This window comes from Carlito syrichta, unplaced genomic scaffold, assembly GCF_000164805.1.
Source record: "Carlito syrichta isolate Samal-C Ts95f unplaced genomic scaffold, Tarsius_syrichta-2.0.1 Scaffold314086, whole genome shotgun sequence".
Lineage (NCBI taxonomy): Eukaryota > Metazoa > Chordata > Mammalia > Primates > Tarsiidae > Carlito > Carlito syrichta.
The window spans coordinates 7,422-79,510 of record NW_007258182.1 but is presented as its reverse complement, the minus strand read 5'-3'; positions in this window follow the sequence as shown (position 1 = coordinate 79,510).

The following is a 72,089-nucleotide window of genomic DNA, read 5'->3' as shown; positions in this document are numbered from 1 at the left end:
AGTAAGCTATTATTATGCCACTGCACTCCAGCTTGGGTGACAGAGTGAGACCCCATTTCTAAAAACAAAACAAAATAATGCCTTATATGACAACACACAAGGTGACAATAACAGAATGAACATTGTAGAATAAAAGATTTATGAATTTGAAGAGCTCATAGTAGAAGTTATTCAAAATGAATCACACAGAAAAAATGGAAAATTATTGCTCATTTTAGTGAGCTGTGGAACAATTTCAAGCAGTCTAATATACATGTAATTGCAGTCCATGAAGCCAGATAGAAGTGGGAGGGGAATGAAAAAATATTGAAATGATAGCCAGAAAATCCCCAAATTTGATAAAAACCATTAGCCTATAGATACAAGAAGCTCAATGAAATTCTAGCATAAGAAACATAAACAAAACTAGAGCAAGCCACATAGTAATTATGTAAAATTAGTTAAAACCAGTGGCAAAGAAATCATCTTCAAAGCAGGAAAGGAAAAAAAAAGACACACTACATACTGAGGAACAAAGGTAAGGTTGACAGCAGACTTCTTATTAGAAACAATGTAAGTGAGAACACAGTGGAGTAATATTTTCACAGTACTAAGGAAAAAGCTTTCCCTAGAAAAAGTATCCCTAGAATTCTATAACAAGTGAAGTAAAAAAATAAAGGTAGTATAAAGACTTTTTCAGACATACAACAGCTGGAGGAATTCATTATCAGTAGATCTGCACCACAAAGGAAATGTTAAAGGAAGTTGATTAAGCAGAAGAAAATGATACCAGGTGAACATCTGAATTTACAGAAAAAGATGAAGAATACTGTAATTTGTAATTGCAAGAATAAATATAAAAGTCTTTTAATTATTATTTAAATATCTTTAAAGATAATTCATTGCTTAATGAAAAAGTAACAATAATATATTATGTGGTTTCTCAAATATGTAAAGATAAAATATGCACACAGATTTGGAAGGGAGAAAGAAATTATGCTTTTGAATGTTTTTAATACTAAACATGAATAGGTATAATATTTGAAAATAGATGATAAAATATGTATTATTTTAACCCTAAAATAGTCACTAAAAATTCCACACTTATGGTTATTAAGCCAGCAGAGGGGATAAATGGAAATATAAAAATTACTCAATACAAAAAAGAGCAGAAAAATAAGAAAGAAAAAATAAAGACTAGGTAGAAGCAGAAACAAATAGCAAGACAACAGATTAAAGTCAACCATTTAAATAGTGTAAATAATCTTAATGGTCCGATTAAAATGCAGAGATTATCAGACTGGATATAAATGAGATCCATCAATATCATATGTATAAGAAACTAACATCAAATATAGAGAAGTAATCGGTAAATTATTCTGTCACCAGAATAAATAAATGAATACATAAATAAATAAATGCTTAAGTAGACATGAATAGCTTAAAAGTAAAAAGATAGGCAATACATCACGCAAAAATCAATGAAAAAAGCTGAAGTGATTATTCTAATGTCAAAGAAAGTACAGTTCAGGAAAATTTATTAACTGTGATAAAGAAGTCATTTTGTGTCATTTATGATGATAAAGGGGCCAGATCATTAAGGAGACATTTAAATATTTATGCACTTGATAAAAAAGCTTAAACATATATAAAGCAATTGCAAGGAGAAATAGACAAATCCACAATTCTGTTTGGAGGCTTCCACATCCCTTTATCAATAATGGGTAGGACAAGTAGATAGAAACTTAGTAAAAATATAGAAGACAAACAGCAAAACAAATTGACCGAATTGATATTCATACAACTTTTTAACCTGCAACAACACAGTGCACATTATTTTTAAGTGCATGTAAGTATTTTATCAAGGTAGGCCATATTCTGGTTAATAAAACAAGCCTCAATATATTTAAAAAGATTCAAGTAACATGACATATGTTCTCTAATCACAGTGGAATTAAATCAGAAATCAATGACAGAAAGATATTTGGACAATTCCCAAATATTTAGAAATTAAAATGATACACTTTCAAATAACTGATGAGAAAATGGAGTAGTTAAAAGAAATATTAGACAGTATTTTGAATCAAATAAAACCCAAAACATAGCATGTCAAAATGTATAGGATTACACCAAAACAGTACTTATGGGAAAAGCTGTAGCACTGTCTTTTTAGAAGAAAAGGGAGATCTCAAATCAATGACCCTAGATTTCACTTTAAGATACTCGGAAATTAAAAGGAAAGTAAATGCAAACTAATTGTGAAAAATATAGAAAAGGTCAAAGAGGAAGTCAATGAAATAGAAAACAAAAAAATTATGAAAAATCAATTAAAAAGGTTGGTTTCTTAAGAAAATCGATAAGCGTCTAGTCAGACAGATTAGGAAAGAGAGAAGCAAATATTACTAATATGAGGAATAAGAGAGGTGACATCATCACAGATTCTGCAGTTATTAAAGAGATAATAAGGGATTATTATCATAAACTTTATGCTGACATATTTAACAATTTAAATAGAGAGGATAAACTTCTAGAAAGAGAAACCACCAATGCTTACTCAGAAAGATGGCCTGAACAGCTTTACATCTATGACAAAAATAGAAATTGTTACTATAAATTCCTCCATACAAAAAAGCCAGGTGACTTGGCTTACAAATACTATCAGATGTTTAAAGAAGAAATAACACTGATTTTACACAAAATCTTTCAGAAAATTAAGAGAAAACTTTATTATTCTTTCTATGGTACTGACATTACCTGGATACAAAAACCAGACTAAAGCATTACAAAGCTACAGTTCAATATTCTCCATGAATATAGATGAAAAAATTTTAAATCAAATTTTAGAAATAAAAGATAATACATTATGACTAAGTGTGATCTATTCCAGGAACACAGGTTGGTTTCACTCTTGAAAATTAATTAATGCAAATTCATAATATTAACAACCTAAAAAGGCAAAACCAGACAATCATTTCAGAACAAGAAAAAAGTTTGATAAGATCCCACACCATTCCTGATAAAAAAAACCTGTCTGCAAACTAGAAAAAGAAGGGAACATATTTAACCTGATAAAGGGTGTTTACAAATTTCCTACAACTAACATCATATTTAATGGTGAAATACTAAATGCTTTCCCCCTAAGATCAAGAGCAAGGCAAAGAGTGGCAAAATACTAAATGCTTTTCTCCTAAAACCAGTAATGAGGTAAAGTTTACTCTTACCATTTCTATTCAAAATTGTATAGCTGCCTAACCAATACAATAATACAAGAAAAGGATATAAACGTATTTACACTGCAAAAGAAGATGTAAAACTACCTTTTTTTCAGATAATTGTCTATGTAGAAAATCTTATAAAATTTATGCAAAAGCAACAATGCAAAATAACTTTCTCCAGATTTTAAAACTTTCTCAAATTAAGTACCTATAATATCATTTTTAATGGCTGTGTACATAGTACTCAGTTGAATATCCTTTTTATTATTAGACATTGGGATTGTTTTAGCATTTTCTAATATTATTATTATTATTGCTATAGTGAACATATCTGTTAGTTAAATTAAATTAAATTAAATTAATTATTTTTTTTGAGTTGGAGTCTCACTGTCGCCCAGACTGGAGTGCAGTGGCCACTCCTGGCCACCGCAGCCTCAACCTGCTGGGCTTTGGCGATCCTTCTGCCTCAGCCTTCCAAGTAGCTGGAACTACAGGTGCGCGCTACCACACCCGGCTAATTTTTTGATTTGTTGTAGAGATGAGGTGTCACCAAGTTGCCCAGGCAGGTCTCGAACCTGGGGGCTCAGGAAATTCACTCACCTCAGCCTCCCAAGGCGCGGGATTACAGGCTGAGCCACCGAGCCCGGCTAGTTTAATTTTATTCATATCTGTTATTTTTCATTGTGTAAGTTGCCAATAATTAAGGTGAAATTGCTGGGTAAAAGATGACGGATATTTTAAAAGTTGTGGTATGTATTATCAAATTGGCCTAACTTCCATGTTTAAAAAAGAAACCTCCAATTTAATGGGTAATGAATAGTAATCATTTTAATTTTCACTGCTTTGTAAAAGCTATCTTTTCTCTACTGTATTACCATCGCTCCTTTATCAAAGAATAGATGACTATAGTTGTATGAGTCTATGTCTGTATTTTCTCTTCTGGTCCATTGATCTATTTGCCTTGTCTTGACTATCATAGCTTTATAGTCAGTTAGTTTCACTCCTCTGACTTTGTCCTATTCTAATATTGTTTTGACTATTTTGGGTCTTCTGACTCTCCATATAAACTTTAGAAACAGATTGTCAGTATCCAAAAAACAAATTGGTGACGTTCTTCTCGGGACTGCATTGAATCCAAAGATTACATTGTCATTTAGACAATATTGAGTCTTTTTATTCATGAACATAGAGCATCTTTAAATTCATTTAGTTCTTTGATTTCTTTCATCAGTTTTGTTTCATCGGGTCCTTTGTATGAAAACACATGCTATTTCTTTCAAATACCAGCGTCTCAGTTAGTGTAGTAAGATGCTCATACCAGGAGATGTGTAAGGGGGCTGAAAGCCCATCATCCCCTACGTGATTGCTGAGTGTAAGAATGGGTAGATTCACCCACACTTTTAACATTTTCTCTCATCTCTCTTTTTATAGAGCATGAAAAATTATATGCATTTCAGTGAATTAAGTATTTTTATCATGTAAATCTACTGTATGCAACCTGCAAGCCATCCCTTAACCATTTCATGCTCATAGAAGATTCTGTGCATTAACTCTGAAACTGTTTCCAACAGAACATGGATTTGGCCTCAGAATTCATCTCAACTCAAAGCTCAACACAGTGAGAGTTGGCGTAAATGTGTGTACTGAGCTGTCATTCCTGGACTATACCCATGCTATCTATTTTTGAAAATATATTTGAAACGTTTAAAAAAATATAAATCACTAGGCAAATATAAATAGACATTGTTAATATAATTATGGTAGGCAGAATTAGCTTAATTCCCAGACCTCTAAATTTGAACCCCTTTTCCTATATGAAAACTGCGGACAAGGTCCGGCATGTCCGCTGCAGAAACCAATTGAAGAGAGAGATGGGAGAGTGTGGACTTTGCTCAGGTTGACTGGAGAGAAGAGGCTTTGATTTTCTTTCCCAAAAGGCAGGACCCAATGCAAAGGTTAAGGGGGGAGGGAGATCGCAGGATTTCAAAATGTCAGCTCTGCCATTAAACAGTGTGATTGACACTGGGTCACATAACATCTGTGTGTCTCAGTTCATCTATGAAATGGGGACGATAAGAGTTTTCTCCCCCTTGTGTCGTTGCGAAGACTGCCACTGGCAGGTCAGAATGAATTGTCCCATGATGGCCCTAGGAGGCAGTGCAGCTTCAGACCTGAGGGCCCAGAGCTGGGTGTAATTCCCATCAGATGACTTCCTCTTCCCCAACCCTCAGCTCCTGTTGAGGTCCCTCCGGCCTAATGCTTCTTCACACCAATCTACCTTAAAAGAAAATCAGTAAGTGGGCAGATAAGCCAACTAGGGCATTAGAATATTTGCAAAGGGTGGCTCTCAAGACAACAGACGTATGAAATAATCCATTTCGGCACTGGGTGAATTTGTTCCAACCAAAGGGCCATCACCAGTGTCAAAGGCAGTTAGCATCACACTGCTTCTGTATCTATTTCTTGTTAGCGCTCCAACGTTGAACAGTAAACACATTTCACTGTTTTGCAAACCTCTCCAAAACAAATATCCTGACAGCAATGTTAACCATCTTCCTCCCCTCCCATCACCTTCCCCAGAGCTTTTTCTTGCTCACTCTCTCTCGTTCCGTAACTTTTCCAGTTCAAGACCCTGGGAGCCTGCTGAGTCCAGGAGCAGGAGCTGAGGAGAGTTCCGACAGAACATGTTTTTTCTTGATCTCCTTTCTCTTCACCACGGCTAAGAATATACATTTCTCCACCCCGCTCTGTCAATTCCCCTGTAATTAGAGGGGCCACCAGAGTCTCACCTGCCAAATCTCTACCCAAGTGAACATAGGGAACAGGTGGGGAAGGTGGCAGATAGAGGTGGGGGTGGAGCTGGGGGAACAGAGGGGCCCAGAGCTTTGAGCTCAAAGCTAATGGTCAGCGAAGGCAGGAGACTCATGTAGGAAGGAGTAGGGGATTTGATTACTGGGGGACATGGCTCCTGGGGAGTCCCTTCCCAGCCCTCAGTGAACGTCCAGCATTCTGCAGGAGTTTGATATAAGAATAAGACCAGGCCCCCAGGAGCTTGCTGCTTTGTGCCAGAGATAGACATATAAGCAATCACAAGGCTATGTGAGTAGCAGTAGTTCTGAAAGGGTGCTTAAATGTTAACACTGGTTAATTCTGGCAGCGAGGACGGTTTGAGTGTCTTGCTGCATTCTTTGTTTTTTCCTGTATTGCTTTTTTTTTTAAAGGACATGTGTACTTTATAAAAAGTGAGTAATTTACTACTTTAATAAAAATAATGATACAATAGGGCGAGTTTTCTAGAATTCCATTGCAGACCAGGAGGTCTGAGGTTTTAAAGCGAGTGGGGCTCTCTAGTTGAAGACAATTTCTGAACCAGAGGATAATTAGTTAAAATTTTTTCTACTCAGGCCCTGACTAGGGTCTGAGGACACAGAGAAGGTTTTGCTAGAACATAGTATGAGGTGAGGAAAGGCAAGAGGTGGTAATAGAGGGCCAAGCATGACTGGACTGTGAGGGCCTGTCTGGCAGGCTGAGGGGGCTGGTGTTCTTCTGCTCCTCAGTTAGGGAAATGGGTGTTTATAGCAGCATGGGGTGGTACGCTAGGGAGAATGCAAAGCCCGGAGACATAGACAGTGCAGTCTTCCTGGGGCATCGTTTTGCTTGGACATCCTTGCAAATAAGTTGAGTGATTCTGTGGAAAAATAATTTAGAGTATTATGATGGCACTAGAACTAGCCTGAGTGGATCATGGTGAAGTTGTTGGACTGGCCTCCAGTCTGGCTCCTTCACAGGGCGTGTGCTTACTCTCTCTGCCGTTAGGGGGACTCTTTTGGGAAAGTGTGAAGAGGCCTGCTGTGGTGAGAGGAAGTGAAGGGAAGAGTCTCCATCCTGTTTGTGTTTTAGAAAGGTCACCTAGTGGCTGGTGTGAAGATGGAGGACGAAATTTGAGGCAGGGAGGCCAGTTATGAGGCCCTCATAATTGTTTACCTTGGAGCAGCTGAGAGCCTGACTGTGGGTCAGATGCGAGAGGGATGTGGAGATTGACAGGGCTGCAGGGCTGTCCTAGTCCTTCCGGCAGGTGCTCCATCATCTTTCAACTGCCCTCTGAAGCCTTCTTCCCAAGTGGGAACGACAACTCCTTTTGTGCCTCTTCTGGACCACCTACTACTTTCATCACTACTTCCATCTGTAGTGCTTCACAGACTTCTGGTTCCTATGGTTGACTTGTTACTCCAGACTCATGATCAGCCTTGCATGAAGTAGGTGTTCAGTGAATATTTTCTGGAAGAGTGGACGGATTGTCCAATAGTAAGGAGAAAGATGCAGAAAAGAGTGTGGCAGACAGAGAAGAAGGAAAGAATTCTGAGTCACGAGCACCAAAGAATAAAGTTAGTTAAGAGCTGAGAAGCATCCATTTGGCTTGGCAGAAGGCAGATGTACTTGGCAAGAACAATATGCCTGGGAGGGTGTGGGCAGGAGCACATCACACCAAGTTTACATTAAAGTGTGACTAGGAGATAAGGAAGTGGGGACATTGAGTGCAGACTTTTTTTTCTCCGTGAAGTTCAAAACAGAAAAGAAGGCAAAAGATAAGGTAATAATTACAGGTGACATAGATTTTAAGACTTTAGAGGAAGGAGCAAGTGGGGAGATAGAAGCTTATACTGCAGAATTAATGGGTACAGTTGACTGAATTGGGAAGCGGTGGCCTAGGGTGAAGGTGGAGGGACTGGCTTTGAACTTGAGGGCAGGTACCCCTTTCATTATGAAGTAAGAGGGCGTGGGGAGGGAGGAGAGAACAAGCTAGGGTTTGAGCATATTAGGGAAGGTTGTGAATGGTAGGGGAAACTAACACAAACAAATAGACCCATGACTATGCTTCGAGCTAACTGAGACTGGAAAATCTCCCCAGGCCTCCAGTCCCCATGGTTCTCTGATTTTTCTGGAACTGCTCAGATGCCCAGGAATGCTGTAGTGCAGGGACTTTTTGAGGTAGATGGACAAAGAATGGGAGCCTGTGGAAGTTCAGGAGCCTGAAATAGGGGTAGTAGAAGCTCCTGATCTGAATTCTAGAATATGCAGGAAAGGAAGGAGAGGGCAGGATACTGGGAGAAGACACGTTTCCTGGAGCTAGGTGTCGATGATTCCGAGAAACAGGTGTTATGGAGGTAAGAGAACAAGAAAGCTGGAAGAATCAAAGATTATGGTCTGAGAGAGTAAAGTTAGAGGGAAGTAGAGTAGATTGTGTCACATCTAAGAACTGGAGGCTAGGGTGTGGTAGGGCCACCCATATGCCTTTGAAAATCCAAGGGATGATGTTCAAATCAAGGGGAGAGAAAGACTTCATCATAGGTGCTGAGCATTCAGGAAATGTGGTCAGTCTCATAGAAGGCATATCCAGGAGTGGCTGAGGATGGCTAGCCAGCTTGAGAATAAGGGTTTTGCATACATTTGGGAGCACAGTGGTGTAGGACCAGTGGAACTTTCTGGAGTCTAGCTGTGGCCATCCTGGCTCAGATCCTCATCTTCAGTAGCTAGATGGTCTCTCCTTCTGTCTCCTTCCACCTGTCATCTCACCTATGCCCTGCTATTACAACACCAGACTTCAAATGCTGATTTTGTCCTCTTAGTCCTCTCTTTAAAAATCTCCTGTGGCCTCTCCAGATTTGACCTTAACCTCCACATCCAGCTTTATTTTTCACTTTCTTTCCTGGCAGAAAGATTCATCTCTAAGTGCACAGATTCCTTATGATCCCCAAACATAATTGTAGTCCTTACCTGGAATGGTCACCCCTACCAGTTCTCTAGGTAAGTTAAACCTTTTCTAACGATTGCAAGTTGATATTGCTGTCTTTTACCTTTTCTCATGAAAACTTCCTGGCTCAGTAAAGTGACTTTGGACTTCGATAAACATTCACTTTGACATCCAGTGGTGCCCTGTTTGTACTGTTTTTTAACAGGCATTCATGGGCTGAGTCCCTTACTGCAATGTAAGCTTCTGGGATGAGGGAATCAGAGGCTGGTGGACACAGTCCTCTGCTGTGGTGTAGGATCAGTGGAGCTTTCAGGAGTCCAGCTGCAGCCATTCTCATCTTCAGTTTCATGGAATGCCAGGACCACAGGATGCTTGGCCACAGAGAGGTCTGCAGTCAGATGTATTTAGGGGGGTGGGAGATGCCTATTTTGACCTGCTCTTGGAGGTTTGGAGTGCATAGTCTCCTTATGGGAGATGATGCTTTAGCTCTCTTTTCTGTCATACTAACAGTATAAGTATACACATATTGTTTAACCCAATATTTATTATTACTGTGGCAATGGTATCTGAATCTTGTTCACCGCTAAGCTGAATAGTGCTCTATAATTGTATGGCCTTCTTTGTGTGCTCACATCAGTTTAATGTTTTTCTGATGCAATTCTTCCTCAGAGCCAACAGCCCTCCTGTTCCCATCTAGATCAACTGCTCTCTAGGCCTGCTGCAAAATTGCCATCTGGGATTTTTCCTTTTCCATGATCTGAGGACTTACCTTTCTCATTCTTCTGTGTGGAACCCTGTTTTCTGGAATCCATGTTTTTCTCTTTGCATTTCTTTCTCATATCTTCTGCTACATATCTAGTAGCATCCTGAGAAGCTGAATGTGCCTTGGAGGTCTAAAAATATCTTTATTCTATCCTCATACTGGAATCATAGTTTAGTTGAAAAATTAATTCTGGTTAAAAAATAAATCTCAGAATTTTGTCTTCTTTTCCCATTTCTATATGTGGCTATTGAAAAGTCAGTTGTCATTCTTATTTCACATCTTTTGATGTGATCTTTTTCTTTTCTGAAAGCATTTAAGAAATCATCTTTAGCCCTGTTCTAAAATTTCCTGATGAGGATCCTTGATGGGAGGTCTTTTTATTTATTTTTTGGGGCAATCAGAGAGCCATTTCAATCAGGGGACTCATATGTTTTAGTTCATGGAAAATATTTTTGTAGTGTATGTTGGATGATCTTCTTCTATTTTTATCTGTTCCATTTTTCTGCAGTGTCTACTAGATAATTGTTGAACTTCTTAGATTATCCTCTAAATTTATTTCTTACTTTTCATCTTTGCCTCCTATTATCTTCATTTTGGGAGATCTCTTTGACTTTGTATTTCCATGATTCTATTTAATTTTAGCTATCATATTTTCATCTTCTAAGAGTGCTTTCTGCTTTTTGTTCCTTTTTAAAATTGCATCCTTTTTTTGTTCCTTGGATGAATATATTCTCATCTTAATTAAAGGATATTAATTAAAGTTTTTTTGGAAAATTTATTCTGCTCTCAATATTGTTTTCTTTACTTTTTTCCTGTTAATTTTAGTTTCTTTTTTTCATATTTCACAGTTGTCAGCTATATTTAAGAGCAGGGCCCTAAAAATGATTATCAGTGTTCTCTCTCTCTCTCTCTCTTTCTCTCTCTCTCTCTCTCTGTGTGTATTGTGAGATGTGTGTATTGGGGGAAGAAGACTTATTGACTTTTCTGTAGTGTGATCAAACACTAAGTGGGATATGGATAATTTTTATTTTTTGTGTGTGAGTAGACAAAATTCCATTTCTTCAGAAGAGTTGATCTCTTTCTTGGATCTTTCTCTCTCTCTCTCTCTCATCTCTATCACTATTGCTATTTCTATACCTAACTGTTTTGATTCTTGGAGGTGGGTGGAAAAATGGAGCTAGAGAGGGTGTTTCTCACTATTCAAGATATAGAATTTCACTTCTGTTTTTAACTCCAAGACTCAACTCTGCCTTCTGCTTTGCCAGGTGTTCCTGCATTTGTACCTGTGGCTTTTCCAGTTCAGTATAATTAGAGGACCAACCTCTGTTCAACCATCTGGGCAGGATAAATAGACATGTGGCTTTTCAGGGTTGGAAGAGACTTGGAGGTCTAATTGTTCTGCACACTGACTTCAACCAACATCTCCTTCTCAGCTCTGCCCCATCCACTGTTTCTGAGGTACCTGCTGCCTCCCATCGTCAAGCCTTCCGAAGTTTTTTGCAGTGATCAACTTCTGCTCACAGGCACCCTCTGTAGGCTCTCAGAGTGCAGCTTTCTCAATTCTGCTAAGACAGTCACTGTTCCTTCATTCATACTCCATCTTGAGCAAGTGGGTTGAAATCTCTTGTCTGCTACTGACTTCTTTCTCATTCTCTATGCCCCTGCTGGCTTTTGTCATTCACTTTGTTACCTTAGAGAGCTTCACAAATGTTCAGTTTAGCATTTAATAAGACAACCTAGTATACATTTTGGTACCAAAAGAAATGCCATGCAGTCTGATGTATGCCTATCATTGCCTAGCACAGCAGACGTTCTGTGAAGACCTGTTGACTTAACGAGTAATCTGAATGACAAGGCCTGGAACGTGGACTTACCAAGTCTATATGCTGAGCCTGGGGCACAAGGAACAGAAGATCCTTTTGTGAGGGAAAGAGGCCAGATAATAGACTTCTGTTAGATCGGTAGGTAAAAACTTCTATTCTTTCTAGATCTTAGTTGGTGAGGAGTGATTGGACCACTTAGGTAGGTTTGCATCTCTTTCCTCAGTTTTGAACATTAGTAGGTTGTGTCATTCCGGCTGTGCAGTGAAAGCCATGGCTGGCAAATGCAGGAAGAAGTACTGCCTCTACACTTCTCAACCCACTGTCCTTGCCTTATGGCTTAGCATTTACATTCACATTGAATGAAGTCGTTAAATGCATTTGACAGATTGGAAGCTCTACTGAGAAAAGCCCTGGAACCATGGTGGAATGCAGGGCTAATAACCAGGCATCTAGGGATGGCCTTTGTTCCCCTCCTATTTGGCAACAAACCAATCAGACTTGGGTCTCTTCTTTCTCTTGGGATTTCATAGGATCTCTGAAGAAATGACAGTCATATGAAGTTTGGGGATGAGCCTCTGGCCATAAGTCCCTCATGGTCTCTGCTGAGACCTCTGCGCAGTGGCTGGCTCTGCTGTTTCTATGCAGAGGAATTTGGCAGCTCAGATTTGTCATAAGGATCTTGGCCAAGGTTCTTAAGCACTGACTACATGTCCATCTCCCTTAGGCACTGACATACTGGGGCTTCCATTGGAGCTGTGGCCACCTTAGGCAACTACAGACATTGGAGCTCAAGTCCTGCTTCTCAAAGATATCCATCCCTGTCTATCCCATCACCCAAGGGCTTGGGGAATCTTATCGTCCCCTTTTAGTCCATCTCCATCTCTTGAACTAAGTCTCAGTTGGGGTTTGCCTTCCAAGTGTTTGGTATCAGCTTCTGTGTGTGTGTGTGTGTGTGTGTGTGTGTGTGTGTGTGCATGTGTGTGTGTGTGTGTGTGTGTGTGTGTGTGTGTGTGTGTGTTGGCTCTGAAACATAAAATATTGCTAACCTCACTTTGAGGCACTGGAAACCAAGCTCAGACCAAGATGATCCAAATTATTGGTTTGGAGCTGGGGTTTCTAATACAACTCTAATCTAATGAATAAAAAGTACCTTCATATCTCAGTCCATTTAGTATTTGACTAAACTCTGCTGTTGGAAAGGCTGGCTAGGTTTAGCCGTGACCTTTCCAAACACTTTTGGCCATAGAACCCCTTTCCCACCTTAACATTTATTAGCACCTGTATCAATTAGGGCATCCATGGGAAACAGCCATACTCAACAATGGTATCATTTTCAGTGGCTTCATTTACAAAAGGACTAATTACAAAAGTGTGGGCAGCATGTAAGGGGTAGTGCATGACCTTGGGGCCAGCTGCCTGGGGCTGTTGCCATCCTTTCCTGGAAGATAAAACAGGTGCAGAGGAATTTGGCAGATCAAATTTGTCAGCCTTGTCAGTGTCAGTTTGGAAGCTTCCCATTCTATTTTCAGAGCCCTCTTCACCAGAGCCCTCCTCTTATCATTGGAGGTCTGGTGGGGTTGAGAATTAGCAGGCTCTGCAGCTCTGCAGCCCTTATTCTCAGACCCCAGGCTTGGTCCTCACCATAGCTGCCCTGTGACTGCAGGAAGAGTGAGGAACTTTGTGGCTGCCATGCGGCTTTCCCGTTTTCCATGCGTGTTCTGAATTACATGCTTGCACTTTCTAGGGCCTAAGAGGGAGAAACAAGCAAGACTGACTGTCTGATGGCCACTCCCAGACACGTGGGAACCCAGGACACAGGGTTCAGCCTGTGCTGCAGTGTCTAGAGGCCTTGCCATGGTACTGGGGTGTGAGGAGTCACTTCGCTAAAAATTCTGGTTTCTGGAACTAAGGATGGTACTATCCTTAGCTCCGAGGTACCATCCTTAGCTCCAGAAACCTGAGCTTTTAGCAAAGTGACTCCTCACACCCCAGTAGGCAAGTTATCAACCTGGAGAGATGAGGTTGTGTGGGAGGCTCTGGACATCAAGGCAATGGGGCAGCAACCAGGATACCCACAGTAGAAGTGGGTAGAAGGTCGGGTGGGACGGGAACAACCTCCAACTCCTTTCCTTAAGTTGGAGATCCTGGTTGGATTTTCAGGGAATTCTCTGACCAGTAAGCAGGCTGCTGGCCCTGCCTGCGACTAGGGTGGAGGGAAGTGATGCTCATTTTCATGGGGTTTTATGACTTTTTCTTTTTTCTAAATTATTATTTTTTTATTTTAAGGATGTCGGGTACAATCAGGATTAGATATACAAATGGTCACTTTTGTCCCTACTTTGCCTGGTTTGAGATTAGGTACCCTCACTGATGAAGTGTGCCCCCTCCCCTGGCAGTTTCCCTCTACTACCAATCCCCTTCTTATTGTATTATGGTAAATGTTTATGGTCTGCTTATGAGTGAGAACATGCAGCACTCAGTTCTCCATTTCTGTGATAGATCACTCAGCATTATAGACTCTAAATCCATTCAAGTTGTTGCAAAGTTCATAATTTTGTTCTTCTTTATAGCTGTGCAATATTCCATCATGTTTATATACCACATTTAAAAAATCCAGTTCTCTTTTGATGGGAGGCATGGTTGGTTCCTTGTTTTTGCTATTGTGAATAATGCTGAAATAAACATGTGTGTGCAGGTACCTTTGTCATAGAGTGGTTTGAGATTTTTTGGGTATAATTCCCAGAAGGGAGATTGCGGGTTGTATGGAAGGTCAATTTTTTAGATCTTTTAGGAATCGCCACACTGTTTTCCACAGAGGCTATACTAGTTAGTTTACACTCCCACCAACAGTGTAGAAGTGTTCCATTTTCCCCACATCCTCTCCACACATCCCCACATCCTCTTTGAGTTATTGATTTTGGCCATCCTGACTGGAGTTAGGCGATATCTTGGTGTGGTTTTAATTTGCATTTCTTTGATGATTAGCAAGGGTGAGCATTCTTAGCATCTCTTTCTCTCTCATCTCTTCTTCATTCCCTCTCTGCCCTTCTCCCTTCCATCCATCCCCCCTTTATCTCGTTGCTGCTCCTATTTGTTTCCCTGCCTCTGCTTCTGCTTTTGCCTGAATCTTTCACTGTCATTTCTTCTGTTTTCCAGTCTCTTCTCCCTTTTGTGAAACAATTTTTTTATTAAGCTGTGTTATCTGTATATATTAAATCCTAGAGGTGTACCTGCTAATTGTACTTTTAGGAAAATAATTATGCAAGTCAAGATGATTAGATAATGAAACTGTTCTCTGGGGCTGGCCTCTTTACAAAATGATGATGGGGATGGTTATGGGAACAGGGACCATTTCTATTGAAACTAGCAGTACAGTATATCTCTTACCATTATACTTATTTTTTTTTTTGAGTTGGAGTCTCACTCTGTCACCCAGGCTGGAGGAAAGTGGCACACTTGTGACTACCCCAGCGTTGACCTATTGGGCTCTGAAGATCCTTCTGCCTCAGCCTCCCAAGTAGCCAGAACTACAGGCGCACATTACCACGCTCAGCTAACCAGAACACTTTTGAGACAGCTGAGATGCATTCATATCCCTCCCAGGGCTTGGCCAGAGGGCTAACACTGGGAGCTCATCCTAGGGGCAGGATTAGGTATTTTGTGGCTTCTCAGGAAGGCAATGGTCAGAGTTCTCCATGATATAGCTTGGGGCTTAGGACCCCATGGAATTTCTAAACCCAAATGAAGACTCTGAAGACACTTGGAGTTTCTGAAAGAAGAGAACATGAGCACGCACGTACACACACACACACACACACACACACACACACACACACACACACACACGATATTTTGACTTCCCTCAGGCAAAGGGTTTTGTAGATACTAAATTGCTGAAACACATCAACTCTAGAATTACTTCATTGCACACTAATGGTGGCCGTAAGCCTCCTGCTCACTCACTCTTGTCATATAATAAATGTTCACAAGACACATGCTTTCCTTGTCTGGGTTCTGCTCTTGATTTAGCACTAGAAGCCTTGCAGGACCCTGCTGGCACACCCGGTCATGGCAGGTGCTGACTACACCCTCAAATCCAGCCACACATCACCTCCCTTTTTCATTTCTGTGATAGATCACTCAGTATTATAGACTCTAAATCCATTCAAGTTGTTGCAGAAACCCTGGAGGCAGCGGTGCTCTGATTCTGAGATCAATGGGCACAGAGAAAGGGTTCACATGGGATTGGGTGTGGGGAGCAGGGAAGTGAGTCAGGGAGAATGTGCTTCTGTTGGGGATTGAGGAGCTGGCAGGAGTAATGGCTAGAGAGAATAAAAGCGATGGAGAGACTGATTCTGACTTGCAGCCTGTCATTTTGCAGAGGAAGAATTTGATACTCAGAGGGGATATGGCACTCTGCAGTAGGACATTGCCACTTTTCCATTAAGGAGTGGAATGAATTCCTCCCCCTTTGAATCTTGGTTGCCTTTGGTGATTTGCCTGATCAACAGAATGTGGCAGAAGGATGTTCTGGGTTTCCCAAGGTCAGGTCCTAGGAGCTTTGTGGTTTCTGTTTCTCTTCTCTAAACATCCTTGGGGACACTTTTTCTTGGAATCTACCCCCATGATGGGGAAGCCGGAGTCACCAGACATGTGCAGGTGCTCTGTTTGGTGTTCCAGCTGAGAGTTCTGCAGGCAGCCAGCATCAGCTGACAGCCCTTGTGAGGGAGTCATCTTGGACGTCTGGCCCAGCTGAGCCTGGCTCACTGCAGCCCCAGCTGCCACCTGCCTGTAACTGCATGAGAGAGCTGATACCCTGAGCAAGATCCACGCACCGAACCCAGTCAATCCACAGAGTTGTAAAGATAATAAATTACTGTTTGGAGCCACTGAGTTATGGGATAGTTGGTTATGCAATAACAGGTGGCAGTAAAGCATATTTAAGAAAAATACTCAAGATCTTGAAGATTAAACATAAACCAAAGGGTCTTCTCCCTGTACTTTCACAATTATTTTCAGAGAAAAAGGACTTATTTTCAGATTAGAAAATATAGTTTATTTAGAAAGTAAATTAGAGAGAAAGAGTGAGAGAGAAAGAGGAGATTCACCTCTCCAAGGTAGGGGAGGGAGCCAAAGCTAGGAAGCGTGGTGACAGCCATAGCTCAAAGAACACATGGCCACATCAGAGTCTAGTAAGGCAATGGTTGAAAAGGGACTTTTTAAAAGCAAGCTGTCCTGATTGCAGAAATATACTCTTTTCGCTTTGGACAAGTCAATGGCCAGCCAGGCTTGAGCTACAGACCACTCATGCTTAAAGACCACTTAGATCTCATCTAATAGTCGAGAGTCTGTGTAATTCATCTAGGCCGATCTAGGAGGCAAGTGTCTCCATCCCAGTAGGAGGAAAGCATCAGAGAGAGGAGATCAATAACGAGAGAATGTCAACATGTTTTTTACGGATTGAATTGTGTCTCCCGAAATGCATTTGTTGACATACTAACCCCCATTGCCTCAGAATGTGGTCTTATTTGGAAATAGGGTTGTTGCAGATGTAATTAGCTGTGATGAGACAATACTGGAGTAGGGCGTACCTTTAACATAATGTGACTGGTGTCCTTATAAAAGGGGAGAAGGCCACATAAAAAGATGAAGGCAGAGGTTGGGATAATGCTTCTGTAAGACAATCAACACTAAGATTGCCAGCAAACCACACAAACTAGGAGAGAGGCCTGGAAGAGATTCTTTGGAAAGAATCAATTCTGCTCACATCTTGATCTTGATTTCAGCCTCCAGAACTTTGAGACAATAAATTTCTGTTGTTTGAGTCATGTGGTCTGTGGTACTTTGTCATAGAAGCCCTAGGCTGCTAATACAATGTTGTATAGATCAATGAATAGAGTCTTGAGATTTGAAAAAATAAGATGAAAAGGGCCTGGGAGTAATTGGTTGGAGGAGGGAAAGGTGGATGGGGTGACCTTGGCCTCTGGAAAGCCCCAGTGGGAGAACTCCAAAGCAGATTCTGGGGATTCTGGAGCCATGTCATGTTATCTGAGTAGAATCGCTCTTGGGTATGTTACTAGATCCCGGTAGAGACAGAACACTTGACCATGGACGCCATGTGACAATACACCCAGAACTGCTTATTATGAGCTGAGCTCTGCACAGATGCCAAGTTGTAAAGTCAGACAACTCCAGTAGCCACTCATTGAGGGGTGGAGTATTACACTTGGGGTCAAGCCTGAGTAGGACCAGAGGACATGACTAACCTGCCAGAACAGGTAGCCCAGATCTCCTGGATACCTACCACAGTTGGACCAGTGTCTTTTTCCAGCTTGTGCCCATGGCCATATAGGTGATCTTGTATGATCTGCTGGAAGAGGAGGCAATAGCTTGTTCTTGGTTTATAGATGAATCAACTCAGTACAAGGGTGCAAGCCAAAAATGGACAGTGGTTGAATTTCCCCCACATTTAGTGTGGCCCCGAAAGACAGTAGAGAAGAAGAATCTCTCCAGTGGATGGAGCTGCATGCAGTGCATCTGGTCATCCAGTTTGTAAGGAAGGAAAATGGCCAATGATCTGGTCAGGTGTCAGAAGAGAGATGGATTAGAGACAAGGAGGTTCAGGGCACAGGCATGTGATAGACATATGAGAATGGGCACCAGTTATAAAGATTTTTGTATCATGTGTTAATGCTCACCAGTAAGCATCTTCTATCAGTTGGGAAACCAAGTAGACAAAGTGACTTGACCTATTGACTTAAGTCAGTGTTTTACTTGGGAGGCTGCTGTAACCAAATACCACAAACTGGGCAGCTTATAAACAATAGAAATTTATTTCTCACAGTTCTGGATGCTGTGAAGTCCAAGTCAAGAAAAAGCAGATTCAGTGTCAAGTGAAGACCGATTTCATGGTTCATAGACGGTGCCTTCTTGCTGTGTTCTCATGTGGTGGAAGGGGAGCATGAGCTCTCTTGGGGGTCTCTTTTGCAAAGGCACTAATTTCTTCCATGAGGTCTCTACCCTTATGACCTAATTACCTTCAAAGACCCTGATATCACTAACTCAGGGGTTAAGATTTCAACACATGAATTTTGGCGAGACATAAACATTCAGCCGATTGCAGTCAGCTTTTATCATCAGTCACTTTAGACTGGCGTCATGGACCCGGGAGTTGAATGGCCACAGCATTAGAGATGAAGATATGAGTGGACTCAACAACAGGGACTCCCATCAAGGTTGATCTAACTATTGCTTCTGAAAGTCCAAACTGTTAGCAAGAGTCCAACTCAACCAGGCACTATTCCTCAACAAAAAAATAATTGGCTACTTAGTGGCAAATTGAATACAGTGGCTTCCTTCCATCCTGCAAGTGCCAGTGGTTCCTTCTCCAAGGATGGATGCTTTTTCTTGGGATGGTTTTGACTTTTCTTCCCCATAAGACCTCAGCAAGAATTCTTATCTTTTTCTCTCCTGGGGCTTACAGAATGCCTGATTCACAGGCCTGTAACCTCATACCACACACCATCTGATCAAAGGATCCACATACATTTGTTGGGGTGTGACAGTGAGACCATGACTAGGGAATCCATTGGTTTTATCACACACTGCCTTGTTCAGAGGCAGCCATCTTATCACAACACTGAAACTGTGTTCCAGAGGCACAACTGATGCTCCGGCTAGAGGAAACATTCTGAAGGGACGGGATACTATCATTCACAATGCAGTGCATTCATTGAACCAGGGATTCTTATATGATGCTATGTCTTGAATAAGAAGAATGCGAGGGTTTATGAACCAACTCACAGAGGCAGGTGTAGGCCCACTTATCATACCAATGACCCACTGTGGGTGTACCCTGTCTCTGCAACTTTGTGTTCTGCAGAATTGGAGGTTCTGATTGCTGAAGTGGGTGCCCCTTGCCAGAGGTCACAGCAAGTAACATTACAAGTTACCATTACAAGTCACAGCTGTTGCCAGGGCTCTATGGACCCATTGTACCCATGAACAGTAGGCAAGGAGAGAAGGAGTCACCATACTGGCAGGGGTAAGTGCCTTTGATCAGTAGGAAGAAACAGATCTGCTTTTTCTTTTTTGAGTTGGATTCTCACTCTGTCGCCCAGGTTGGAGTGCAGTGACACATTCATGGCCACCCCAACTTCTACCTGCCAGGTTTCAGTGATCCTTCTGCTTCAGCCTTCCATGTAGCCAGAATGACAGGCAAGGCTCACTGGAACCAGGGAAGAACTGTCTAAATCTGTGTGGAGTAGATTTGCTCAGTGCAAGCTGCGGATTGTAACAGCCATGAGAATGTGCCTTAGGGACCCTCGACTAAAGGACACACAAATACCCAAGGGTGCCAATTGCTGTGGCTTTGAAATCCTGCATGTCACAGGACAGTGTAACTGAGTTTACTTACCATGGGCTGCTTTCGGCTAATGAATGAATGTGGCTGGGATTCTAAGGAAGGCCCATTCTTGGGAGACACAGGACTCCTTGGGTGACCACTGTTGGCTTGAGGACTCCTGAACTTTCCTTAGGCTGCATCATTCTTTGGGATACTTCCATCTAACCAATTCCTCTGTCCTTCCTTCAGGGTCAGACAGATGCAATCATGGTCTGACTGTTCTTACAGCTTTCCCTGGGCTCTTTCCTATTTTTTCTCACGGGCATTGTGCCTAAAAAAAATCCTTGCATGTTTAATTATGTCTTGGCATCTTCTTCCCAAAGGACCTGGAATAACACTGTTCCTTTAACCCTTGCTCACACTGCTGTAAACAGACCTTCCATAAAGCAATTCTTCTAATGTCCTGCTGAGTTGCCATCTGTTCCTGCTGGGACCCTCACTGATATAGATTGCTATAGAACATAAATGTTTGAAAATTTGAAAGAAGAAAAAGCAAGGTTAGGAGATGTGGTATAAATAGCAAGGAAGAAATGTGTTTTAAAATATGAAGTTGGTATATCTGACAAAGGCCTGACATCTGGAATCTACAAGGAACTCAAGTGCACTGAAAGGGAAAAAAAACCAGCCATATTGAAAAGTGGGCAAAAGACATGAATAGACACTTCTCAAAAGAAGGTATACGAGCAGTTTACAGACACATGAAAAAGTGCTCAATCTTACTAATCATCAGAGAAGTGCAAATCAAAACTACATTGAGATGTCACCCCCAGTAAGAATGGCCATCATTAATAAAACAAACAACAACATGCTGGCAAGGATGCAGAGAAAAAGGAACGCTTCTACGCTACTGGTGGGAATGCAAACTAGTGCAACCTCTTTGGAAGACAGTGTGGAAATTTCTGAAACAACTAGAAATTGACCTTTCATATGACCCAGCAATCCCCTTATTGAGAATATACCCAGAGGAACTCAAATCATTCTATAAAAAACATACCTGCACACGCATGTTTGTTGCAGCTCTATTCACAAGAACAAAACCATGGAACCAACTATGCTGACCATCCAAGCTGGACTGGATAAAAAAAATGTGGTACATATATACAATGGAATATTATGCAGCCGTAAAGAAGGACAAACATATGGACTTCCCAGCAACTTGGATGGATTTAGAGTCTATTATACTCAGTGATCTATCACAGAAACAAAGAACAGAGTACATATGTTCTTACTCATAAGCAAACCTTGAGCAATTATCATAATACTATAAGAAAGGGATTGGCAGTAGTGGGAAACTGCCAGGGGAGGTGGGTGGGATTGGCAGTTGAGGGAAACTGCCAGGGGAGGGAGGGGCACACTTCATCAAGGGTACTTGCATAATGAACATTTGTATACCTAACCCTGAATTGTACCCCACATATTTGAAATAAAAAAAAAAAAAAATGAAGTTGGCCTTTTAGAGAATGATGTATGTGTTTGTGTGGGTTTGAAGCAAAGATACTGGGATAGACACGAACCCTTATGGGAGGGTCTGTTCTAGAGTCCACACCTCTCTTCTGAGGAAATCCATTTTTGCTATGGGAGGAAAGCACCTAGAAATGCCAATTTCTCCACTTTCATTGTTTGGAATCCGTGAGAAAGTGCCTACCTTTTCTCTGTTCATGACCTCATTGCGTGTGTGCCTCCATGTGTGAGCCAGGAGTTCATATTCAACAAGAGCTGATGCTAGGGCCAAGACCAGATGGGAAGGCAAAACAAGGAGAAAGGGAGACGGAGAATAATGAGCACCTGCAAATTCTGGGGCTCAGGAGATCGGGGGCAATGGGACAGAAGAGCGTCATTTGCTAGGAACCAAAGAGAGCCAGAAGTTTCCTTCAGAAGTCAGAGGGTAAAGAGAGGTTGGTTTGACCAGAGGCACTGGAAATGGAATTGCCAGAGAGCTAGGGAGATACAGATTTTCAACAGAGGCCTCTATCATTCAGGTACCTACTAAGCTGTGAAAATCCGATTTCTGTTTATTTATCCATTCAACACACACGTACGGGGTACCCACCATGTGCCAGGAGCTGTTCTAGACACTGGGGATGCACCATTAAACAAGACAGATAAAAATCGCTGTCCTTATGGAACTTACATCCTAGTGGTGGGCAGGCAGACAACAAATACTCCAGTAAAACAAGCAGCCTGTCAGAGAGCAGTAAGTGCTAAGAAGCAGAGCCAAAGGAGAAGAGGAATAGGTTGTGCATGGATTGGGTCAGGGAGGGTCGAGGAAGACCTTGAGAGAAAAGAAACAAAGAAACAGAGAACAGAAATTTAAAGGATATGAAGCAGCAAGTCCTGTGGATACCTTGGAGAATGGTCCATGCAGAAGACAGAGCAAGTTCAAAGGTTTGAAGATGAGGATGTGCTTGGCGCTCTCATGAACATGTCTATTCAGCATTCTCTGCTCATTCACCTGCAAACCAATAAGCTGTCTTCAAGTTCCAGTGGTTTGCATGTCTAGACTATGTTAATGCTATATAATGGCAACATCTAAAAGGAACCAGTGACCTAACAAAAAAGTAATAGCTCATTATGACATCAGGCTCGTGGTCCCTTCTCCCACCATCTGCATTCACCATCTGGTTCAGAAGCAGTTAAGTCTCCTCAAATGTGCCTCCTCAGGTGCAGCTCCTCTTGCTCCAGTGACTTAGAACTTAAGGGTCAAGTAATATTCTGGCTTCTGTAATTTGAAAATGTGGGCCGGACACAGTGGCTCATGTCTGTAATCTCAGCACTTTGGGAGGCCGAGGTGGGTGGATTGCTTGAGCCTAGGAGTTTGAGACCAGCCTGGGCAAAATAGAGGGATCCCATCTCTGTAAAAAATAAAAAAAATTAGTCAGATGTGGTGGCGTGCACCTGAAGTCCCAGTTACTTGGGTGGAAGGTAGTGTGCACCTGTGGTAGTGTGCACTTGTAGTCCCAGTTACTTAGGTGGAAGGATTGAGTGAACCCGGGAGGTGGATTCTGTAGCGAGCCATGATCATGCCACTGCACTCCAGCCTGGCCGACTGAGTGAGACCCCATTCATTTACATGCTGCGTGACCTTGAATAGAGCCTCTGTTTCTTTATCTATAGATGGATGCAGTAGCATTATCTACTACACAAACCAGGAAGGAAATCAAATGAGACTGTGCATTTTAATGATTGGCTGTTGTATCACACAAATATGCTAACTGGACCAATAGTCTGATATTTAAGTTATTGTTCACACATAATAAACCATGTCAAAAAATTAATGGCTTAAAACAACAATAATTTATTTCCTCACAGTTCTGAAATGTGGGCTGGGCTTAGCTGGCTGGTTTTTCTACTGGTTTTGCTAGGAGTCCACTTTTGTGGTTGCAATGATTAGGCAGCTCCATGGACTGATGGTATAAAAAGAAGTGTCACTCACATGTCTGGCTTCGCTCATAGGTCCTCAGACAAGGCTTTGACTGGGGTGTCTGGTTCTCTTCCATATAGTTTCTCTATCCTTAGCAGGATAAATCGGTTTTTCTTTTACATAGTTATGGCCACTTGCCAAAATGGAAAGTGGTAGCTGTTAGGTTTTTTGAGGCCTGGGTTCAGAAGTCACACTTCACTTTTGTTACATTTGATTGGCCAAAGCAAGTCACATCATCATTGGAGATTCAAGGGGTGAAGTGGGCTTCAATTCTCAGTGAGAGGAGTTTCAAAGTCACACTGTGATATGAATGGAAGAAATGGGCCGTTTTTAGAAACAACATACCATAGTCTATACTCTAGTTTCCAAATTATTCCCTGTCATGTGCAAAATATACTCACTCTTCTCAAGACCCCCTCAAAGCTTTATCTTATTACCTTAGCAACCTTGAAGTCTATTACCTCATAATCTGCATCAGGTTGAGATGTAAGCAGAGTGCCTCAGTGTGGCTCTCCAGGTGCAGCTTCTCTTGATCCAGAGACTTTGAACTTAAAAGGCAAACATTCTGTCTCCACATCCCTAAAACACAGTAGTGGGAAAGGAACTGGATATACTCCAAGGACGCTTCTACTTAAAATGGAGAGGATGGGAACTGCAAAGCAATTGCTGGTCCACAGCAATTATGAAGTCTTACTGGTCACATGTAGACTTCCCTTGTAAGGTCAGAGGATGTTTCTTGATTATGGTCTAGTTCTGCTTCCTGAGAGAGCTATCTAGTCCCTTGTTTTCTGTAGTGTTTAGATCTTCCTTCTGGGCTCTTGTTTCTTTTTTTCCCCTCTCGGATGTGTTTTCTTTCTCATAAGCAATTATCCATGTCTGTAGCTAAGTAGATTTACCAGCCTTATATTTGCTCATAGAAAGTGAGGGTCCAGAGGTCTCTTTTCAATTTAAATTGCTTCTTTCACTTTTAGTCAAACTTTGTAGTGCTTTCACTGATAAAATTCTCTTAAATTTTGTGTGTGTTTCCTATGAATCTTACTGAGGTTCATTCCATGCCTCCAAAGCTTTATCAATAATTAATTTTGAGGCAGACCTCTCTCTTTGTGCGTGTTATTCTATGGTGGGACAATGTCCTTAAGTTTCTGAGAAATCCCTTGTCTAGGGAGTCTCCTAATCTGTGTAAATCTTTTAGCAGTTTATCAAAGGATTTCACAAGCACACTCTTGATTTGATCTTGATGCTGAGTCTATTTCTTATCTGAGACTCTTTGCCTGACTTAAGATACCAGAGGTTAGCGACAGTTTGATTTTTCTAATCTAGTCAATTCTGGGCCCTCTATATTTCTTCTAACACCTTCTTGAAACTGGACAGCTTATTCTTAAGCTCATCTCTCTCTGGCATTATCTTCTCATACACAGGCGAAGGCATTCAACTGATGCTTTTAACATCTTGCTTAGAGATCTTAACTAAATCAATTATTTTATTAAGTATTGTTTATCTTTCAGATTACTGCCTGCAACATTTTTCCCCAATTATTCTTCCACCATATAGCATGGGTTGCTCTCTTTCTAGCCTCTAAGAACAATTTCCTCGCTACCTTTCTAGACCACCAAAAGATGATTCACCATTTTTCCAGGCTTCACTAACAGCCTACTCACTGATTTCTTGGTTCCTGTCTGCTGCCTTGTCCCAAAGCCAATGCCACATGTTTTACGTTTTTGTTATGAGTTTGTTAGAGCACTCCTCTTATAAATACAAATTGTTTTAGAAGTTATCTAGTACTGTGCGACAAATCACTCCAAATTTTTGTGGTTTCAAACAATCATTTATTTGTTTACTCTTCTGTGGATTAGTAATTTGGGCCAGCTTATCCTGGAGGGTTTATCATTGTTTCATATGATGCTGGCTGGGTACAATCACATGCTTGTGGTCAGTTGTCAGTTCATCTGGGGGCTGGTTGATCAGGATGGTTTCACTCATATTCATTCCAGTTGGCTGGGGCTATCAACTGAGGCGACTCTGTTCTTTTCCATGTAGCAGAAAGCCTGGGCCTTATACACAGTGGAGGCAGCATTCCAAGAAGGCAAGCCTCACTGTGCAAGTGCTTATAAGTCTCTGGCCTTTATTACATTTGCTGATGTCCCAAGGGCCAAATTTAAAGTCAATGAAAGTCACATGGTTAAACTCAAAGCCAGTGTGAGAGTGGACTAAGCCATGGAATGAATTCTGGGAGGCATAATCCTTTGGGGCACCATTAATGTGACGATCACACTTGATGTCCTCATGATCTTCTCTTGCCAATGTCCAGATTTAATTTGTGGTAGAGAATTTTCACACTACAGCTAAGGTCTTTTTTTTCTCTTCTCCTAGGCACAAGGGTGGATTACAATTACTTCCCTGTCCCTCTAATAGTGGGGTCCTCAGACCAGACTAGCTATGGACTGTGGGTTGTGGGTGAAGAACTTATGTCGTTTGAAGTGGAGAACTCAGTTATTGCTGTGTATAGCTCTGTTCAGTTCTTTCCTCCCATACTGTGTAAACCCTGAGGTCTCTGTTGACATTCTTGTAATTTCTCTGGTCTGGATAGGGACCTGAGTGATGACTACATGGAACAGAGTCCCTCACGCTTCTCTCCACACTTCACACCTGTACAAAGAGCTAGCAATTAACCTTGACAGTGCTAAGCCATTGAGATTTGGGTTTGTTGATTACCATAGCATAACCTAACCCATCTTGATGATACAGAACCTCAGTGTGTCCATGCCCTGTGGTCAGCTCTAGCACCCACCCTGAGTATTTTTTGTTGTGACTTAAGCAGCAAGAAAGGAAGAGTATAGATGACTGTCTAATGGGAAGATGGAGGAAAAAGTGAAAAGTGAAGGAAGAAAGCATAGGACCACGAGGAGCCCATTATTTATTTACCAAGCATTTATGAAGCACCTCCTGTATGCCCAGGCTCTGTGCATTTCTTCTGACATACAAAGATGCATATAACACATGCTCTAGAGGAGAACACAGGCTATGTGACACACAAACCACGAATCCCACTTGAGAGCAGTGAGTGGGACTGATTCAGGGGTGGGACTGATTTTCCATTTTCTTCTGTAACTGGCTAATCATCCCTGCAGGCAATTTCCATGGAAAAATTCCAGGCATGGTTTCTGGTGTGGCAGCCTCATTGCTGTAAGTATGTGGCCAGCCTCCCAAGGTGACATCTTTGAAGGCCAGCACTCATCTGGATTCATAAGGTCTGTGATTTGTTTAAAAGTCAGTCTCATTACTTTATAATCACATATCAGATTCAATCCTTACAGATGACAAATATGAGGACAAAACAGAGCTCTTCTGAGGGCTGCAGTTTGCAATTCTGAGGCAGAAATGGGATGGAGCGTTTGAACAATCAGGATCAACTCAGAGCTGAAGGTCTGAGGAGGTTGGACAGCATTCCTGATAAAGCTTTGAGACTCTAACTTTGTAAAACCACAGCACAGTAAGAGGTTAACCCATGAGAAGTTAACTTCTAATTAATGCTGACTTGTGCATTTTGAAGACAGATTTGCCTTGGAATACCTGGAGAGGCTGTTCAGGACTGTTGGGGAGGTCAACTCTAAAGCAGGCACTTCCTGGGGTCAGACCCACTGAGAATTCGGCTACTGGGAGAGTAGAGACATAACCCAAAAGTGTAAGTCCCCCGTAGGTGATGGGTGGGAAAGAGTCTAACTAGATTTAATGCGTATAAATTTTGCTCTACAACCTGAAATATAAGGTAAAATGTTGTCCCCCTTCAATTCCAATTTAGTTTATTTTGAGCCCACATTCTACCAAGCTAGAGGACAATTTAATCTGAGCTAAAATAGGAGCCCTATCTCCCCACTCTATGCCTTCCTTGAGTTGTGAGTTATGGCATCTTATTATTATTATTATTATTATTTTTTTGAGTTGGAGTCTGCAGGATATTTGTTGGGTACATATGGGTTTTCAGTCCACATAAGCATGTCCAGTTTTGAAGTCCACATAGTCCCTTGAAGCTCAGCTGCCTCTATGCAAGCAGATGGCCTTTGCTATGACCAGGATCCTTTTACACAGCATAGGATCAAATCACTGAGATACACACCAGAAAGATATTTCTCTCTGAGGTCCCAGCCCCTTCTGGCGGTCAGCCAAGGGAGTAAAGAATAAATCCTTGCTACTCCCAGAATCCATACATCTCTGTCCCCTCTTAGCTTTGATGCTGTTCCCTGTCCTTCTGCTATCCAATCCGAAGCCCCAGTAACATCCTCTTTTTATTTTTCATTTTGTTGAATTGGAGTCTCGCTCTGTTGCCCAGACTGGAGTGCAGTGGCTGCTCCCGGTCACCGCAGCCTCTACCTGCTGGGCTCCGGCGATCCTTCCAAGCCTTTCCAAGATAACACATTTTAAGAACCAAAGGTCTCTTAACGCTGTCCTGTAGAAAGATGAGCACAGTTTCTAGAAGGGGTCCTAGAAAGAGGAAGGGGAGGAAAAAGAGGAAGTGGGTAGTAACTCTAATTCTCTCTGATTTTTCTATAGCAATGAGACCAAAATTATATTTTCTTTTTCACACATGCATTGAGCCTCGAGTGGAGGTAAAGAGAGGAACCAGAGAACAAGCAAAGGCTACTGAAAAGATGGTCAGAGATTAAACAGGCAGATGAAGAACTGCTTGCGAGACCATGGGGCAGCCAACTGAGTACTCATTTGTGAGTGCCCTGGTGGTCTTTGCCCAACTGGGATAGGCTTACAAAGCATCCACTTGGAGTCAGGCATGTAGAGTGTTAGGGTCCAGGAGGAAGCTTCTGCTACTGACAAGATTTGTAAAGGCATGGTTTTCTATTACATGGCTTTGACAAGTATTTATCCAGGACCTACTATGTGACAGGCAGTGGACAAGGGGCTCAAGGGCTTTAGGGGGCAGGCAGTAGGAACTTGCAAAGATGTGAAGGCACAGACACGGGGATGCCAACACCACAGCATCTAACACTCAGGCAGCTCTTGAGCCAGCTCATGTCTGTGCTGGCAGCAGGGGAATCTGCCAGGAGACACAAGGCAGCCTCAAATTTCTCAAAAAGTCTCCAAATTTGTCTTTACAAGCCTCCTCAAACGTGGTTGCCATTGCCTTAAAGATAACTCCTGAATCCATGTTTCTTCACTTCCTCATTTGCTGTGATAAAATTGTCCCTGCTCCCCCATGCTGACAAACAAAACTTATTATGGCCCGAGGTTGGGCCTCTCTTTCCTGCTTCTGCTAAGATTGGAGAGTTGGAGGCGAAGAGCTCTAGTATCACCCCCCAACAACACCTTTATCACAAACAGACTCAGCCGGAGGCGGCTTGTGGGAGCACTCTGCACCCACAGCAAAGCCGAGCAAGGCCCACATCACACAGTGATCTTACAGGCCCTCCCTTGGCCCCTGAGGCCAGGCCACTTCTGGCTCCTCAGTTCTTGTTTAGCAGCTTCTGAGGTCTGAGAGTGGGTTTGGCCTTTTCACAGGGCTCTTATCTTTAAGATTGGTCTCACTGTCTCCGCTTCCTTTTTCAGCTATTTTTTTTCTTAGCAGCTCTTTTCCCTTTCTGGGGTGCCAGACTCCTGACTGCCTAGCAAGAGGCCTCTCTTCCAGGGACAGGTCTTCTTATTGATCTTGTTTTCTTTTTCTTCCTCCTTCTTCATCTCCTTCTCCTCTTCATCCTCCTCTTCTCCAGGGTGGATCTAAAACTTCGTAACATTGCTGACCACTGAAGAACATGATTCAGAGCTAGCCTGGAGTGAGGTAAGGGGTTATCAGTATTATAGATTGCTATATAAGGTTATATTTAGTTCCATCGTACATGATACATTATTATGATTAATTGGGCTGGTTTACATAACTTTAGAAAGAGTATAGAAATGTACAGATAATGAGATCACTGACCGGGAATGTAATCCTCTGCATACTATGGGCTCCCTGTGAAGATCAGATTCAGGCTTTATCAGTTTGGACTGGTTCATTATCATATATATATTACATATATCATATATATATTATATATCATACATATATTATCATATATGTGTATATCATATACATATATGATAGTATATATTATATAAGATCATAAATATTATATATATATTATATATATATATATTATATATATATATTAGAGAAAGGGTCTTGTTATGTGGTCTTGAACACCCCGCCTCAAGCAATCTTTGACCTCCCCAAAGTGCTGGATTACAGGTCTGAGCCACCATGTCCAGTCTATGATCACTTTGGGTAAACTTAGTTTCTCTTGATGCTTGGTGGTTCTGATGCATCTACACTTTTGAGTGTAGTTCCCCAAGAAGGAACCCCAAGATCTTGGTCAATGACAGTGGGACTGGCAGGGAGAGTAAGAAGCTTGCAGCTTTGTTAGAGAATTGATATTTCCTGTTCAGAGCCTGGATACCTGAGGGGATACCCTGTGACAATAGTGCATTAGAAGTTCTTAAGTCAACAAGATTAGTGTCCCAAAGAGGGGGACAGACCTGGGGTAGTGGAGCTTTACCATCCTTCCTTTGGCCTTTTTCTTAGGGATGGAGGACTCAAGTTGATTTCCAGGATAATCCAGACGTTAAATTTTTCATTTCCCTAGAAATTTAGTTAGTCAGAACATGAGCCTGTGCCCCTGGGATCAGATTCTAGGCACAAAGTTAGGACATGTGCCTGCTTTATTTTCCTCTTCCAGGGAAATTCTCTGTTATCATTCGATAGAGGTTTGCGAGTGGCATGTGTCAGGGGAAACCTCGTAATTACCTCCCGTATTTGATTTGTTATTTATACGTCTTTTCTTTTCCAGTTGATTTATCTCAGAGAAATAAAACCAGAGCTTCCAGGTGCCAGCCTCAGAGATGGTTCCTAGTATCACATGGTTGGCAGATGAAGTCGGAAGAGCCGCCTTGGCTCCAGCTAAGTTTGTAGAGATGGAGGGACGATCAGAAACATTCATGCCAGGGCAGATCTAAAAATAAATCGAAGCCTCTTCTGGAACCTTAGAAACTTGCAGAGACCAGTTAGTGAGGAGCAGCTGAAAGGTGAGACTACTGGGGAGTTGTGGGGCCTGGCAAGTACACAGACGTGTTGGGCTATGTCCAGTCTTCCCCTTGGCCTTTTTGCTTCTGTTCCTCCCACAGTCATTAATGGTGCATTCACATCAGTGCCACGAGCTATGATTGGTCCAGATATGTCTTTGTCCAACTGCATCTCAGGCGCTGAACTTGGCTGGTTAAAATGGGAAGCTGTCATAGTGATGTGGGATGGCATCAAATTCTAATGCTTTGGAGCGAGCGCAGAGGCAGACACTCCATGAGCTTCTCTGTTGGAGAAGAAGAGAGCAGATGTGTGCTTTTGTACTACGATGACCCACGGTTTATGTTTATGTATCCATGGTGCAAAACTTTCCTTTTATTGGATTCCCTTAATCCCTCTGTAAGCTCTGACACTCAAGGCTAGAAAGAGTGTTTGGTTGGACTTCTATGTTTGCGGTAGTTAATAGGTTTCATGATTTGTCATTTGGTAGGCCCTTAGTACACATTTGATGTTCTGGAAAGACCAATTCTCCTACAAAGCAGCAAGTTTCTTGCTTTGTCATTCCCACTGTCACTGGTCCACACCTTGGGGTTTGTTTTTGGTGATTCAGCTTCAAAAATGGAGATTGATTTAATAACTCCCCAGTAAAACCAAAAGTGAGTGTTTGGTAGACATTTTGGATTGTTTTCTCTTTTCAGATGTCTGATGGACAAGGAAGTTTCTTCTTCCTTCCAACTAGAATGATTCTAAAAAAACAGTGAGCGGTAGTCCGGGTTCTGCCCACACCCATAAAATCTACTTAAACATTTATTTCTGGTTAAATAGCTGTGTCTTAAAATTCTCTTTCTTGGATCACTACATTCTGCCCTTGAGTTACTTTGTGCTCCTTTGTTATGGATTGCTGTTTGGAGGCAACATTAATGCAGACGTCTGATCCAGACGGCTCTCGGCAGCTTAAATCTTGGGAGCTGAACCTCTCAGGAAGTGATGTTCTCCCTGTGGGAAACTCCAGCAGGAGAAGTGGTGGAAGAAGCAGGCAGGGACTCTTGACTCAAAGGAGGGATTAATTATGAATCTCATCCAACTGCTCCATCCCTGTCTTAGGCTGTCACCAATAATTAAGAGCTGACAATGCAGCTGTTTTCAGTGAGAATTTTCACCTGGGAAATTCAAAGTTCTTTAGAAACATCATCTGAAGATCCATCTTAATACCCTGGTAGCAAAGTGTAATGAACTCACCCCGCATGCTTGGATGTGAAATCAGTTGAGAATGCATTAGAGAGGGACAAATGTGTGACAGTGGAAACAGCACAGGGTTTAGAGGCAGACGAGGACTCATTTTGAGTCCTGGTGCTTTCACGCATCAGTCATATCATGTTGAGCAAGTGACTTAAACTCTTGGATTCTTCTTTTCTTCCACTGTAAGCTTGGAGGTAATAAAATACCCACTATTCAACGAGCACCTATGACTAACTGCCTGTAAAATGGAGATAACTGAGTAGCCACAACTTAGTGAACACCTCCTGTGATATGTTACTTTTGGTTATATTTTATATAATTTTCAGAAGAGTTGCCCAATCTCTCTCTCAAACACACACACAGGCACACGCCCATACACAAGCACATGCACACATATACATATATGAAATTCAAGAAACAAATATAAATAGGTGTGAGGGTAAGAGCAGGAAAATAATAAAGGCAGATATAAAGCTGGCACTCAGAGATGTGCACCAGGGATGCATTTGGAGGCATTCCTTTGCATGTATCTTACTCATGGTAATCTCTCTGCCTTCTGCCTTCCCACCTCTCCTGGTCATCCCCACCTTCTCTCAGCCTCAGCCTGGACATCATCCTTACAAGCAGAAATACAGACACAAGCAGTATCTAGATCAGATTTGGCTATTTTGCAAAATAGATCTCTGAAATGTATAACCAAGACTCACATTTGAGAGTAAAAGATTGCTTGGGATCAAAAGTCAAAACCTTGAAGGATGCAGGGCACAGCATTTCTGGAAAGAACAGAAGGGGAGTCTGATGGTTTACCCGACCGGACAGAGCTCCCTTAGGCTGGGAGCAGGAGGAACGGAAGTAGCCATGAAGGTTAGACACTGCTCACATCCTCCACAGGGTCACAGGCCACAGTAGAAGTTGTGAGGAGGGTGTGAGTGGTGACGAGGAAGCTACAGGAATGAGGATGCAGTGGGGGATGCAACACGGACTACTGATGAGCTGGCCAGATGCCACCCTCACCCTTTCAGTTGGCTCTACTGCTATTAAAAAATATCTTCGACTGAATAACTTTTAAATATCAGAAATTTACTCCTCACAGTTTTGGAGGCAGGAAACTCCAACATCAAGGTGTCAACAGATTGTTTTCTGGTGAGGTTTGTCCTTTACTTCAAAGATGGCGCCTTCTGGTTGTGTCCTCCCGTGGTGGAAGTCAGAGGGCAAACAGGGCTAAATAGGCTCCCTCAAGTCCTTTTGTAAGGACTCTAATCCCATTCATGAGAGTGGAGGCCCTCATGACCAATCACTGCCCAAGGGCTCCACCTCTCAGTATTACTGCATTGGGAATCAGACTTCAACATAAACTTTGGAGGGACACACACACTCAAACCACAGCTCCATCCCTGCCCCAGCACTGTGTTAGCTCCCTGGAACATCACAACCACCACAGTGAGAAGGAGGAGAGGAGAGAATGGGTTGGAAAACTCTGGATTGACTAGAAGCAAATTTGCACTGCTAGGAAGAACAGAAGCTTGGAACAGAAAATGAGTTGAGTTATGGAAATTTAAGAAAGGCCCATTTTTGCATACCTGCCTTTGTGGCTTACAGAAGTAATCCCTGTTGGTTGTGGATTGTTTCCACCTGGTTTCTGGCATCTATCTGTATGATATCAGTATTAGCTAAGGTATGTCTTGTCTGAACTGCCATGACTCTTTGGGTCTGTCTATCAGCTCTCTGTCAACTGTGTTTGAGAATGGGGGAAGGAGCAGTTGAGACCTTCTCCTTCATTGGTCTGGGAATGTAGGGAATTCAGGGTGTTGTCTCAGGCCCTCTTTGTCTATAGTGACACCAGTTTTGACTACAGCTGTTCCAGCACGCTGGCATGAGGAGTAGTGGACCCTGTGTGGAGAGCTGCCTCCTAGGATGCACCCAGGTCTCTGCTTCTCTAGCACCCGCAATCCTTTCCGCTTGGAACTGGGGAAGGGAGAGAAAGAAGAGGCAGCAGGACTCAGTTCTGGGTACTTACCCATTTGCTTCTTCCTTATATTCCATCCTCCAGCCTTTTCTCAGAACGGGGTAGTCTGAAGCTTCATCAGTTATTCCAAATTTACTATTTCTGGTTTAAAATTTATGTCCTAGTTCTTTTAGGATTGTGACATTTGATACTGACATGCCAGGATTTGAGTTCTAAAGTGTATTTTTTCATCTGATCGTTCCGCTGTCTTAGCAGTCTATTTGAAGCTCATAAAGTGGACCTCAGCATTTTTTTTGTTTCTTTTTTATTATGACAATGCCTTCCAGAGATAGAAAATGGGGGCTTCTTGTACGGTTTGAATAGAGAATGACCAAAGTCATCCAAAATACTTTTTGGCCACAAATTCATATCATATGTTCTCTATGATTTCTAGAGGTAAGACAAAATTGAGTTTAAGCTTCTCATGATCAATTTCAGAATTAATAATGTTCAAATATATATTTTTTTGAGTTGGAGTCTCACTCTGTCACCCAGGCTGGAGCTCAGTAGCATGCTCATGGCAACTCCAGCATCTACCTACTGGGCTCCTGCAATCCTTCCCCCTCAAGTAGCCGGAACTACAGGTGTGCACTACCATTTTTGATTTATTGTAGAGATGAGGTTTGGCCAAGTTGCTCAGGCTGTTCTTGTACCTGTGGGCTCAGACAATCTGCTTATCTCGGCCTTCCAAAGTGCTGGGATTACTGGCTTGAGTCACTGCACCCGGCCCAAAGATTTTTTTTTATAAGCAATTATTTTAAAATATTTTAATCAATTTTTTAAAAATGATATTGTGGGGTACAGTTAAGGGTTAGGTATACAAATATGCTCCGTTCAGGCACCCTTGTTGATAAGAGGTGTCTCCCCGTCCCCAGACAGATATTTACTACCGTTAATCCCATCTCCCTTCTCCTCCCACTCCCATAGTTTCCCACCACTGTCAGTCATTTTCTTATAGTATTACATTGGATGTTCAAGGTCCACTATATGAGTGAGAACATGTGATACTCAGAACTTTGTTTCTGTGAGAGATCACTCATATTATAGACTCTAGTTCCATCCAGGTTGCTGCAAAATTCATGATTTTGTTCTTTTTTATGGCTGCGTACTATTCCATCATGTATATGTACCACATTTTTTTAATCCAGTCCTCTTTTGATGGACAGATGGTTGCTTCCATGTTCTTGCTATTGTGAAAAATGCTGCAATAAACATACATGTGCAGGTATCTTTTTTATAGAGTGATTTGAGTTCTTCAGGGTATATTCCCAGGAGGAGGATTGCAGGGTCATATGGGAGGTCAATATTTAGAGCTTTTAGGAATCACCATCCTGTTTTCCACAGAAGTTGCACTAGTTTGCACTCCCACCAACAGGGTAGAAGTATTTCCTTTTTGCCACACCCTCTCCTGTAACTATTATTTTTTGAGTTATTGATAATTGCCGTTCTGACTGGAGTTAGGTGGTATCTCAGTGTGGTTTTGATTTGCATCTCCCTGATGATTAGTGAGGTTGAACATTTTTTCATGTGTCTGTTGGCTGCTCGGATGTCTTCCTTTGAGAAGTGTCTGTTCATATCTTTTGTCCATTTTATAATGGGGTTGTTTGTTTTTTTCTTTTCAGCACATTTGAGTTCCTTGTAGATCCAAGATGTTAAGCCTTTGTCAGACCTGATGTTGGCAAATACTTTTTCCCAGTCTGTAGGCTGTCTCCCTGCTCTCTTGATGGTTTCTTTGGTTTTGCAGAAGCTTGTCAGTTTAATGAGGTCCCACTTGTCTATCTTCTCTCTTATGGTCTGTGGGTTTTGGGTTTTGTTCAGGAATTGGATGCCAGTTCCAATTTCCATGAGGGTATGTCCTTCATTTTCTAAGGTTCTTATGGCTTGAGGTTTTACATTTAGGTCTCTGATCCATTTAGAGTTAATATTTGTGTATGGGGATAGATAGGGGTCCTGTTTCAATCTTCTGCATGTGGTCAGCCAGTTTTCCCAGCACCATTTACTGAATAGGTTCTCCTCTCCCCAGTGGTAGGTGGTGGAGGATTTGTCGAAGATGAGTTGTTTGAGAAATTGAGGTTTTGCTTCTGGAATTTCAATTTTATTCTATTGGTCTATATGCCTGTTCCTGTACCAATACCAAGCTGTTTTGATCATTGTAGCTTTATAGTAAAGTTTGAAGTCTGGTAATGTGATACTACCTGCTTTGTTTTTTTTTGCCGAGGATTGTTCTGGCTATTCTTGATCATTTGTGTTTCCATATGAATTCCTGTGTTGTTTTTTCTAGGTCTGAGAAGAATGTTGCTGGTAATTTGATGGGTATTGCATTAAATCTGTAGATTGCCTTAGGTAGGATGGACATCTTCACAATGTTGATTCTTCCAATCCATGAGTATGGGATATTTTTCCACTTGCTTGTGTCATCTTTGATATCTTTGAGCAGTGTTTTGTAATTTCCATTGTAAAGGTCTTTCACGTTTCTGGTTAGGAAGATGCCATGGTATTTCATTTTTTGTGTGGCTATTGTGAATGATATTGTGGTTTTTATTTGAGTTTCTGTTTGTTTATTATTGGTATAAAGAAATGCAATTGTCTTTTGCACATTTATTTTATATCCTGAGATTTGCCAAAGAACATTATCAGTGTAAGGAGGTTTTTGACAGATTCTCTTAGGTTTTCAAGGTACACGATCATGTCATCTGATCGTGTACTTTGAGTCACTGCATCCGGCTTGAGTCACTGCATCCGGCCCAAAGATTTTTTTTTTAATGGTTGCTTAAGAGTAGTAGCATGACTGTTTCTGATTTGTGATTCATAAAAGTTCTACAAGGGATCTCATAAAAATATGCTGTTATGAAGTTGGTAACATCTAGGAAGTCTTGACAATGGGAACAGCATCAAATTTTATACAGTGACTACTTATGACATCTTCTCTGTGCTAATGACATAAAATATCAATCCTGTTTTCATTGCCATAAAGAAATACCTGTGATTGGGTAATTTATGAAGAAAAGAGGTTCATTTCTGCCATCATTCTGCAGATTGTACAAAAAGCATAGTGCTGGTGAGGCCTCAGGATGCTTCCACTCAAGGTGGAAGGCAGAGGGAAGTAGGCATCACATGGTGAGAGAGGAAGAAAGAGAGGGAGCAAGGAGAGGGAAAGAGGTCCCAGGTTTTTTTAGCAGTCAGATCTTGCACTAACTAATAGAAGGATAACTTACTCATTATAGGAAGAAGGCACAAAGCCACTTATGAGGAATCTGCACCCATGATCCAAACACCTCCCACAAAGTCCCACCTCCAACACTGGGAATTAATTACATTTCATTGTGAGATTTGCGAGATGAATATCCAAACGATATCCCATAATAATGAAGTATACGCCACCAAAATAATTAATAGTAAATCAAGACAACATTACTCAAGGACTTGACTCTGAAGATCTTATTTGACCCAAGAATAAATTTAAGAGTAAATTGAAGAAAAATTAGAGAACCTTTTCTCAAAATGTAGTCCGCAAAACACTTGTACCAGTATCATATGGGATGTTTTAAAATGCAGATTCCTGCGTCCCACCTCTGACCAACTAAGTAGCTTCTCCAAGGATAAGCCTCAGGACTCTGTATTTTTGAAAAGTCCCCTAGGTGATCCTGCATACTGTAGATGATCTAGAATAGGGATTTTTCATGTTTAATTTTGTGCCATTCACCTCTTGGCAGTCAAGTGATACCTATAAACCCGAATAATGCTTTTAAATGCAGAGAATCAAATATACATGATTGCAAAGGAAACCAATTATGTTGAAAAACAATGATCAAAATATTAAACAAAAGTGAATTTGTGATAAATAATACATGTGCTTCCTCATTAATGCATTAAGTAACAAAATCAAGCAGCAGGTCTAATAACCACAATAGTTTTGAAGAAATGAGGAGTATACATGATATTTTGAGATGCCTGCAACCCCTACAATGTGATATGATATGAAAGTCTATGGTTTCTATTGGTGATGGAGTAAGATGCACCAGTAATCCTCCTGTGGTCTGTTGCCTACATTCATAATTCAAGGATGGTAGTGAAAAACTATAGATATGGTTTTTCTTCCTTCCCCTAAGTTCATGGACCTCTCTCAATCTACAAACCATAGGTTACGAAAAACTTGTGTGGTGGGTTGGATGGAGTACATGAGCTTTGAGACATCTTGCATAAACAAATGTGGGTGCGTGTATACACCCAGACATATATGATATTTCTGCAGCTATGCCTGAAATAGATTGAACATAGGCTATTCAAAGTTCTAGCCACTGTTGGTATTTAAAGACAGAGCCATATGCTTTGGTAATCAACGAGATCGAGGCTGGGTTCAAGGCGTACTGTGGAAAATAAAGGAGTCTGTTTAAGACACTGACTGGCTGTTTGGACCCAGTACTTTCACACTTCCTCTGTGAGAAGATCTGATCTATTCCAGAGCACTCACACATAGGTGATAGAGGGCCAAGTTCTGTAACATAGAACATCATGGCAATAATTTTGGCCTGGAAAGATTTCAAGGCAGGTGTTACCAGTTACCCACGGAGACCATAAAAAGCCCAATAAAAGATAGCAGCGTTTTCTAAAGCATGCTCCTCAAAACATGTGCCTTTGAGGATATGTTTGATAAAAAAGTGGTTTTTTTCTTGGTCAAATAAGTTTGAGAAATTCTGCATCCTAAATATCTCCTCTTGGTAATTCACAGCATATTAGTAATGCTGAGAAATTTATAGGTAAGAAAAACTGTTTCATTTTGTTCAGCTCAGTTGTTTTCTAACCTCATTGTGCATCAGAAAGAGCCTTAAGGAAATACTTAAAATATTACTCACCCCTGAGAGATTCTGATTTAACTGGTCTATGGTGGGGCATCTGATTTTTTTCCCAGGCGACTCGGGTCAAGGGGCACTGGTGAGCTCATCATTTTTAAAAGTTTACTTTGTCATAGACCTTGTATTAGGTTCCTAGGACTCCCGTAACCAGACTGAGTAGCTTAAAACAGCAGATCAAGGTGTTGGCAGGGTGAGGCTCTCTGAAATGCTCTGGGGAGAATCTGTCCCATACCTCTCTCCTGGCTTCTGGCAGTTTGCTGGTCAACCTTTTTGTTCCTTAGTTTGCAGCCACATCGTTCCATTCTCTGCCTCTGTTGTCACATGTTATGCTCTCTGTGTCTCTTTCTCCTTTTCTCATAAGGACACTAATCACATCGGGTTAAGGGCTCACCCTATTCAATCCAGTATGGCCTCCTGTTAACTTAATTTTATCTGCAGAGATCCTATTTCCAAATCAGGTCGCACTCACAGGTATGGGGGTTAGGACTCTAATATATTGTTTAGGGGGGCATGGGTCAACCCTGAACAGACCTCCTTTGTGAAGAATCCTTTGAACACGCTTCAAGAAATGTTGCTCACTAGAATTTTAAATCTTGAGCAAGGTAGCTTCCTGGTAAAACCACCCAGATGAATTATTTACACATTCTATTCCCCGGTAACTGAACAATTTGAACTGCGGTAAAGAATCGTTGGGCCAACAGAATGCCGAAGGATGTTTTTGTGTGGAGATGATTTTGGCTTTAGAGTGGTTGATCTAAAGCCATTCTTTCTGACCTGAATGAGCTTGCCAGACATATTGCCTGTTGCAACCACGCCTACTCTGGTAATGAACAGCTATCATCAGCAGAGAGGAGGGTCCTTACCTATCTGTTCTCCACGGTAGACAGGCCTGCCTGCCAACGCAGCCAGGGCAGTAACGAGGCACTCAGGTACATGCTCAAAAGAACAAGGCTCCCAATACATCTGTCTTTCAGCCCTCGACACCATTACCTAAGCTGCGAGAGCTGAATCCTATCTCCTGAATCTTCAAGTAGCATTTAAATGGAGGCTTTTATAATCAGGGAAGCAGAGTGGCCCCATGGAAAGACAGAACTAGGGTTGAAACCCAGGCTCTAACTCGAAGGCCTGTGCTTGCTTTTTTCATCTTTGTTCTGTATTTCTCTGAAAATAATAATATTTGCCTTACAAGATTGGCGGGGAAGATTAAATGAGATGCCATGAGTCAAAGCACATGCAAATTATAAATTGAAAAAAAAAAAACCTCCAAAATTGCAGAATCATTACAGAGAATGACGAACCAGCTTTAATGTAAGTTTTTTTTATTGTTTTTGAGAAGCATTAACCTGATCATCAGTATTGCGTTTGGACATTTTGAAGTCAAGCTCGTGGCTGACTGCCTGCCCACTTCCCATTCTACAGCATTTCTCTCCTTAAATCTTACCTGCCCTTGCTAAATGTGGCTCTGTGGTTGACCTGCTGATGTTAGTTTGTGTGGCTCTGGCTGTATAAAATGGAACTGCTGATTTGAACAGCCCTGTTATTAGGGTCAGCAGAGGGCTCTGGTTAGAAAACAGGAGGAAGCAACTCCTTCCTGCAATCAGAAGACTGAGCTTTTGGCAGGGGCTGCAGAGAGGGGGAGGCACATGGTGGATGCCCTGCTTGCCCTTGGAGAGAGCTTTCTTAGAAGCCCAGCCCCTGAGAATCTTTCTGGATTCTGAGAGGATGGGGCTTAGGGAAACTGGAGCCCCTGGGGTGTAGTCAAGAATAAAGAATGCAAAGGCCAGCTCCCAAAGGAAGTGGTGCCTTCTCTCCATGTGTGGCCTGGAGTTCTGTGATGGCAGATAGCTACTGGAGGGTAAGGCAAAAAGAGAGAGAAACACATTATTGTAAAAAACCCAAAAACATCTAAAAGGAAACCTTTGCTCCAAATGTCTCCTCCACCAGCCTACTCCAGAGTCTAAATTTTCATCACTGGGAGTCCTTTCTTTGGGGCTGAGACTTGTTGGTGCCAGGATTTTGATGCCAGAATGAAAATAACCTGAGGGGTGGGTGGGTGAGTGGATGGATAATATCTTAACTGTCTCTCAGCTAATAATATTTGTGGATAGGTTTATCTATTGGTTTAAGAGCCTTGAGAACCTTATAACTAAGTTGTAAGCTGCACGGTGCCTAGCTTAGTACAGTCTCCACAACAGGTCCCTGGTAAGAGTTTGTGGGATCACACATGGATTAAAGAGGATATAGGCCTATTATGCCATGAGGGAGAGAAAGCAGGAGGGACAGTGTCAGTGTCTGGAGGGCTACTTGATAACCTGGGGAAAAGAAAGATTTGAGAAGCTACCAAGAGAAAGCAGTGTGTATTCAAGGATTTGAAGACAGAAAGATTTGGACTTGTGTTCTAATTTCATCACTGTCTGATCACCTGAAGATTATGCTAAGCTCTCTAAGTCTTGGTTTTGTCAACTGTAAAATGGGGATACTGATCTCAATACCTCACAGGACAGCTGTGAGAATATGTAGGTATAGTGGTGATGCAAGCTCTTTGTAAATGGTGAGAAGGTAGGCATTATATAAGGCAGAACACACTCAAAACTATTAATAACTTGATGTTGGACTTGAAGTGCCACACCGTGATGCTGACACACTACAATGCTGACTGGTTCTTGCACCTGGAAAGCGTGTAAACATGTTACACGGGAAATGTTAGAACATCGCACAACGGGGAATTCATTTTAGCTTAGAGTCCAAGAAGTAAGTTTCTTCCAAAGCAAATTAAAACTCTCCTCACAATGTGGATGCTGAAGAGAGAAGGGAGCTGTCAGAAACCCAGGAAGGGATCTCTCTGTCCCAGTGGGACAGAAAGCTACAGAGGCATGCTCATGGCTGCCCCAGCAGTTGACCCACTGGGCTCAGGTGATCCTTCTGCCAGAACTACAGGCAGGGATCTCTCTGTCCCAATGGGACAGAGAGCTGCAGTGTCCAGTGTCTTTCCTACCACAGTAAAGCAGGCAGCCAGCAATTTGCAGAGAACACTGAAAAAAGCTAAGCCTGGAGAGGAAACCAGATGATGGAGACTGAGTACTAAGAAGTACTGAGGCTGGCACCAATCTGTTGGGTTACCTCATCGAGGGCCCTGAAGAGAAAAGGGCCCCAGTGGCTCTGGGGACAGCCCTGCATGAGCTGAAGAGAATCTGCGTGGGCAGGACTCTTCCTTCAACCATCATTGATCAGCGCCTTCCCTAGCTGCTTAGGGTAGGAAATGGAGGCGGATAACAGAGTTTCTGGATGGTCTTGTAGTTTGTTCTAGACTGGTATATACTATAAATGGGCATCGTGTCCCTTAGAATTTGCATGAATTCATTTTGGACCAATCTATTTGTCATTTTCATAAAATCCTAAGGGAAAGACCTGCATATCTATTGTTCTATGTGAATCTGGCCTGGATGGAGGCTACTGACAATCAAACTCAAGATTCTGATTCCTCCAGGGAGGGCCAGGTTGCGTAAGGAGCTTCCCCTAATATGTCATCATAGACGAACTCATTTCTGCTTGGGAGAGCCACTTATCGCATGCTAATGGAGACATACCGGCTAGAAACACAAGAAAGAAGGCTGCATTGTTTCCAATTGGGAAACAGAGGCGGGCTCCACAGAGCATGTAGCGCTTGTAATGAGTTTTTTCTTTTTTTTTTTGAGTTGGAGTCTTACTCCCTCACCCAGGCTGGAGTGCAGTGGCATGCTCATGGCCACCCCAGCAGTAGGCCCGCTGGGCTCAGCCAATCCTTCTGCCCCAGTCTTCCAAGTAGCAGAACTACAGGCATGTGTTACCATGCCTGGCTATTTATTTTTATTTTTTATTGTAGAGATGAGAAGGGTGGCGTATTGACATGGGGTCTGAGCTCAGTTCAAGAGATTGGAGTGAGGCCCAGGAAAGATGGAGTGGAAGTGGTTTCGGACTGGAGGCAGGGACTCATATGTCATGGAGGTAGATGTGAGGAGGTGACAAAAGAATGGAAAGAAGAAATAGGACAGCTTGGGGACACCTGCGTTATTCATGGTTTTCTAGGGGAAGAGCAGAGGCTGAGGTCTTGCCCTGGAGAGTGACAGGGCTCATTGCAGGTGCAGGGTGAACTGATGGAGTCTGGCCTCTGGGGACAGAAAGGCAAAGTCTTCCTGACTCAGAGTTCTCAACAGGACACAGACATGTCCCTTGCCCCTTTGGTCCCCTAAAACATATACTCTGAGCTCATTGTCACAAGAAATTTCTGCTCTGCTAATTAAACAGGATGTGGCGTTTTCCTGGATTTTTCAGAGGGAGCTCTTCAACTTTATAACTATGGGGTATTATTATTTCTGTTAAGCAGGTGAAGGCGAGCTTAGGCATAGAAAATAGTAGTTGAGGAAGAGCTCTGGGCTGGTGGTTCCAGAAACCCAGGGTTGAGTGACTGTTCGACCTCTCTGTGTCCTCACCTGTAAGGAGAGAAGATTGGACAGGGTGGTCATAAGAGAACTTCCAGTTCTGGAAGTCTGAGTGAGTGTGTCCTATCTACCTGGCTAGTGAGGGTGACCTTGCCTGCCTTAAACTGCATGACAAAGGCTGACTGCTGGCTTTCTGCATACCCAGACAGGATTTTGCTTCTAGAGTTAGACTATTACAAAAATAAACAAACAAACAGTTTGCTTTTAACAATGTAGATGCTTGATTTAACTTGCTCCCATGTCTGCAGTTCAAGTTTCAGGAAGGAACACCTCCCCAAGTCCCAGGAAAAGAAAGAAGCTGGCACCAAGATGATAAATTGCTAAGCAGAGAGAGAAGGAGGAGAAAGACTTTGTTGATACTGCCAGGCTTTGAGAATTAGAGGTCATCCTGCCATGTCAACCTGACCTGGGGATTTGTGTATTCTGGGCAAGTGGAGTCTTAGAACAGTGTGAGTCATTCTTCTCCTTTGCATTTTCCTAATGAAAATTCCCCTCAAAGAAATTCTAGTAGCGGAAATGATTGTATAATTGCAACTCTGTTCCGTTGTTGCAATGTTTTCTAGCTGCTCTTACTATTTATTTCCCCCTCAGTACCTGTTCACTTTCCAGGAGGAAAGGGTGTTCTATAAACAGGTTGCTGAAGAAAGGTTACTTCCAGGGAGCGAGAGCAGTACCGTCTGCATTGATGTGGACTCTCAGATGTCCTCACCCCCGAAGGAAGGCAGGATGGAGTGCTCAGTATTTGCTCACCCTGGGGTGAAAACTCCACTAATTAGCTTATCTCTCAGCCCTTGGTGAGGACTAGCCATGGCCTTTGCTCTCTGCCCTTTTCCCACCCTGTCCCTGAGGCCAGGATTGCTCACTGCGATGACCAAGTCAAATGTCTATGAAAAAAACCTACTTCCTGGCATTCCCCAGCAGCTGTGTGACAAGTCAAGGTTACCTTGAAAGGGAGGCAGAGAGGGAAAATCTATCCATCCATCAAGATTTGAGTCACCAGTGTGATGTCATCTGAATCTCAACCCGATTCCATTAATTTTGACTCTGTGTCAGCACATAAAATACCAGAATAAAATGAAATACATCTAACTGCGGAGACACACACACTCCGACACAAACACACACGGACACCCACATACCAACATGCAGAAACATACACATGCACTGGCCTAATGTGTCTGGGCAGCCGGCAAAAGGTCCTACTATTAGTGGAACAAGTGGCTGTGGAGCGGGATGGCTTTTTGTGGCAGCATTAATGAGGGTGACCTTCGGGTGGGGATGTGCTGGCTGCACGGAACAAAAGGGAACACGAGACCTTGGCATCCCTCTCACTCGAAGGCATGGCAGGGCTTACACAATTAGGCTTAATTATGCCCTGCTCTGCCTTCAGCAAGTGTGTTCCATGCAGGTGAAGTCTGACTTTCCTTTCCTGCACGTTCCCCAGGCTCTTTTCCTGATGCTTGAAACCTGACCGGCCTCCAGCTATGGCTTTTGGAAGCCAGGCACGGAGACCACCACAGTGACTCAGGGCCTGCCTCTCTGGTGTTATTTGGATCCCTTCTGTATCCAGGGAAGGCGAGTCTCTGCCCATTGCCTTGTGGGTCTTTACAGGGCATCTTTCCGACTGTTAGGATGGCTCAGTCAACAGAGGCCACTGGGGCAGCTGGTGTTATGGTTGTTAAGAGAACAGAACTGAAGCCAAGAGATGTAGACATGAGTCCCAGTGCCTCTCTGGCACTCAGTTTCTTCCTCTAGAAATGGGAATAAGAAAACCTGCTCAGCCTAGGGGACTGCCACATAGGTACTGCACAACTCAAGCGGGCTCTGCTGGCAATGGGCTGGACTGTGCAGAACAGTGGCCCTGCCTGCCTGCTTCTAAGCTGATGGGATCACACAAGATCAATGATTACTTCCTGCCTACTTCTCCTTGCTTTTGTGACTTCTTACCTGTCTGACCCAGAGGGTAAGCCCATTATTTCCCTCTGTAGTAGAGTTCTCCATCTTGCCTCATCTGGTCAACCTTGTCTTCCTGATACCGGAGACCTGGAGTTTCCATGAGCAAAAGAGAGGTAGCGAAATGCCCAGGATCCATGGCTTTGCTGGAGCAACAGGGCTTATATGGCAAAAACATACCTTATGGAAGGACTGAAAGAAGGCAGCCTACTGAATGAGGAAAGGAACTTAATTCCAGAGTGAAAGCATCAAGCCGGCAATGGGATGAATGGACACATTCCATGAAGCTGTCCACTCCACGGAGCAGCCAAAGGTTGCACTCCTCACATGGACCATTCTCTGTGGTTGAGCAAGGCCTCGGGCACTGAGAGCAAACTTGACACCCCTTCATCCCTCAATCACCCTTAGGGCATGTGCCCTCTGTTCAACTGTTAACACAAGTAGTGAACAGCTGAGTTTGCCTTGGCTTGTGTGGAAGGGTGCTGACCAGAGCAGGAAAGCAGCTGGACTCAGGCCAGGCAGAGGTTAGAGGCCATGATCCACCAGAGTGAGCCCAGAGGGGACACCGGGTGTTTAAGGATTGGAAGCCACAGCGTTGTAGGAGTGGCAGAGATTCTGGAGATGCTCGGTGTTGTAAAATCTCCTCATAGAGGAGAAACCGTGTTTCCCCCACTAAGCTGTGCAACAGAATTATCCCAGGGCTTTCAAAAAATACGGATTCTGGAGACCCATCCCCAGAAATTCTGATTTGACCCATTTGGAATAGAGCACCCCACCCCAGAGAAATAGTTGGGGGGCTTCTGGAGTGCCCTAGAGCACATTCCTAATGTCATTGTTTTGTTTTGTTTTTTTCTTTTTAAAGTTCCTTAGAAAGGTACAGACAGAAACTTTGAGAAGAAACTTGAATCTGTATTTTAAAAAAAATAAAGCTTTAATTTTAGGATAATTTTAGATTTATAAAAACATTGCAAAGACTGTATATTATATAATTGTGTGTGTGTGTGTGTGTGTGCGTGTGTGTGTGTGTGTGCACGTGTGTGTGCACATGTCTATGTCTATATAATTATTTTGTGAGTCTCCCTCTGTCACCCAGGCTGGAGTACAGTGGCACAATCGGGGCATCAGGGCTCACCACAGCCTTGATCTCCTGGGCTCAGGTGATCTTTCTGCCTCAGCCTCCCAAGTAGCTGTAACTACAGGTGTATGGCCACCATATTGAACAGTGCAGAACAGAAAATTTCCATCACCACAGAAAATCCATTTGGGCAGCTCTACTCTAAAATATTTACTTTATGAACAGATTTACTGTTGATGGGTACTTTGGCTGTTTGCAGTTTGGGGCCATTATGAATAATGCTACTAAGAATCCTTTTGTACTGGCCCCTGGGTGCACATGTGAAAGTATTTATGTTGGGTGTACACCTAGGGCTAAAGGTGTGCATGTGTTCAGCTTTACTATATAATGCCACACTGTTTTCTTAAGTGGTATACTAATTTGAACCTCCATCAGAATCTCTTTTCAGGGATATCCCAGGTAATTTTGAAGATCAATTAAGTTTGAGATAGCTGCTTGATTTCTCTAAGGGAGTTAGTTTTGTCTTTATGTAAGAAAGAGTTTCTAATGACTGAAATTATTCAGCAGGAGTATGGAACCTCATGAGAAATACCTCATAGGGTAGTGAGTATTCTGTCATTAGAGATTTTCAAGCTGACCCTGTGCAACTCTCTTGATACAGCAGCTCTACAAAAACTCCTGGACTTAGTAGGAAGTCTTCCTAAGTGATGGGCCAAGTCTTTTCCAACTGTAAGTCTTTGATTTCCTCCCTTTTCATGGCTATGTTTGAATGGATACATGCTAAATAGTAAAATTTCTCACAGTCAAGCAGAAGAAGAGAGAAAGGGCTGATACCAGCGGCCCAGATTACAGGCAAATTGGATTGTTAGTGCCTGAATAATTGAGTTAGTTGTCCCAATGATCAATGAATCACCTCATGCTCACTCTAAACTACTGTTCCTACTTGAGCTCGTGGGATAATGGGAATCATGACTTCTTCAATGTCACCCTCTGCAGACGTTTATATGTCCTCCTTATTTCTATTTTAATGACTTTATTGGATATGTGCCTGTTACTGTAATGGTTTCAAATCATTTTTGGAAGCAGGTGTGGTATAAGTCATAACACTGCAAAAATGCTCTCCTCCACCATTGCCCAGTGGTATGTTTTCATCTGTCTTTACAGTCTCTTTCCACCTGTTCCTGCCTGCTTCCCCCTGGAATTCCCTTCTACCCTTGAGAGGTTTGGAAATGAAGGGATTATTCTAGGTCACAAGAGAAATAATGCTCCTGCCCGGGCACTCAAGAGGTTGCCCTTGGGGATAAAATGGCTTCCTTTTAACTCACTTGAAGACTGATTGTTTCTTGTAAGAATGCTGTTAGGGGATTTGGGAAAAGGTCTTAAATCTCAGTGGGTATATGTGAGTGATGAGATTTCAAAGACAAAATGAGAAGTGGGCAGATCTAATAACCCAAGCTTATGCTGGGCCTGGCTCTGCTCCACTGCAGAGCTTCCAAACAGTGTCCTGCTCTGCAGCTCCACACAGCTCACTGATGAGCTGGTTGGTAATTTTCCCATAAAAACAACCCAAGACTGGGCACAGTGGCTCAAGCCTGTAATCTCAGCACTTTGGAAGGCTGAGGCAAGAGGAATGCCTGAATCCAGGGGTTCGAGACCAGCCTGGGTAACTTGGTGAGACCTTGTTTCTAGAATAAATTAAAAAAAACAAGCCAGTCGTGGTAGCGTGAGCCTGTTGTTCTAGCTATTTGGAAGGCTGAGGCGGAAGGCTTGCCTGAGCCCAGTAGGTTGAGGCTGTGGTGGCTGTGATCGTGCCACTGCGCTCCAGCCTGCTTGACAAAGTGAGACACCAACTCGAAGCAAAACAAAACAAATAAACAAAAAACAAAACAAAACCAAAAGCCCAGTCAGATGCCCAAACAACCTTTGTGTGTAGTTACAACTGGGTCAATGTAAAGACAGGATTATGGTGCTGCTGGTGGTGGCAAATGTCACTCCAGCTCCACAAGATTGAAACTAAGGGATGAATTAGACTTTGTCTGCATAATTTTTTTTTGATGAAAGGGACCAATTGAAGCATCATAGAGAACCCCAGAGAAATAGCCTTGAGGCTTCAGGATTGTCCTGGAGCTCATTCTTAATGCCATTTGTTAAGGTTCCTTAGAAGGATACAGAGATAAAACTTGAGAATTTGACAAGGTCAGACCTAGTGTGTGAATGGAGTTTTCTTCTCTCTGTGGTTTTAGCCTGTCACCCCACTTTCATGGTCCTCGGTTTCTCTGAAACTTCAGAAGCAAAGACAATCAAAGGGGTATGTCTGAAGAACGCCCTCCGTCCCAAGAGACATGCTAGGCTTAATTAGCTGGTACCCACAGGATGTTCTGAAAATGAGAAATGCCCAAGATTATTATCTATCAAATGTCAAATACAAATATGCTCATGTTCCCGTTATGGATGTGTGTGTTGCAAACTTGCTCAACCGAGTGTGACCCGTTGGGTGGTTTTAATTACAAATATCAATAAAATTGGTTGATATTTATGGGCGCAGACCCTTCAGATCAGGGGGAAGGAAGCTAATTGCGTAAGACAGCGCTGTGATTGAACTCCAAGGGAGGCGCGGGCTCCTGCTAGCTGGGTGCGAAGCTGAGACAGTTCCAGTCTCCCTGTGTTAATTAAATGTGATGAAATGAATATTAACTTGTAAAAAGAGTCACAGACATGAACTGGGTTTGCTTGGTGGGTAGGGCTGAGGCCAGGGGTGGGGGTTGTGGTTGATGGGACACAAGGGCTACTGTCTTAGGGAAAAACAAACATTAGCACAGGGGTTCCCAATTTGACCACAAACGGAAGCACCTACCAGTGCCTTGGTGGCACTGCCAGCCATTTGTCTTGGATAGGACCTTCCCCCATTATTTCAATGACCAGCCAGGACTGAGAACCATTGCTATAATGAAAAAAAAAATTCATGCCTTTGGAGTCAGACAAATGAGACCTCGAAGTACCTGTGTGTCTTTGAGCTTCAGGTGGGTTTTTCGTTTGTTTGTTTGTTATTGTTGTTGTTCTTTAAAAATGAAGTTAATCAAAACTGCCTGATGCATCTGTGATGATGAAATGAGATTATATGGGTTAAAGCACCTAGTGGGAGCTCAGAAAAGATTAGATTATTTTCCTCCCTAAGATGCAAGTCCTTGTGGGCCAGATAAACTCAGAAAACTGCAGAGGTCTAGAGGGTCAAGACAAAGCAAATTCTTCCCTGAGTATTGATAAGATTGCCCAAGGGAAGAAATCGTTTTGTTGGCCCCCTCATCCTTACAGGAACAAAGAGGTGAATGGTGCAAGAGTGCAGACCCAGAGTGAGTGAACTAAGATGGGATAGACTAAAACTGGATCTCCCTGGTCACTGACTTCCAGCCACACTTCAGTCAACTCCGCTCTGTGTTTTCTGTCATACCACGAGGAATATTATCACATGTGTTTGTTTCCTTGGACACCTGAACCATGGTCCTTTGGGAGAGAGAATGTTTTGAGAAGCAGAGAAATATGGTGCGATATGGAGCTTTTGATTTGCTTTCTCTCTTCTTCTTATCTTGACAATCAAGTTTCTTGTGGTTTCATTCAACCTCTTTAAATAGCAGATCTTCCCTTCTTGATATCTACAAAGTGTAGCCATACTGGGGTACTCTAAACCCCCCAGGACACCATTCTCTCCTCCTCCAAACATCTGCTCATGCTGTTCTTTCTCCCTTCTCTACAACCTTTGTTACTTACTACTTCTAGAAGCCCAGAAAGCAGTGCTTCCTTCTGCATGGACTCTTTCTTGAAATGCCTTCCTTTGCAGAATCGTTGATGCTAGTGTGTCTGCCCCAAATGCTCCTATTTTGTTATTTAATAGTGTCTCTGTCTTAGCTTCATTATTGGATTGGAGACTAACAGGGCAGGATGTAGTGGTAAGAGCAAAGACTTCAGCACCAGGGCACACCTAGGTCTGCATTTCATCGCAGTCACTTATTTGTTTTTGAGATCCTAGGAGAATCATTTGGATTCTCTAAGCCTCTGTTTACTCATTAATTAAAATGAGAAAAATAATTCCTATTTCTCAGAGCTGATGTGAGGATTAGTTTGATACATATTTATGAAAGACTCTGGCAAAGAAATGTTTTCATAGACGCCTGTAAAATGATTAAATGAATTGATATAAACTATGTGGCCCGGATGTTTAAAAAATCACTCTCACTTACCTTATAGTTAAAAATTACATTTTGGAGGTGGTTACGGGGAGGAATATATGGATTTTTTTTGAAATGTTCAAATCACAAGATAAGAGTCTAAGGAAACAAAGCAAATGAACTTTTGGTTGGCTACCACGAAGCCCACACCATCACCCTTTCTCATTGCATCTTTAACACAGCCCCATGATGTCGAGATTATTTTCTCAGAAAGGCAGGGTTCTAATCCTGGCTCTGCCACTTACCGAAGGAACTTGGGGAAATGGTTTTCTCTGCTCTGAACTTTAGTTTTCCAATGTATGAAATGGGGGAGCACCACCCTCATACATAACATCCACGGGAGAATAAAAACAACACACAAATGACAGCATGTGGTCCGTGGTTGGTGCTGCACAAGAGACTGTTCTATGTCTGTTAATATGAGCTTATTTGTCCTGTGAATAGCATGTTAATATCACCCATGGCTGTGTAGCATGAGCAGAATTGCTATTTCAATCCTGCTAAGTCTGTGCCAAGTCCTGCCCTCTTCCTTTTACATAGCTGTGCCCTGGGCAACCTGTCTGAGCCTCAAGATCATGATATCATTGAACGGGACTTTGTTAAGGACATCCGTGCTGCATCTTTTCATAATTCTCTGATTTTTGTCACCATGAAACCCCCCTCCACCACTGTATTTTCCAGAATCAGACCTTGCTCCTCTCTGGCAAATCCCCACCCAACTCCATTCCCCTTATCAACCTGCACATCACCTCTCATTTGTCATCTTTATTAGCTTTTAATCTCCCATCAGTTTAGTGCTGGGGTTTAAGAGTAGGATTAGAGGGGGAGTTTAATTGGATGATCCTCCATGGCCCCTTGAACATCAGATTCAATAAAAGTTTATGAAAAGATAAAATCGCAAAGGGTTTTATAGCCCCAGACAGAGCAAGGGACTGGTGCGAGAACAAGGTAACTGTTTTTCAACCTCATATAATCCGTGTTTTGACTTGATTAAATGAGGAAGTTAGTTTTCCGTCTCTCTCTCTCCCCCTTCCTCCTCCTCTTTCTGTGGGCGACATTATCCTTTTCCGCCTGGTGTAAGCAAGAAGCCACTTTCTGCCAGACGGCTTTCCCCTCTCGCTTTGATTCTCCCTGACAGGAAGACTAATGAAACCTGGGTGCACCAGAAAATAACATTTATTTCACGCAGAAATATGCTGAACCACCACTGAAGGTGGCTGAGGTGATGCATTTGCTGGGAAAGAGGCCAGTCTTTGGCAGGGGGGTGTGTTGGGGGGGGCATGGGCCATGAAAATATTCCTCCCTGTGAGCTCCCACCCATCTCAACCCAACTTTCCCCAAACCTCCACCCTCGGCTCGGACCAGAGTGATAACTAAGGTATCGCTTCTGTGGCTCAGGCAACCAGACAGTGAGTGTTAGGGCTGGCCCACAGAGTCATTTGTGAATTTGTTCATTTGTTTGTTTATTAATGTAACAAATATTTTTTGCATGCATTCTATATGCCAGGGACTGTGGTAAGCAGGGGAGATAGAAATATGAATAAGATCTCGTGGTGCTCTCAAGAGGACAGAGTCTATGGAGAAGATGTCTGGAAGGAAATTATTTTTTCTTTTTACAGACACCACTGCTGTCTAAGGAATGGTTGTCCTTTGGTGGGTTTTCTTGTATTAATATGATTCTGCAGTAGAGTTTGACTGTCGGACCCAGGATGATGAAGTGCTCTGCACTGCACAACGAAGGGAGAAGAACTTGGAGCTCTTGATGGGAATCTGGTAGGCTTGTGGGGATTGGAAACAAGAGGGGGGAGGTGGGGAGGGCATAGAAAGATGAGCCAATGAATAGGTGTTAATCTGTGGATTCCCTGGTGTGAAGATATAATGGAAATTTCCTGGTGTGGATGACCTAAGGACATTTAAATAATAGTCTGCAACACTCATCAGTGCTCTGTGGGAACACTTATTTATTTACATTCGTTCATTCATTTAGGACAATGAAGGCAAAAATCCCAGAATCACTGGTGACCAGGAAGATGCTGCTTTCCTAGAATTCATAGAAATCTGAGAGTGGGTTTTGGATTTTTCACTAGCCATGAACTGAAGTCCAAGCCAACCTTAAAGGCGCTCAGGTGACATGTGCCTTACACAACTCATATCAGGTGCAATAATGGCGGTAGTTCAAGGTAAAACCAGAGTTCTAAGGAGGGAGTGGTTTGTTCCCCTGGGGAAAGGAGTTGTGGATGAGCATCAGAGGGGGCCAGACCTTGAAAGATGGGCAAGAGTTTGCTAGATGGATAGAATGGGCATAGAGCTGGGTCACAGGGCACCTCAAGAAGAAGTATTGAGGATACAGCAAGACAGCTAGGAAGGCCAAGGGGCTGGTGGAGGGTAGATACAAGAGGTTGCAGATACAAGCAGCTGGGAGTGGGTAGTGGTGAGGTCATGGCAGACCCCTGATATGAGAGAAAGGTGCTCAGATATTGGTGTTTGGTGGAGGACCACTGAAGAATTTTACTTACGAGAGGATTAGAATTGCAGATGTATTGAGATGTAGGTATCTGTTACACAGGCAGATGTGATTGAAACCATGAGAGTGATGATCCGGGGAGAAAGTGTTGAGTGGTAAAAAGAAAGAGGAAGGAGGAGGGAGGGAAGGGAAGAGGAGAAAAGATATATGACTCATGAATTTTCAGCATCTTTACTGACAATATTCTAGGACACTTTCTGCTTCCACCCACCTGTGGATGGGGATATTTAAAAGGCCTTAATTGTGGGCAGAAGTGGAGGATGAATCCATATGACATATGTGTGGACCATGGGGTGGGGGTCTGGGTACCTTGCTCCTGATGACTGGCAGGCATAGGTTGCCCCCTACACCACCCAAGCAGAGCCCACAGTGTTGCCATGTGGTTGCAAGTGAGAATTATTTGGTTTGGGAGCCAGATGTTTGACTGAAACTGTTAGAATGAGGGTGGATCTGAGCTTTGTGGAGCTTGAAACTTGTATGATCTTTTAAGGAAAGAATAAATTGTGATACAGGACTTTGGAAGGGGTTGTGAAGATCTCTGAAGCTTAAGCTTCACTAGCTTCATGGTAAGTTCCTTTTTGCTTGGGAGACTTCTGGAGAGCTGTGTATGTATTGAGTGTGTGTGTGTGTGTGTGTGTGTGTGTGTGTGTATGTGTGCGCGCGCGCTCATTGCATAAATACTGCTGGCTTTCAGAACTCATGTGGGAGGATGAGCTAGAATAAGTGAGAACTTGGCTTGCTACTTCCAGAGTCTTGTCCAACCTAGAATGGCGCTCACAAAAAGGGGGGTTCTAAAGGTGTCTATCCTGGATGCCAGCCTGGGTATCTAGTCTTTAAGATCTAGATAAGGTTGGCCTGAACTCTTGTTCCATGTTTTGCAAAGAACCCAGTGCTATCCCTGAGATTTCTATAAACTCCTGAAGGACTTCCATTGTCATTGTTACTTTTGTTTCTGAGCTTATGCTGCCATCAAATCAGTTACAGATCCTCTCAATGTCCCTGTTCCATCCTGCATGAACTCAAATGTGGAACTCATTCTTCTTTTATGATTTATATCCATGTGCTTACACACTCATGTACTCATACCCACAGGGCCTTTATGTATGATGCGGTTTTCACTGAATGAAGAAAGGATATATTTAAGTAACACAAACCAAACTGAATAGGAGCTATTGTGAATACTGACTCCCTCTGCCGTTCCTCTTGGCATTGCCTCCTTTCTTTCTTCTCTACTTTCTCCTCCCCTATTCCTAACTCTTCTTCTTGTAGCTTAACACCTGCCTCCCATTTTTTCCCTGGTTCTTTTCAGCCAGTGCCCTCTAGGACTTGCCTTCCAAGTCAACTGTGTTAACTGACTATTGCTGTGCAGCGAATTGCCTCAAAATTCTGTGTCTTCAGCAATTGTTGTTTATGATTTCTAGTAAGTCTGTGGATCAGTTAGTTGGACGGCCCAGCTGATCTTGGCTGGCCTTGCTCCTGTACAAGTTGTCAGCTGGTGGAACGTCTTGGGGATGGCTCGTCTGGGATGGCCTTGAGTGGGAGGTCTCATTCCCTGCCCTGTGTCTCTTGTACCCCTCTGGAAGGATAACCCTGTTACTTTCACATGGTGGGTGCAGGGTTAAAGAGAGGGAGCAGAAACATGAAAACACCTTTTTTCAGGTCTCTGTCTGCATCGAGTCTGCTATCATCCCATTCATGCCGGCAAGTCGCATGGTCCAGCCCAGACTCAGTGTGGGAGGCACCATGGAAGGGCGTGGACACAGCAAAGTACGAAACACCAGAGCTGTTACTACAATCCATCCATCATGCTATGCCTTTCCAGAGCTATTTTCCTAAGCAAAGACGTTTCTTTCTCTAAGAGGCATCCTGGTTCCAGCTGTTATGACAATAATTTGTTTCACTCTGCTACATCTGGCTCCTGCTTTGCATCTTATTGAGCAACAAAATCGCCCAGGGTATGACATTTTATAAGGGCTTAAGCATTTCCGCATGAAAAGGAAATTACTGTAGACCGTTTATTTACTTTCCCAAATCTTATGGGCAGATCTAACCTCTCTTTCTGTTCAAAAGTGTTCTGCTTAATTTCCAAGACACTGTTGAACAGGGAAAAGAGGTAAAGTTGAGTTACTTTGTCAGAACTTTAGATCTTGGTCAAAATGAGAAACTGAGGCAATGAGAAAAAATCCTGGTAATTCGGAACTGTAACATGCTTAAGTCACACATGTTCCCCAGATTAGCATGAGGGTACACTGTTCATCCATTTTCAATGCGGGATCTTGGGGTAGTTCTCCCAAGTAGGGGGAGATGAGAGTCAGGGCATCTTCTCGACTATTCTCATTTTGTGGGAAGGGATGAGACTGGGAGGGTTGGCTCTATTTTTCATCTCTCTCTTTTCCACATCTCCTCTTAACCTGTGTGTGTGGAGAAGGACATGGTGTGCATGTTCTCATATGTCTGCACAGATGTACATCAACATACCTCAGTGCTTTCTGCTGAAAGATATACAGATTTGACACCATTTTGCTCTGCATTGTGTAAAACCAGACAATAGGAAAAATCATTAGTACCTTTCAGAGTCACCACCTGACACTAGTGCAAGGTGAATGTAGGCTGATTGGAGCTCCCTTTGCCTATCCTGACGAGCAGAGAAGGGCAGGCCAGCATGGCCCAACACCTGCATTTTGCTGTACCCATTCCCAGGATGAACTCTCCCCTCTCATTCCTTTTCCCCAACTTCCCCCAGGGACCTCTGAGTTGGTTAAATGCACTGTTCTGGCATATCCAAATCCATGCGATTTCTTTCAGGACTGCATTTAAATGTCACCCTCACTGCACAATTACCAACACATCACACTGATGGGGGTTGTTTAAAAGCTGAGCGAGTGGCTGTGAAGGAAACCAAGAGGAGGGAAGTCTTGGTAAGATGACAGATATCAAGAAAGAAAAAGAAGATCTGGGGAGAGGATGACTGGGCTTCCTTCTCCTGAGTTCCCCCAAAACCAGCCCAAATAAAGTCAGCCAAGAAATGACCTCCTCAAACAAACCCCAGGAAAATAAGAGTAAAAGTGGAGGCGGGGGCGGGCATTTCTTATAAATCACTTTCCCCTCTTCTGTCCAAATCTAAAGGCAGGTCTTCCACTTGGAGTCTCAACAGGATTGCTGGTGGACTTAGAGGTTTCCTCCTGAGGGATTTTCTCTGGACTCATTGAGGACCAGGGACCAGGGATAGGGTGCTATGGTATAAACAGTCATAAACTTAAGCCACGAGGACACACACTGGTTCTCTGCCACTTATTAGCTATGTGATCTGGGACTACTCACTTCACTTTTCTGAGCTTTGGCTTCTTATTTTGTTAAATGGGGATTGTTATATTTGCTTTGTACACCTTGCAGGGGTGTTGTGAAGATCCAATGAGATGATGTATTAAAACCTTTTAGAAAGAACTCCTCTGTGATCTGTCAGTGAGAGGGATTCATGCCACTGCCCAGATGGAAGTGAATAGACGTTTCAAAAGATAGAGAAGAGGCATTACAAAGCTGCAGTTCTGGGGCCAGATTTCTGGGATGAAATTTAGCCTCACCATGAACTGGTTGTGTGATTTCAGGAAAGTTCCTAAGACCCTTGGTTGCCTTGGTTTTCTTATCTGCCAAATGGAAGAATGATCATACCAGCCTTACATAGTCCTTGTGAGGTTTCAACTAGTTAAAACATTTAAGTGTTTAACTAGTGCCTTGCTAATAATAGGCCATCGGTCAATATTGGCTATTATTATGTATCTTTCCTGGTGTATCCTGCTTTGGGATCCCAGAGTTCTTTCTAGAAAGATTATTATGTGATGATTCTAGGAACTTGAATGAACATATTAGTTCCCTGCTGGGCGTGCAGCTGGTACGTGAGACATACTGTTTCGTGTCCTTTTCTTCTCACACTCCCCCTCTCATAGTCCTGGTCCATGAACTTTTACTCTATGGGTAAAAGCCAGGGGAAAGAACACAAAAAGATCCTGATGAAAAAACTTATATCAGTGAGTAGTAATATGACTCTATTACACCTTGCTTAGAATTCTTCTTCATGTTTTTTGGGCTTGATGAAAATTAAACTCCATAAAGAAATTCCACCAGTCATCCTCTTCCACATATAGACCTTGGGATAATTCACCTCTTTTGGCCTCAGTTTCCCCATTTACAAAGCGAGGTCATCTCCAAGGGCCCTTCCACAAGTCAGGACACCTCTGACTTCACAGTTCCCAGCAAATGAAAAACCCTGACCCTTTTCCCTGACAGCATCACTGCTATTTTACTTCTTTTCCTCTTTGTTTTTCATCTTGGACACGCCAAGTGTTTATGTCACTTCTGAGAATCCAATAAACTGCATTATTGGGAGGAGATGGGGAGTAACACACACAGGCAAAAATCTGCTATTTTCACATGAATGCTTTAGGCAATCAGCCATGATGGGAAATGAAATGTGTGGAAAAATACAGGGTGAATAAAGAGGGCTTGAGTGAGATGATGAGGCTTTTACTGCTTGCGCCTGCACGTGACTGCTGTCGATCTGTCAGCCCAGTGGCTGTGGTGCAGCCCTGAACGGCTTCTGCTGTGGAAGTCCAGCTCACATTTTGATGTAGAATGACCCACAGGTAGTTACCAAAGTTCCACTAAGGATCAGGTAAGGAGAGCAGGGGTGAACCTCCCTGCAGGAAGGATCCAGATCAGGAATTATCTCCGCAAGTTGGAAACTGCTGACAGACATTCCTTAGGGAAACCACAGAATCTCCTCTGCTGACTGATGTGGTGCGAGGAACATTTCAAGTGCTGTTTGGAGACCGCACCCAGGCCTGAGCAACCTCAGATAGAGGTTGCTCGATTCTGTATCATGGTGGTACATTATATGCATTCCACAGGTGTGAAAACCAAGAACTTGGATTCAAGTTATAGCTGGGATGCCAGCTGGCTGAGTGATATTAGACAAGATGTGTAGATAGCTCAGCCAAGGTGTCATTTATGTGTCATTGATTCAGGTATTAAGCCTCATGCATTTTACAAATAGGATTGTGCCTATGTATTTTCTCTCTTGGCATAGTCTTTATGTCCTTATTAACATCTTGCATGGGTTGGTGCAATTGTTACAGTCAATGAGCCAATATCGATACATGGTTATTTACTAAATCCATAGTTTACATCATAGGGTATGAACAGTCTTTGTGTTGTAGAATTATGTGGGTTTTGGGAAAGACTGCATTCACCGTAACCGTACCATGCAGAATAGTTTCACTGTCCTAAACGTCCTCTGTGCTTCATCAATTCATTTCTCTTTTTCTTTCTCCTACTAAACTCTCAGCAATCACTAATCTTTTGACTGTCTCTAGTTTGTCTTTTCTAGAATATCATGCAGTGGGATTCATGCAGTATGTATGCAGTCTGTTCAGATCGACTACTTTCACTTAGTAATATGCATTTAAGGTCTCTCCATGTCTGCTCCTGGTGTGACAGCTCATTTATTTCCATTGTTGAATAGTATTGCCCTGTATGATACCCCACGGTCTGTTGACCCATCCACCTACTGAAGAAAATCTCAGTTGCTCCCAGATTTTGACAATTATGAATAGAGTTGTTGCAAACATTCTTGTTCAGGTTTTTGTGTAGACTTAAATTTTCAACTCAGTTGGGTAAATATCAAGGAGCACGATCGCTGGATCGTTTGGTAAGGGTATATTGAATGCTGTAAGAAACTGCCCGACTGTCTTCTAAAGTGACTGTACCATTTTGCATTCTTACCAGCAGTGAGCGAGAGTGCCTGTTGCTCTACAGCTTTCCCAGCATTTGATGTGAGTGTTTTGGATTTTGGTCATTCTAATAGATGTGCCGTAGTCTCTTGATTTAATTTGCAATTCCTTAAGGACATATGATGCTGAGCAAATGGGAACAGTGCCTATATATTTTCACTTTAGAAATAGTTCTAACAAGTTCATTTATCTGTGGTTATTTTTCCTGACCAGCCAGTAGGAAATCAGAAGTGAGTGTGTGACAGAATGTGAGAGGGAGCACAGAGCTGACAGGAGCAGAGAGCCCCAGGTGGGGAGTCAGAAGACCCCAGCTTTGGTCTCATTGGGTCCACGAGCTGCTTGACCTTACGCAGTGACTCACCCCTGGAATTCAGCTTCCTCACCTGGAAAATGTGATGCTTGTCATGGATCAAGGCTATGCAATGCTTCTCTTGACAAAACCCTGCGGTTAAAAGGAGGGACAGGAGCCGGGCTCGGTGGTTCAGCCTGTAATCCCACGCTTTTGGGAGGCTGAGGTGAGTGGATTGTCTGAGCCCGCGGGTTCGAGACCCGCCTGGGCAGCGAGACCTCATCTCTACAATAAATCAAAAAATCAACCGGGCGTGGTAGTGCATGCCTGTAATTCCGGCTACTCGGAAGGCTGAGGCGGAAGGATCGCCGGAGCCCAGCAGGTCGAGGCTGTCCTGTCTGGGCGACAGACTGAGACTCCAACTCAAAAAAAAAAAAGGAGGGACAGGGAGGGGCTGACAAGACACCTGAGGAATGGCGTGTCTTGGCTGAGAGGGGTTGACTTCATAGTGAAGATTGCAGGTGGAGGTCCCTGTGCCCCATGGCTGCTCTTCTGGAGAATGTCCTGTTTACAATTCCATGCAACTTTAAGTGACAGCTGGCAGCCTGACAGAAAGGGAAGGCAGGTTTCAAAACATAAATACTATGAGGGCCTCTCTCCCACGGGGCTTTGGAGGGATTCCTTTTCTCCTCACCCAAGACTGGAGGTCAAGATCAAACCTTGAGGATCATTGTAAGGACTGCCACAGCTGGGCAGCCTGTTTTCCTACCTCAGACACGTGAAAAAGAAACACAACACAGATGCTGTGGGTCACAAGTGCAACCTGTCTTGCCAGGTCAGCAGGGCTCACATTTATCAACTGCTGGAACCTGATATTCCAACATTCCCACATTCTCAGCATTCTGCCATTCCCTTGCTGGCCCTTGAACTGTGTCTTGGGGGAGAGGAATTCCATTCATTCCTCCCCACTTCCCCAGAGCTGTACATGCCTGGCACAGCAAAGTGCTTAATTGAGGTTGAGTGAGCACCTTGCTGGCCATTGGCCTAGGCACTGGGAACACAGCAGGGGGCTTTTGATGTGATGATGTGCATGAACAACACCCCCAAATGAATTTACATTCTGCATATTCGGTTTCAGAAAACAGAGGGATGTCATCCTATTTAGAAAAAAGTCCACCTTAAGCAGTGAAAATAAAGTGAATTTGGGGCCTACAAGGGTGAACCCCAATGATCTGGAAACGTCCCATAACATAAAGAGGCTGATCCAGCGATAATGAAGGATTTCTCATAATTTCCCTCCCATCCTCTTGGGCTTTTGACAGCTTGGACAGCCAGCGAGGAACAGCTCAGCCCCCCGAGTTTCTTCTCTCACTGAAGCTCCAGTTACCACATCAGGCCCTGCTCCAACCCAAGCCAGGTGCCCAGCAGGCCTGAGAAAACTTTGAAGTCCCCGTGGTGGCTCTGAACTCCCAATCTTTTGAAGGTGGAGGTCTGAAGAATACTTCCTCCCACTCTGATTTTAAAAGTCAGGGCAGAGATTCCTCTGCAGAGGGATGTTAGTCTCACAGTACGTGAGTTACAGCCACAGAGAAGCGAGGCTGCTGTGAGCTCCCGGCCCGCGGCCTTATCTTCCCACCCATGCACTCTCCTCACAAAGTCCCAGGGAGATGATTAAACTCACTTGAAGGCCAAGTCACTTTTCTAGATTAAGAGTTGTGTGTAAGGCATGGAAAAAGTCTGGGAAGCGAGGAGATGCTTATCGGGGTCTGTGCGCTGGGGAACTCTCCCTTCTTAGCTGAGCAGTTTGGTAATGGTTTTCTTCATGGTAGAAGGAGATAATTTCTCTTTTCTCAGCCTGGAAACTTCCTGTGAGTAGTGACCTTGGCCCCATCAGGAGAAGCAGGAGAAAGGCTTTAGATAACAGATCTATTGCCCAGCAAGGTCTGGAAAGTCCAGGCAGCTCACGATTCCTTACTGGTCTCTGGGGGCTCATATGGCTGTCCCTGAGGATGGGACAAGCAGTTGGAAAATGGTGGATGCAGAGCCACCAGGGACTTCAGTGCTCCTCGAGCTACGACGTGCCTGTGAGCCACTTGAGGACATTTTACGGTGCCTGATTTGACAAGTCTGGAGTGAAGCCCATGGTTGTCATTTCTAACAAGCTCCTAGATGATGCTACCAGTTCACAGAGCACATTGGGAGAAGCCAGAGTTGAGCCACATCTGATATTTTACAGGGGGAGAAAGCTGAAGTGCCAGGGGGAGGGGAGGACGTGGCTTGGCCAAAGCCACTCTGCTGGGAGGTGGAGAAACTTGGCTGGATCCCAGGTCTCTGGAATCCAAGGCCCGTTACATCTCATCTCTCCTATGTGAAGTCAGGGAGGTGATGCCCAGTTGCAGGCATGCTCTGGAGGGACTTAATGATCACTTGTATTTCTTTCTCGCACAAGGACCATTTTTTTTCCTGTTTACTCACTCAGACAACTGCAAAACTTATAAGACCCTATCTATACCAGGCCTGAGCAAGGCAATTCAGGAGTTTATAGGAACAGCAAGTCACATATGAATTAGAAGGGGAGAAGTGACTTTTAAATGTAAAACAAATAGAGTAAAAGAAAAACAGGTGACTCAGGGGTGATGGAATATCATAGACTCCATATTCTCCATGAGTCCAAGGAAAAGACTGAGACCCTTGTGGCCCTGGTGGTCAGGGAGGACTTCTTAGAGGAGGAAACCAACTCAAACTGGGCCTTTGAAGGGTGCATACGATTGGAAGGGAGAAACAGGGGGGTGCTGAAGGTGCTCTGTCTGTCACTTAGGCCTCTCTTTTCATTAACTGGGTCCTTCCTATCCATCATTTTCTATTTCTTCTTCATCTGTATCTTCTTCCTTCTATTCCAGTTCCTCTCTTTCTTTTTTCTCTGATTATGTGCTCTTTTCTTCTTTTTTTGAGTTGGAGACTTAATTCATCACCTAGGCTGGAGAGCAGTGGCACACTCAGGGCCACACCAGCGTCTAACCACTGGGCTACGGTGATCCTTCCGCCTCAGTCTTCCAAGCAGCCAGAACTACAGGTGTGCGCTGCAACACCTGGCTAAATTTATTTTATTTTATTGATTGTAGGGATGAGGTCTTGCCATGTGACCCAGGCTGGTCTCGAACCCACGGGCTCAGACAATCTATTCGCCTCTGCCTCCCAAAGTGGCAGGATCATAGGCTGAGCTACTGAGCCCAGTGCTCTCTTCCTTTTAACAATAGAATATAAGTAGAAAATAAGGGACTTATTATCAAATATCTTACCTGCTTAGCTCAGACATCCTATGAGAATGACAGCTCAGTGTATTTTGCCCATTTGACAGGTAGGAAAGGTGGGGTCAGATTAAGGACTAAGGACTTTCTTGGAATGCACAACTTTTATTGTTAAAACTTAAGAATGTTTCGGTCACCCTAATTATGTTTTTGCTTGCCAGTACTTTGGGGGCATGTCTCTGGTCTGTTGGGCAGGCTGAATGAAGTTACCATTTTTGCAGGTTAGTCTAGTCTCCTGCCTTTCTTTTAGGAGCGGGAGGGCCCACATAGATCTGGAGGTTAGGTGCAGAGGCATGTGGCTCAAAGCCTGTCAGCAAGCACAAGTGGAGGAAAAATCACCACTGTGCCTGGTCTCTGATTCACCCCTGGTGTATCCTCTGCCTTGAACTCGAGCAATCTAGCTTTCCCTTTCCCTTCTTCCCATCCCTCAGAAGGACCCTTGTTTTTCTGGGGCATTGAAGTTCCTGCTCTTTGCTGCCACTATTCAGGGGCTTTTCCTTCCTAATAGTAACAGGAGTTCTATTAGTACACAGGCCTGTCCTTTTAAAATAACTTAAACTTGGGCATTGGAATGTGTGTGTGTGTATACACACAAACACACACACACACACACACACACACACACATACACATATGTACACACATATATATGCATATGCATATATTTTTGGGGGACCCCCAAAAAGCCAGAATTATATTTTTGGAGAGCGTGTCCCTTGTAGTACAGACTTGTCCTGCTAGGTAAGTGTTCTGGGAATTCATCAACATCAGTGTACCAGCTACTGTTGTTGTGAGTGGCTGTGCTTGGCTTCAGTGAATTTTTTTTGGAGAGTCTTTTAGCGCATTTGCCCATTTGATGGTGGGTGATTTATGAGCACACCTGTCTACACCGTGATGAAGCATGACTCCTGTGCTCTGCCTTCCCTATTCACCCAATCTCACCCTAAACGCCTTTTTTTGTTTCCCTGGATGAAAAAAGTTCACCAAGGGAAACATTTTTGCCAATGTGGAAGAAGTGAAACTAAAAACTGCAGAAGCACTAAAAGGCATCAAAATTGACCAGCTCAAGAGCTGTTTTGACTTTACTATAAAGCTACAATCATCAAAACAGCTTGGTATTGGTACAGGAACAGGCATATAGACCAATGGAATCGAATTGAGATTCCAGAAGCAAAACCTCAATTTCTCAACCAACTCATCTTCGACAAAGCCTCCACCACCTACCACTGGGGTGAGGAGAACCTATTCAGTAAATGGTGCTGGGAAAACTGGCTTACCACATGCAAAAGATTGAAACAGGACCCCTATCTATCCCCATACACAAAACTTAACTCTAAATGGATCAGACTTAAATGTAAAACCTCAAACCATAAGAACCTTAGAAAATAAAGGACATACCCTCATGGAAACTGGAACTGGCATCCAATTCCTGAACAAAACCTGAAATCCACAGGCCATAAGAGAGAAGATAGACAAGTGGGACCTCATTAAACTGACAAGCTTCTGCAAAGCCAAAGAAACCATCAAGAGAGCAGGGAGACAGCCTACAGACTGGGAAAAAGTATTCGCCAACTCCAGGTCTGACAAAGGTTTAACATCTTGGATCTATAAGGAACTCAAACGTGCTGAAAAGAAAAAAACAAGCAACCCCATTATAAAATGGGCAAAAGATATGAACAAACACTTCACAAAGGAAGACATCCGAGCAGCCAACAGACACATGAAGAAATGTTCAACCTCACTAATCATCAGGGAGATGCAATCAAAACCATACTGAGATACCACCTAACTCCAGTCAGAATGGCAATTATCAATAACTCAAAAAATAACAGTTGCTGGAGAGGGTGTGGTGAAAAGGGAACACTTCTACACTGTTGTTGGGAGTGCAAACTAGTGCAACCTCCGTGGAAAAAAGTATGACGATTCCTAAAAGCTCTATATATTGACCTCCCATATGACCTCGCAATCTCCCTCCTGGGAATATATCCTGAAGAACTCAAATCACTCTATAGAAAAGATACCTGCACATGTATGTTTATTGCAGCATTTTTCACAATAGCAAGAACATGGAAGCAACCATGCTGTCCATCAAAAGAGGACTGGATTAAAAAAATGTGGCACATATACACGATGGAATAGTACGCAGCCATAAAAAAGAACAAAATCATCAATTTTTCAGCAGCCTGGATGAAACTAGAGTCTATAATACTGAGTGATCTCTCACAGAAACAAAGATCTGAGTATCATATGTTCTCACTCATATAGTGGACCTTGAACATCCCACGTAATACTATAAGAAAATGACTGACAGTGGTGGGAAACTGTGGGGGGGAGGGGAAGGGAGAAGGGATTAACGGTAGTAAATATCTGTCTGAGGATGGGGAGATACCTCTTATCAACAAGGGTGCCTGAACGAAGCATATTTGTATACCTAACCCTTAACGGTACCCCACAATATCATAATAAAAAATATTGATTAAAAAAAAAAAGAACTGTTTTGAGCAGTGGAAAAGCATCTCGATAGGTGTATTGCATTAAACGGAGAGTACTTTGAAGGTGACTGAAGTTTCAACATGTGAAAATAAATGGGCCAGGCTGAGGTGAGGGGATTGCCTGAGCCTGTGGGTTCAAGAGTCACTGGGCAACTTGGCAAGACCTAGTCTCTGCAATAAATCAAAAATTAGCTGAGTGTGGTAGCATGCACCTGCAGTTCCGGCTACTTGGAAGACTGAGGCAGAAGGATCGCTGGAGCCCAGTAGGTTGAGGCTGCGGTGGCAGGGAGCGTGCCACTGCACTACAGTCTGGGCGACTGAGTAAGACTCCAACTTAAAAAAAAAAGAAGAAAAAATGTACAATTTAAAAATAAACAGAGTCCATGTTTTGGGGTCCCCTCATGCATACACACACACACCACACACACACAACCTCGGCAGGGACCATTGTACACAATCATTGTGGGTCCATGGGACAAATGCAGAACTAAGATTTGAATAGTCAATATGTATTTTTGTCTGGGCTCTCCAGGTTGTATGCATTCATCCTCTGTCACTCCAAGCTTAGCTTGACCTTCCTTTGTCTGCCTGAGAAGTTTGTTGTCTCTCTACTCCTGGTCTTACACAGTCATAGCTGCATGAATGTTGACTGCAAACTTGGATGTAAATATGAAAGCAATAAAAAGAACACAGTCCAGAACCTTTATCACATGGTCTGTGAGGTCAGCCTCTTTCAGTCCAGAGGAGAAGGATTGCTTGGGTTGAAAATGAAGAGACTGAAGTTCTAGTTCTCCTCTGCTTCTAAATGACTGTTAGATCTTAGGTCATTTACTTCTTCTTCCTGGAGCTCCAATTCCTTATCTTAAAGAATGGCACTAGATCTTTCCCAGGACCCAGCCTCGCTCCAGGAATGTCTTGAGTTCTCTGCCTTTGCGGGAAAAGCATGATGGTTACTGTCTAACAAGTTAGGCCCTGATTGACTTTGGCCTGTAGTAAACAGTGTGTAATAGACTAGAAGTGGTGATGATGGGTGCAAGGAGTACTGCAAGAGCAACAGGGTTAGAAGCAGAAAACACTCCACTGGGAAAGCTAACAGTCATGGAAGGGTTAGAAGACAGTCAGTACAGCAACAGTAGGGAGGGGTGGTATTTGGTGTAGGGGCAATGTCTCTATAGGTGCAATAATTCCTGGGGGCATCTCTATGAGGATACTCAACATGTATGCAGTACTTTAGAGTTTCTGAAGCATTTTCACAGGCGTCACACCTACTAATCCCGACAACAAATGTGAGATAGATGGACACAACTTGGTTTTATAGATGAGAATGAGATCCAGAGAGATTTAAGAATGCACAAAAGTTAAGGGGCAAAGGAACCCAACCACAAATCTTTTGGCTTTGGGTCCAGTGCCATTTCCACCAGACCTCAGCAACCACCAATGGGGTTCACAGCAATGGTGGAGTCAGCATGTATGAAGAATGTTTTTCATCAACAATAGTCAAAGAAATCAAAGATCGTGCTGAGAATTACATGCTTCAGTTATCTGGAAACTTTGCTCACCAAGAATACTTCTTTGATTTCCAATAAAGACATATAAATGAGGCATCCTTGAGGTGCCGTGTTTGTAATCAGTTACTGGCTAAGTCATTCAGACAGAAGGCACGAAGCACACACACAGCTAAACTCAATTATTAATGTACTCAAGTACACACGATAAGAGGCAACTTAACAGATAGTGAAGACATGTATCTGTCCCTGCCTAGCTTTACCTGGAAGAAGAATCTACTAAGGAAGGGAGAGTGCATCTTGTACCCAGGTGTGGGCCTGTGTGGCCTGTGGACAGACGGCATGTCATGTGTCAGGTGCTGTTCTAGGAACTTCACAGGCATTGATTTATTGAAGCATTGCAACACTCTCTGAGTTAGGTACTATGATCATCCCCATTTCTAAAGATGAGGAAACCGAAGAGCAGAGAGGCAAGCTGAAAGAGACTGATGTTGTTGTTCCGCTGGGCAACTTCTGCCCTGTGTGATGTAGAGAGATGGACTTCAGCTGGGAGCTGGGCCAACATTTGAATCCTTGGGCCATTTCTTTCCCTCCCTACTCTTCCCCCTCCCTCTCCTTGCATCCTCCCACCCCCTTCCCCTTTCTTCTTTCTTCCTTACTTCTTTTTTCCTTCTCTACTCCTCCCTCTCTCCCTTCTCCCCCTTCCTTCTTCTTTCCCTCCCTGTTCTTCCCTCCCCTTCCTTCTCCCTTTCTTCCTTCCTCTTTCCCCCACCCCTCTCTCCCTCTCACCTCATCCTTTCCTTCTTCTCTTTCGCTCCACTTTTCCTTCTCTTCCTCTTTCTTCTTCCTTCCTTCCTCCCTTCCTTCTTTGCTTTCTCCCCACTCCTCCCTGTCTTCCCCCTTCTCCCTCCTCTCATCCTTCCTTCCTCGTTTCTTCTTTCATCCTCCACGACTCCTCTCTCCCCTCCTGCCTTCCTCCTTCTCTACCTCCCTATTCTTCCCTCCTTCCCTCCCCTTCCCATTCCTTCGTCATTCCTTCTTCTTTCCCTCCCCAATTCACTCTCTTTCCCCCTCCCCCTTCCTTTTTGCATTCCTTCCTTCTTTTTTCCTTCTTTCCTTTCCTCCACATTTCTTAAGTGTTGACCAATTTCCATAACCATGCATGAGTTTAGGGATACAGGAATGAGAAAAGTACAGGCTCTCCCTCTAAGAGATTCAGAGCTTGGTCAGAGTTTGGGAGTGGGGAGAAAGATGCAGTCATGGATATTAGTGAAATAAGTTGATTAGCCCATTTCCCTCTAAGAGAGAATGAAGGTTGTAGTAGAACAGGCATGTGGGCTCCCTGTAGCAGGTAGGTCAAGAAAGAGAATGGGTATAAGACATAGCAGTGGGGAAATATCAAAGGATTTTAACAGTTTCATAACTTAGTTCACTCTGGACTGGCCATGACCTCTGTCCGTGATCCTCATACAGAGTCTTTTTCTAGAGATACCAGGGACCTGACACCTGGGAGGAGTTTGCCAGGGACCTTGACTGGTAGAGATGAAGCTCATATACATGAGGCAGGTGGTAGGTAGAAGGACTGTGTTTAGAAAGGAACTGGATTGAAACAGTAAATTTTCATGAAAGATAAGGTTATGAAGGAAGTGGAATTCCCTCCTGAGTCCCAAGGGGCATGGATGAAAGGCAGCCTTTCCGGCACATTCCAATACCTTTCTTTTTTTTTTTTTTTGAGTTGGAGTCTCACTCTGTCGCCCAGACTGGAGTGCAGTGGCTGCTCCTGGCCACTGCAGCCTCGACCTGCTGGGCTCTGGCGATCCTTCCACCTCAGTCTTCCAAGTAGCTGGAACTACAGGCATGTGCCACCAAGCCCGGCTGATTTTTTGATTTATTGTAGAGATGAGGTCTTGCTGCCCAGGCGGGTCTTGAACCCACGGCCTCAGGCAATCCAGTCACCTCAGCCTCCCAAAGGCGCGGGATTACAGGCTGAGCCACCGAGCCCGGCTCCAACATCAGTCAATTAATTCACAGATGTTTCCTAAACTTGGAGCAGAACCAAGCCACCACACTAAGTACTGGGGAGAGGGCACAGAGAAGTAGAATATGAGTCTCTTCCCACAGGGTTTTTAAGTCTGAGTGGAGAAAGAAAACAGATAGTTACCAGATAAGTAGCTTTACAGTGTGCCAAGTGCCGGTGTATAAATTGTATGTTGTGATTGTACCAGAGATGGAAAGGATGTGAGTTTTCTGGGCTGGACTGGGCTGGCAGGCAAGCATGGAAACATTCTTGGAGGAGATGAACTTTGACAGAAGCATAGAATTTGGCTAGTGGTAGAGAGGATGTTTGAACCTGAGTAACTGAGAAAACAGTTCCCATACCACCTTATAGGCTGAGGGATGCAGAGAGGTCAAGGGAAACAGGGATGGGCAGGGAGGTGAGAAGGAGGGATGTTTCAGAGACTGTTTCTTTCTCCTGGACCATGTAGGAAGGCCCAGGGACACCTCACCTCCAGTACACGAGGAACAGGGACTGATGTTGGAGATGTGGGATTAGGCAATATTCTTTGAAAGGAAGTCTAGTTGGGTGGGAAAAATATTTACTATTTTGCAGAGATCTGAGGAGATTCCCTCCCATTGTGCCGTTCTCAGAGCACAGAGAAGACCCTCTCATTCCACTTGATTGGCAGGACCACAAGCCTGAAGGTCTGTGGATGCTTATTGGTATCGAGACAGTCGCTGACTCCTCAGCTGCTATCTCTGTACATGTTTCTCTGAAATCCCACCTCCAGCCACCCCAGGCCTTCACTCAGGCTGTGCCTATAGTATCTCCTAGACCCATTTCTGGTTTCCACATGACCTTCCACACTTTCAACCACCCTGTCCCCCAGTTCGTTGTCATCCATTTCTTCTCTTGGGAGGGCCCCTGGCCTGGCACCTCTTGTAAGCATAGATCATTCTCAGGCAGTCATTAATTACCAGAATCAAGCCTTCCCACCCCCAACATGCACCCCATCAGCTCAAGAGCTGGGCAAGCCTTTGTTATGGGCACTTCTACATCTCCTATAATGTCTACAACAGCCCTTCTTACCCAGGAAGTACTTGATAGACAATTTGTTGAACGAGTCAGCAGATCAGAAGAAAAATCAAGGGATTCAGAGTGAGCACAGAATGAGAAAACTAACATTTTCAAGGTAAAGATGGCGTAGCTACTGATTTTTGCACATGGTCTTCCTATGATGTTCTCTCTTGAGAATTTCAACCCTTCTTTTTGTCTCCAGGACCTCCAGCCCTGTGGTTCATTCTCTGTTCCTCTTTGGCTATGATTCTGAAGCCATATGCCTTCCTCCCTGTTGCCATGCTTGTCTGCCTTGTTGGATGTTGGTTAGGGGCCTGAGAAGTCCTCCCCTCCAAGACTTCTGCCATTCACAGACCAGTAGAGGAGTGCCACCCTTCTGTTTAGAACACAGAGCATAGGTACATGACTAGCCCAGGACCAAAGCCTGCAGAGGTGCTCAGCCCTGCTCACCTCCTGTGGGACCACAGGCATGTCTTGAACTTCTGTGGTGTTCAGTTCTGCTCATTTTCATATTAATGTTCAGTGTGAACTGAAAAGACCTCTAAGGTCACCTTTTCCAACCTGGAAGGAAAGACAAGAATCTCCTGGACCTGCCTTGCTCAAGCCTGGTGGTTCTGGGAACTGGGAAGGGAGCCAAGGTGGTGGGAACCAGCTGGAGATTTACATCAGCAGTTGGTTTCTGCTCCCAATGGAAATTTCAGCCAGATGCTGGCTCCTCAGCAGGGAGTGTGCGGACCTGGGCGGGGTTCAGAGATGGGCTGGAAGGGAGGAAAAGAATGGGGGTTCCTTCTCTTCTGTATAATAATCTGCTTCTGACAAGAAGCTTCTGTTCTTTTCCACTGGAAAGCTTTTAAGAACGCTGAAAAGGACAGGCAATTACAGGAAGGTTAGGTGCGCTTGATTGGATGTTGTTACAAATCACTCATTGTCATACAAGGCATTTGGGAAGGAGGCCATTGGGGACTGATTGCCGTTCAGGGTAAGTGATTTCTGTTTAGGGTGAGCAAGCGGATGAAGGCTTGGCTAGTGTTCATTGCCCTCTCTCCCTGTTTGCTGTTGTGTTGATGGTTTTTCTTGGCGAGAAGGAGTCCTGACAGATGCTCACAGGATGTGCAAGAATGGGAAGAGTCCAGAGACCTGCCTTCTAGTCCCACTCCCACCTTTCCCTTCCTCCTCCCCCATTATACTGTTGGGGAAACTGAGTGTACAGAGAAGGGATGCGACTAGTCCAGCCTCACATCAGGTTAGCGCAGGTGCTGGACCAGAGTCCAGAGCCCAGACCAGCATTCTTGCTCACAGCTAGGCTCCAAGCTGAGGCTCCACTGGGACTGGGTGTTTCTATTCACGTACCCCTTGGATGACAGTGCAGGCTGAGTGAACCTCACGTGGCAGCCCTTGATGTTCCAGGTGCCACACCAAAATCTGTTCCTCTGTATCCTCTCACATCCTGTCACTTGGGATTTCCGTTGACCACTTGTCCCTGGAGGCAGAAGGCAGAGGAAACAGCTGGACTTTTAATGTCCCTGATTCCACCTTTCTCTCTCTCTCTCTCTCTCTCTCTCTCTCTCTCTCTCTCACACACACACACACGCACACACGCACACACACACACATCTGCTCCACTTCTGTGTCTGAAACACCACTATAATGGAGAAACTTCCTTGGATTTTGAAGTCTATTCCATCTCTAAATCTCAGAGTGTTTGGATTAACATGCAAGTGTTCTAGGAAGGATTATACTGCAAGCAACCAGTTTATTGCCCAAGGGACAGTGAACTGATAGTAGAGGAACCTCTAAGATAAGGAAAGATGGTGGAAGACAGAACACCAGAAATAAACTTCGGCAAATTTATCATTGGTCCAGCAAAAATTCTTCCATGATTTGTTGTATTTCTAACTCCCAGTACCTCAGAATGTGACCTTATTTGGAAAGGGGGTCTTTACAGAGGTGATCAAGTTAAAATGAGGTTATTTGGGTGGACTCTAATTCAATATGACTGGTGTATATTTATAAAGAAGGGAAATTGGGATAGGGAGACAGATACCTTCGGGAAAGACAATGTGAAGAGATACAGAGAGAATGCCATGTGAAGGCAGAGATTTGGGTGATGCATTTGCAAGCTAAGGAGCCCAAAGATTGCCAGAAGCGTCCAGAAGCTACGAGAGGTATGGGCAAATTCTCCCTCAAAGCACCCAGAAGGAACTGACGCTGCTGACACCTTAACTTCAAACTCTATAGTCTTCAGTCTTCACAATATATTTCTGTTATTTGAGCCACCCCTTGTGGTACTTTGTTGTGGAAGTCTTGGGAAACGAATACAGTAAGAACTTCCTTTTCCCCCTATCCTTTTTTTCTTCTTATTTAACTGAACTCTACAACTTTATTTTACTGACAGAAAAATCTCCTGGTTGTATGATAGTTACTAATGTTATCTGGATTTGGGTTAAAGCAGGACCTGTGTGATATAGACTGTGGGACAATCCTAGAATCTCTACCCTGCCCCAACCAGGGAAATCCATTTGTCTGACCATTTAGATAGTTGTTTGCTGAGGGCCTGCTAAGTGCCTGACACTGTGCTTTGCACTGGAGACACAAAGACATGCAAAAGGCTTTCCTCCCTCATGAGAAGCTCACTGTCTAGGGAGTTACAGTCATGCAAACAGGCAATTGTGGTGTGATTTTTTTTGGCAAACACAGTGATGGTGATGGGCACAGAGTATTATGGGAGCACAGAGCAGAGGAAGTGGTTTGGGAAGAGATGAAGGAGCAGCAAAGGCCACAGGAACTGAGCCTTCAAGAGGTTCTCCAGGCTTTGAAGTGGTAAAGCTGCTCCAGGCAAAGGGAGCACCATTAGCAAGGAAAC